This window comes from Dendropsophus ebraccatus, chromosome 2, assembly GCF_027789765.1.
Source record: "Dendropsophus ebraccatus isolate aDenEbr1 chromosome 2, aDenEbr1.pat, whole genome shotgun sequence".
Taxonomy (NCBI): Eukaryota; Metazoa; Chordata; class Amphibia; order Anura; family Hylidae; genus Dendropsophus; species Dendropsophus ebraccatus.
Window position 1 is genome coordinate 163,786,217 of NC_091455.1, and position 72,089 is coordinate 163,858,305.

At 42.6% G+C, this 72,089-nt stretch overlaps 1 long non-coding RNA gene across 2 annotated transcripts; it reads left to right on the forward strand.

Annotated features, from left to right (window-relative positions):
• Positions 1–5,620: 5,620 nt before the first annotated feature.
• Positions 5,621–30,243, forward strand: LOC138784740 (uncharacterized). 2 transcript variants are annotated; one of them, XR_011361929.1, is made up of 4 exons: positions 5,653–5,706; positions 8,764–8,843; positions 26,524–26,621; positions 29,859–30,243. It is a non-coding gene; the product is annotated as an uncharacterized lncRNA (long non-coding RNA). The 2 variants fall into 2 exon arrangements; XR_011361928.1 differs by lacking the exon at positions 8,764–8,843 and having other exon boundaries at positions 5,621–5,706.
• The last annotated feature ends 41,846 nt before the right edge of the window (positions 30,244–72,089 follow it).

Sequence of the window (72,089 nt, forward strand, 5' to 3'; positions counted from 1 at the left end):
CATGGTGTGAACATGCCAAGACTGTATTGCACACAATCCCCATTCTGATCCAATGGGGGTCATGCGCGAAACAGTCTTGGCTCATGCCTATCCATGGATACCTACATTTACTGGCAGGACAGAGAAATTCCCCGTTGACTGACTAAGCAGACGCACTGACAGGTAGAGATGAGCGAATCAGCCGGATTTCTGGTTCGTATGAATCAGAAATCTCGGCGGCTGACTCCCGCTGCCTGCTCCCTCGTAAGGAACGCCTTGAAAACTGGGATACAGCCATTGGCATTGGCTGTATTCCAGTTTTTCAGGCGTTCCTTACGATGTATCCACCCTCTGCATGGAGGGAGCAGGCAGCGGGAGTCAGCCGCTGAGATTTCTGATTAATACGAACCAGAAATCCGGCTGATTCGCTCATCTCTACTGACAGGTAATGTTTTGTTTAACAGCTATGGTTGTGACAGTGTCAAAAAATTGGAAATTTTTGCCCTGGACAGCAGTAGACCTTGGTGGATCAGCAGTGTAAAATCTATAAACTTTCTAATAAACCATTTAAAATGTTCCAATACCCCTTCAAGTATCTTTTCACCTCCCCCTGTGTGGCTAACTTTGTATCCAGTTAGTTTAAGTGGCACCAATATAAGTGTACATTAAATTTCGATTAATTTAATTTAGATTTTTATTAAGTTAACATTGATTCAAATATATTGTCCTCTGTAAGGATGTCGAATCATCTAAGGAAGTCTGGCCCTTTTCAGGGTTTGGTCAGTGGCAGCAGGAGAGATAGCAGTCAAGGGGGTGGAAGTAGTAAAACATGGGGTTGTGGTAATGGCGATCTCAACAGGCTTAGACAAAGGTTGCAGCTCCCTGCGTGGACATCATTGGGAGACCTCATTGTCTGCCTCCAACACTTTGTCCGGTTATCAGGCCGAAACACACCCTGTTCCTGTGGTATACCATGCTGCTCAGCTCAGCACTGTCCTTTCCAGAACTGAGGGATCTCCTGAAGATAACGAGGAAACTTTGTACCCACTTTAGCCACTTGTATGTGGCACCTAACACCATCTGCCAGATCTAACGCAATTGTGGGCTTCAAAAACATCGGCTGACTTGTGATATGCCGGCGCATTAGAAGTTGTCCCTCCTTATGGTTCATCGGCTGTACCAATAGAGATTGTTGGTCTCTGACTTACTTGTCACGCGTTCTGGCAAATTCACAATGCAACAATTACAGTATAAATTACATTATTCCCCTGCTTCACGTTATGGAGACTGCATTGAGGAACATCGCTGAGGGGAGCAGTGCTACAGTCTAACATGTGAACTTGAGCCCGGAGAGGGACGAAATAGTGGTAGAGGAGTTATATGAGCCAGGATTCCAAACACCAATGGGTCACACTAAATGGCCAGCAGAGGTACCAAATCATAATCCACAGAAAAGTCAGGGCACGATAGCCAAAAGTCACAGAATAGTAGCATTCATGTCCTATTTTTACGGACACGCATGGTGGCTGGCTGATATATATTACGGAGGATGATGTCTTCAAACTGTGATATAACAACTTTTTAATGCTTCTACCAGCAGTAATCTGTTACTAAAAGGCAGGTTACCTTGCCTTATTAAGTGTGAATGGTTGAAGAAACTAAATTATTTATGTGGGGGATAGTGCCACCACTGGTGCTTCAATAAAGGGGACAGGCCACAAATGGAAGCTAATGGGGGGGTCACTTTGATTAGAAGGGGTTGAATACTTTATTGTACAGGGGTTGGAAATGGTTTGATGGAGATTTGAATGTGTTTTGTAATATTTTTGTCACATGTGCTTTACAGTACAGTACAGTTAAGATTTACATGATTCGACTATCCAGTAATCTGACTAAGCAGGAACTCCACTGAGCAGAAACACTGGGTTAACTTCAAACACAGCACCCACAGATTGGTTTAAATGGACACTGACTTCACAACACCCACAGCCTGTTATGAATGGACACTGGCTTCACAGCATTCACAGACTGGTGTGAATAGACACTAGCTTCACAACACCCACAGACTGGTTTAAATGGACTCTGGCTTCACAGCACCCACAGACTGGTTTGAATGGACACTGGCTTCATAGCACCCACAGACTGGTTTGAATGGACACTGGCTTAACAGAATCAACAGCTTGGTTTGAATGGACACTGGCTTCACAGCACCCACAGACAGCCACCCACAATGTACTCCCCTATCCTCTTCTCTCTGTCTCTTGCTTTAAATGCCTGCTGAGATCCCTCTTTCCTCTGCACACACAGCCAACTGCCTGCCTCCAGAAAGTGGATCACACTATTTACAGGGTGAGTGTGTGTGTGTGTGTGGGGGGGGGGGGGGGTGTAGCTGATATCACAGTGGGACTTTCAGGAGATTTAACGACCGCAATGAATTATGAATAATCCCTTGCTCCCGCCAAGTGACAGTACTGTAACTAAACATGTTTAGAGAATTTGTTAACAAATCACACGGAAAATGAAGCGAATTACCAGCGACATTTGTTTTGCTCATCTCTAGTGATTGTACTTTAAATATAATACATATATAGAGTAAAATATGCAATGATTTCAATATATTCTATGATTTCTAATTTCCAAGGCATAATAAATGAAATAACTCTACAGTCTCTGATTTCCTTATCCTACACTCACAGGTTTAATGTAAAGGTTCTGCATCTCCATCTCCAGCTTATGTGCTGCAGGTTTAATCCTACTCCTGGGGAAAAGCCTTCAGCCAGTAAGACTTTACATCCAAGCAAGTGTGAAGATTAGTTTTATCAGCTAGTTAGCTGTTTATATATTTTATAAAGGTATGTGGATCTGTGTCAGTGTTGGTTTCACTATTTGCAAACTGGCATTGTCATTTTATTGATAGCACTTGAGTGAAGAGCTCTCTGTTAATATATGCAAACTCACAACTCTCAACAAGCTTTACAGCTTAGTTAATGAGAGGATTAACAAGAGCACTGCAATGTATTTAACCTGCGGCACTAGCTCTGTTTCAATAAGAATTCAACAGCCTATTAAAAGGAGTGGGGGCTCAATTAACCCAGACAAAGGCCACTCTACAGAACATGGCAAGGAGGACCACAGTTAGCATCTGTCTAAGCAGCTTGTTCTGAGCTTGAAATAAAGAGGGTGACATGTTCTCGCCCCGAGCTATGATATAACTGAAATGGTGATTCTAGTTCATCTGGGCTGACTGAATAGGTGACAGCATTGAAACCCACCACTATCTCGCCATATGACAGTTTGTAAAATCAGAGTGCACCCAACGGTCACCCCAGAGCCTCCTGTAAAGAATCATCCAATGTATTGTTCCTCTTGGTGGAAGCCTTCAAAGCTCAGGATTGAAGCACAGCGGTGGCAGACGGCTAGGGGGGCATTTTATTTCCCTATAAATATACTAACTTTAAGCAATTTGCTATCAAGCAGAGAGGCCGGCCACGCTGAAAATTATGTTCTGTATTTTTAACTACTGTTATTTAACACATTTGGATTTGTGAAGACATGTGGCACATCAATCATTATTATCATCAACAGGAATTCAACAGAAAATAGTTTGAAAAATGTATAAATACTTCACATTGGTGTAAGAAATATTAATACTATTCTAAATATACTATTATGACATCAGGTAGTGACTATGACTGTTTATCAGCTATACCTTTGTCAGCTACTACTAGGCTTTTTTTTTTTTTTTTTTTTTTTTTTTTCATTTTATTTGTTTACATGATTGTACCTTTTTTCCTTTGTGTTTTATTCCGTAAATTGTGCTCTCGATTTTTTTTTACTTATTGAGTAATGAATGTTTTTATTTTCATGGGACCAGATGGTCCTAAAAACTTAAGCTTTTCATTGGGACATGCTTTAGCTGATATTTGGATTAACGAGGCAATTTTTTGTTACTGAAATATCGTAATAATAATGTATTATTATTATTATTAATAATGCTATGTAAAGCTTTCAATACATTAAAGTACATGAAATATTTGTCTTTCGTAAGATGTTAAAAGGATTTAATATTTTTAATTAAAAGTTACAATGTGATGACTTTTTAGGTGTGACAACAGATTAAGGTTTGTTTTTTTTTCAAACTAGCATATAATGATCAGTAAGACTGTGATAAAACTGCGATCAGGCAAAAATCTAGTCACTGTGATCACCACCAATACCTAAAACAGAATTGTTTTAGTCCTTGGTGTCCATGGAGACAATTGTTGAAACAGATGGGCATTATAGAAATAGTATTCTATGTAATTGCATATAAGGGAAGGAGCAAGCACAAGAAAAGTCTGCTATATATGCTAATAAGCTAATGCAGATAATCTTGCACAATTCTCTAGGCAGCAGTGGATAGTGGGTATTCCAATCTCAGGTTGTGCTATAATGTGTGATAGATGCAGGACCTCCTTTCAAACCCTCACCTATCTCCAGTGTTGGACTGCACCAGATGAAATTATTCTTGGGGCCCACCCTTCAGCCAACTGACTCCTCCCCACAACCACCACATCTATATAATAAAAATCAAAGTCTGTCTGTCTGTCTGTCTGTCCCAAATAGACTTCCAAACGCCTTAACCGTTTGACCCCAAATTTGGCACACAGATACATTGGGTGCCCGGGAAGGTTTTAGCGAAGGTCCCGTCCCCGCCAGATGTACAGGAGAGAATAAGTGAATAAAATAAAAAGGAATTGAGGTACTCACGGTCAGCGCTGTCCACATAGAGAAGTGGCCGAAAGCTTAAATAAATGAATTTAATATAGTGAAAAATATATTTAATATAGCACAAATATGACGCGTTTCGAAGACATACGTCCTCTTCATCAGATAAAACAAAGTGCATAACATAGGATAGAAGGAGGGTTACTTAAATAGGCTCAGGTACAAAAAAGAAACACCCATTAGGGGGCGTTTCCAATTGATTAAGAAAAGTGCATACAATATACATAAAATCATGATGCATAAAATCAATAATAATATTACATAACATATATCATATAACTGGTACCATCAGAGCACACACATAAAAAAGTTTAAAATAATGACTGGGATATAGATCGCAACATTGCACAAGATGCTGGACTAAAAAATTTGCTGGCTAAAAAAATTTGGAAAGCGCTGACCGTGAGTACCTCAATTCCTTTTTATTTTATTCACTTATTCTCTCCACGGGCCCCATTATTTTGGGAGTAACCTGTGTTTTTGGTACAGTCAGCTTAGCAGTCCCTAGAGGTAGTAGGCCCCTATACAGTGGACTGTCACCTAACAAGACCCTGGATTTGGAGTTGCACCCTGTTGAGGGGTGATATGCACAAAGCCCAAGTGGCATCCAGGTGAGCACCTCCTCACATAATCCTTATCCTTGGTGTATTGAGGTATCACACGAGGTGCCGGTGCCCGCTTTCTTCTTTTTCTCTCCCTTGAGATGTACAGGAGGGGAGGGGGAGGGGGAAGAGCAGCGCCCCATAGAGATAAATTGGAAAATCTCCACACTGCAAACACAGGTGATATAATTTGCTGCAGCAGACACGGCAGTTGGAGCCTTAGCAACCAATAGGATTAGTGCTTTCATTTTCACAGGGAGCAATGGTTGCTAGGGCAGCTGCCTCACAACATCCACAGTAATAACTGGTAGACCCCCTACTCCAGATATACAGTACATGTATATACAGGGCACTACAGGTATAGCAAACTGTGACTGGGTAACACTGCCACACCAGACCTGACCAATACCGCCATACTGTGCTGGATAACACTTTCATACCAGACCTGACCAATACCACCATACTGTGACTGGATGACACTGCCACACCAGACCTGACCAATACCGCCATACTGTGACTGGATAACACCGCCATACCAGACCTGATCGATACTGCCATATACTGTGACTGGATAACACTGCCATACCACACCTGACGAATACCGCTATACTGTGACTGGATAACACTACCACACCAGACCTGACCAATACCACTATACTGTAACTGGATAACACTGCCACACCAGACCTGACCAATACCACCAAACTGTGACTGGGTAACACCGCCACCCCAGACCTGACCAATACCGCCATACTGTGACTGGATAACACCATCATATCAGACCTGACCAATACCGCCATACTGTGACTGGATAACACCGCTATACCAGACCAGACCAATATCACCATACTGTAACTGGATAACACTTTCATACCACACCTGACCAATACCGCCATACTGTGACTGGATAACACTGCCATACCAGACCTGACCAATACCGCCATACTGTGACTGGATAACACTGCCATACCACACCTGACCAATACCGCCATGCTGTGACTGGATAACACCACTATACCAGACCTGACCAATACCACCACACTGTGACTGGAGAACACCGCCACACCAGACCTGACCAATACCGACACACTGTGACTGAATAACACTGCCATACCAGACCTGACCAATACCGCCAAACTGTGACTGGATAACACCGCTATACAAGACCTGACCAAAGATTTTCTGGCAAGTCGCTACAAGAATCTCTGCAAGGTGCTACCCTACGCACCAGACCATGGGTGCCTAATGGTAAATACGACCCTGCAGGTATACAGGACACTACAGGTATACAGGACCCCAAAACTATACACTACAAGTGCACGGGACCTCCACCAACTATATACTACAGGTATACAGGACCCCAAACTTTACACTACAGGTATACAGGACCCCAAAACTATACACTACAGGTATACAGGACCTCCACCAACTATATACTTCAGGTATACAGGACCTCCACCAACTATATACTACAGTTATATAGGACCCCAAACTATACACTACAGGTATACAGGACCCCAAAACTATACACTACAGGTATACAGGAACTCCACCAACTATATACTATAGGTATATAGGACCCGAAACTATACACTACAGGTATACAGGACCTCAAAACTATACACTACAGGTATACAGGACCTACACCAACTCTATACTACAGGTATACAGCACCTTCACCAACTCTTTACTACAGGTATACAGGACCCCAAAGCTATATACTACAGGTATACAGGAACTCCACCAACTATATACTACAGGTATACAGGACCCCAAACTATACACTACAGGTATACAGGACCCCAAAGCTATATACTACAGGTATACAGGAACTCCACCAACTATATACTACAGGTATATAGGACCCCAAACTATACACTACAGGTATACAGGACCTCCACCAACTCTATACTACAGTTATACAGGACCCTCAAACTATGCACTACAGGTATACAGGACCCCCGAACTATATACTACAGGTATACAAGACCTCCACCAATTATACACTACAACTATCCAGGACCCTTAAACTATAAACTACAGGTATACAAGACCTCCACCAACTATACATTACAGGTATACAGCACCAACTATATACTACAGGTATACAGGACCCCCGAACTATACAGTACAGGTATACAGGACCTTCACCAACTGTACACTGCAGGTATACAGGACCTCCCTCAACTATACACTACAGGTATACAGCCCCCCCAACTACACACTACAGGTATACAGGACCCCCCAACTATACACTATAGGTATACAGCCCCCCCAACTATGCACTACAGATATGCGAGACCCCTAAAAACTATACATTGTGGGTTTACAGAACCCCTCCAACTATGCACTACAGGTATACACTAATTCCACTGATTAACTTAGATGAAACAATACCTTTAGCTTTGCCTCCTGGGCACCTTAGAACAAATCTAATTAACACCCTGACACTTTATACCCGGGCAGCGCTGGGTACATTTTCTAGTATATAGTATATGTTTTGTAATCTACCTCCTACAAAAAATTATATATATTTATATAGTTTTACACAGGATCTCTGCACATGGTATTAGTGTGCACAGTAGTTACTTTCAGTAACTCAAGGGTTGTCTTCTCTGAAGTTATTCACTCATCTCGGCAAATCTACTGGACAAACATTTTAGGTTCTACATGCTTCTAGCACCCTCCTTTCCTCTATTTAAACTTCCCTTTCATAGTGCTCCATACAGTAAGAAGGCCTTCTTTGTGCCCTTGCACTAGTTAAATTCCTCAGTGCCCCTAAGTATTGTAAGACCCCTCTATAATATCAGGCCCCCAATATACCCTGAGTACTGGGCCTCGGTATAGTTTTATGCTCCTTCTATGCCCCCTGTATACCCCTCTGTCTCGCCTATATAGTATTAGGCCTCCTTGTATAGTATTTGGCTCCCATGAGGCTCCCATATACTATTTGGCCCCCTGGTGTCTCTACAATAGTATTAAGCCCCATTTGTGCTGTAAAATAAGCTCCATTTGTTCCCCCTATATACTATCCCCCCCCCCCGTAATATAGGGTCTCCTCTGTGCCCCTTGTACACTATTGCCCTCCATCTATAATATAAGGTCCCCTGTATACTATTGTGTCCCCCCTCTGCAATATTAGGCTTCATTTGTGCCCCTTTATACTAGTGGGACCCTCTCTATAATATAAGCTTCTCCCCCTTGTACTATAAGGTCCCCTCTGTGCCTCCTGTATGGTATTACACCCCCCAATATAAAGTCCACTCTCTGCCCCCTGTACGCTATTGGGCTTTCCTTTCTTAAATGTAAGGCCTCCTCTGTGCCTCCTCTATACTGATCAGCTGGGAAAAAATCCTCACCCACCTCTCTTGGTTCTATCCTCTGGCTACCTGTTATCCTGTCCTGCACTGCCCAGAAGTATGACGTCAGTCTATACGCCGTGCTGCAAGAGGGAGCAACATTGCTGGCAGCCTGCAGGGGACAAAGAATGAATTGGTATGTATAGCATCTTCCTACTGTGCTGTCTCCCCCTAGTGGTCTGGAGACCAGTGAAGCCCGGTAAAGAAACCATTACAAAGTACAACTATTCCTGTAAAAAACAAGCACTTACATGGCTTGTAGATAGAAAACTGAGAGTGCTAGAGCTCTTAGAAGGGGAGGAGGGAAAAACGGAAACACTAAGATCAAAATTTGCGCGGTCCACTGGGTCATTTTGGGCCTGGTGCTCAAAGGGTTAATAAATTGACTATAGATCTCCCTGAATATAAACAGAAAATTGTCAGAGAGCTAATCCAGATAACTCTGTAGTCTTCTCAAGATGCCATAACACAATTCACACTACATTAAAGTGTCATACTGGCCATCCATTTGTCCTGTAGATAAAAACCAATGTGTATTCTGCGGAGGTTATATACATCCTAGTGAAAGCTGGTCATATATAAATCAGACTGTGCTGAAATCCATAGACTGTATAGCATACTCTAAATCACTAGTTAAAATAAAAAAGGTGTTATCCAACACTGACTAACTAATGTGAGAAAAGGATCTGGAATAATGAAAATGCAGATGGTGTGCAGAAACTGAGACTGATTTTATATATATATATATATATATATATATATATATATGGAAAATACACTGACGATTTTGTATGTTTCCCCACCTACAAAAAATTGAGAGGTCAGTAATTTATATTGTAGGTACATTCCAACTGTAAGAGGCAGAATCTATTTAGAAAATGAGGCTCAGGGAAGAAACAGAGTGCTGCACATCACACCTATGGCTGATACTAGTGCCGCTTGGCTAAATAAAAAACACATCAGAATTTTGTGTATGAATTGATCAAGCCATACTGCCCCATGTACCTCGTGCCGGTATCTGATACACATGGGTCCCTACACTAAGTCCACACCGTGCCAGTCAGTGGCCACCAACCCCGCAGGCGTGCACAGCCAGGGAACGGGGGCCATGGGACGGCCCTGCGACCCCCATGCCACAGGACCAGACCCAAAAACACCACACCAGAACCCGGCCAGCACCGCCGGCGGAGAAGGTCGCCCCCAAGCAGCACAAGTCTGGATAAGGTATTGCGCTCACCATAGCTGCAGCAAACAGAATGGGAAAAAAACAGGAGGGATTAAAACCATGTGCACTCAGGTGTCTCCTGCTAATTGCGGTCATGTGGGTCTCACCAGGAGGAGTGCAAAACACGGAGAAAAGAGAGAAACAAAATGTGGCTCAGGGAAGAAACAGAGTGCTGCACATCACACCTATGGCTGATACTAGTGCCGCTTGGCTAAATAAAAAACACATCAGAATTTTGTGTATGAATTGATCAAGCCATACTGCCCCATGTACCTCGTGCCGGTATCTGATACACATGGGTCCCTACACTAAGTCCACACCGTGCCAGTCAGTGGCCACCAACCCCGCAGGCGTGCACAGCCAGGGAACGGGGGCCATGGGACGGCCCTGCGACCCCCATGCCACAGGACCAGACCCAAAAACACCACACCAGAACCCGGCCAGCACCGCCGGCGGAGAAGGTCGCCCCCAAGCAGCACAAGTCTGGATAAGGTATTGCGCTCACCATAGCTGCAGCAAACAGAATGGGAAAAAAACAGGAGGGATTAAAACCATGTGCACTCAGGTGTCTCCTGCTAATTGCGGTCATGTGGGTCTCACCAGGAGGAGTGCAAAACACGGAGAAAAGAGAGAAACAAAATGTGGCTCAGGGAAGAAACAGAGTGCTGCACATCACACCTATGGCTGATACTAGTGCCGCTTGGCTAAATAAAAAACACATCAGAATTTTGTGTATGAATTGATCAAGCCATACTGCCCCATGTACCTCGTGCCGGTATCTGATACACATGGGTCCCTACACTAAGTCCACACCGTGCCAGTCAGTGGCCACCAACCCCGCAGGCGTGCACAGCCAGGGAACGGGGGCCATGGGACGGCCCTGCGACCCCCATGCCACAGGACCAGACCCAAAAACACCACACCAGAACCCGGCCAGCACCGCCGGCGGAGAAGGTCGCCCCCAAGCAGCACAAGTCTGGATAAGGTATTGCGCTCACCATAGCTGCAGCAAACAGAATGGGAAAAAAACAGGAGGGATTAAAACCATGTGCACTCAGGTGTCTCCTGCTAATTGCGGTCATGTGGGTCTCACCAGGAGGAGTGCAAAACACGGAGAAAAGAGAGAAACAAAATGTGGCTCAGGGAAGAAACAGAGTGCTGCACATCACACCTATGGCTGATACTAGTGCCGCTTGGCTAAATAAAAAACACATCAGAATTTTGTGTATGAATTGATCAAGCCATACTGCCCCATGTACCTCGTGCCGGTATCTGATACACATGGGTCCCTACACTAAGTCCACACCGTGCCAGTCAGTGGCCACCAACCCCGCAGGCGTGCACAGCCAGGGAACGGGGGCCATGGGACGGCCCTGCGACCCCCATGCCACAGGACCAGACCCAAAAACACCACACCAGAACCCGGCCAGCACCGCCGGCGGAGAAGGTCGCCCCCAAGCAGCACAAGTCTGGATAAGGTATTGCGCTCACCATAGCTGCAGCAAACAGAATGGGAAAAAAACAGGAGGGATTAAAACCATGTGCACTCAGGTGTCTCCTGCTAATTGCGGTCATGTGGGTCTCACCAGGAGGAGTGCAAAACACGGAGAAAAGAGAGAAACAAAATGTGGCTCAGGGAAGAAACAGAGTGCTGCACATCACACCTATGGCTGATACTAGTGCCGCTTGGCTAAATAAAAAACACATCAGAATTTTGTGTATGAATTGATCAAGCCATACTGCCCCATGTACCTCGTGCCGGTATCTGATACACATGGGTCCCTACACTAAGTCCACACCGTGCCAGTCAGTGGCCACCAACCCCGCAGGCGTGCACAGCCAGGGAACGGGGGCCATGGGACGGCCCTGCGACCCCCATGCCACAGGACCAGACCCAAAAACACCACACCAGAACCCGGCCAGCACCGCCGGCGGAGAAGGTCGCCCCCAAGCAGCACAAGTCTGGATAAGGTATTGCGCTCACCATAGCTGCAGCAAACAGAATGGGAAAAAAACAGGAGGGATTAAAACCATGTGCACTCAGGTGTCTCCTGCTAATTGCGGTCATGTGGGTCTCACCAGGAGGAGTGCAAAACACGGAGAAAAGAGAGAAACAAAATGTGGCTCAGGGAAGAAACAGAGTGCTGCACATCACACCTATGGCTGATACTAGTGCCGCTTGGCTAAATAAAAAACACATCAGAATTTTGTGTATGAATTGATCAAGCCATACTGCCCCATGTACCTCGTGCCGGTATCTGATACACATGGGTCCCTACACTAAGTCCACACCGTGCCAGTCAGTGGCCACCAACCCCGCAGGCGTGCACAGCCAGGGAACGGGGGCCATGGGACGGCCCTGCGACCCCCATGCCACAGGACCAGACCCAAAAACACCACACCAGAACCCGGCCAGCACCGCCGGCGGAGAAGGTCGCCCCCAAGCAGCACAAGTCTGGATAAGGTATTGCGCTCACCATAGCTGCAGCAAACAGAATGGGAAAAAAACAGGAGGGATTAAAACCATGTGCACTCAGGTGTCTCCTGCTAATTGCGGTCATGTGGGTCTCACCAGGAGGAGTGCAAAACACGGAGAAAAGAGAGAAACAAAATGTGGCTCAGGGAAGAAACAGAGTGCTGCACATCACACCTATGGCTGATACTAGTGCCGCTTGGCTAAATAAAAAACACATCAGAATTTTGTGTATGAATTGATCAAGCCATACTGCCCCATGTACCTCGTGCCGGTATCTGATACACATGGGTCCCTACACTAAGTCCACACCGTGCCAGTCAGTGGCCACCAACCCCGCAGGCGTGCACAGCCAGGGAACGGGGGCCATGGGACGGCCCTGCGACCCCCATGCCACAGGACCAGACCCAAAAACACCACACCAGAACCCGGCCAGCACCGCCGGCGGAGAAGGTCGCCCCCAAGCAGCACAAGTCTGGATAAGGTATTGCGCTCACCATAGCTGCAGCAAACAGAATGGGAAAAAAACAGGAGGGATTAAAACCATGTGCACTCAGGTGTCTCCTGCTAATTGCGGTCATGTGGGTCTCACCAGGAGGAGTGCAAAACACGGAGAAAAGAGAGAAACAAAATGTGGCTCAGGGAAGAAACAGAGTGCTGCACATCACACCTATGGCTGATACTAGTGCCGCTTGGCTAAATAAAAAACACATCAGAATTTTGTGTATGAATTGATCAAGCCATACTGCCCCATGTACCTCGTGCCGGTATCTGATACACATGGGTCCCTACACTAAGTCCACACCGTGCCAGTCAGTGGCCACCAACCCCGCAGGCGTGCACAGCCAGGGAACGGGGGCCATGGGACGGCCCTGCGACCCCCATGCCACAGGACCAGACCCAAAAACACCACACCAGAACCCGGCCAGCACCGCCGGCGGAGAAGGTCGCCCCCAAGCAGCACAAGTCTGGATAAGGTATTGCGCTCACCATAGCTGCAGCAAACAGAATGGGAAAAAAACAGGAGGGATTAAAACCATGTGCACTCAGGTGTCTCCTGCTAATTGCGGTCATGTGGGTCTCACCAGGAGGAGTGCAAAACACGGAGAAAAGAGAGAAACAAAATGTGGCTCAGGGAAGAAACAGAGTGCTGCACATCACACCTATGGCTGATACTAGTGCCGCTTGGCTAAATAAAAAACACATCAGAATTTTGTGTATGAATTGATCAAGCCATACTGCCCCATGTACCTCGTGCCGGTATCTGATACACATGGGTCCCTACACTAAGTCCACACCGTGCCAGTCAGTGGCCACCAACCCCGCAGGCGTGCACAGCCAGGGAACGGGGGCCATGGGACGGCCCTGCGACCCCCATGCCACAGGACCAGACCCAAAAACACCACACCAGAACCCGGCCAGCACCGCCGGCGGAGAAGGTCGCCCCCAAGCAGCACAAGTCTGGATAAGGTATTGCGCTCACCATAGCTGCAGCAAACAGAATGGGAAAAAAACAGGAGGGATTAAAACCATGTGCACTCAGGTGTCTCCTGCTAATTGCGGTCATGTGATATACAGACACTCTGGTGTTGATTTTTAATATAGGCCTGGCGGCATTAGTATCAGCCATAGATGGGATGTGCAGCCGTTCCATTCTCTCCAGTTCGTGTTTTGCAATTCTCCCTCTCTGAACAGCTAGCACTCCTTTATAAGACCCACATGACCAAAATTAGCAGGATATGTCTGTGCTCACATGTCTGGACCCTATGTCTTCCCCATTCTGTGAGAGCAGCAATGGTAAGTGTAATACCATATCCATACTTGTGTCGTTTGGGGGCAGCCTTCCCCGCCGGTGGTGCTGGCTGGGTTTTGGTGGGGCTTTTTGGGTCTGGTCCTGTGACATTGGGGTTGCAGGGCCGTTCCATGGCCTCCCTTCCCTGCACGTGCACGCTTTGCGGGGTTGGCGGTCGCTGACCGACACGGTGTGGAGTTAGCGTAGGGACCCGTGTGGACCAGAGGACCTGCGCGGTGGTACACGGGGCAATATGGTTTGATCAATTCATATACAGACACTCTGGTGTTGATTTTTAATATAGGCCTGGCGGCATTAGTATCAGCCATAGATGGGATGTGCAGCCGTTCCATTCTCTCCAGTTCGTGTTTTGCAATTCTCCCTCTCTGAACAGCTAGCACTCCTTTATAAGACCCACATGACCAAAATTAGCAGGATATGTCTGTGCTCACATGTCTGGACCCTATGTCTTCCCCATTCTGTGAGAGCAGCAATGGTAAGTGTTATACCATATCCATACTTGTGTCGTTTGGGGGCAGCCTTCCCCGCCGGTGGTGCTGGCTGGGTTTTGGTGGGGCTTTTTGGGTCTGGTCCTGTGACATTGGGGTTGCAGGGCCGTTCCATGGCCTCCCTTCCCTGCACGTGCACGCTTTGCGGGGTTGGCGGTCGCTGACCGACACGGTGTGGAGTTAGCGTAGGGACCCGTGTGGACCAGAGGACCTGCGCGGTGGTACACGGGGCAATATGGTTTGATCAATTCATATACAGACACTCTGGTGTTGATTTTTAATATAGGCCTGGCGGCATTAGTATCAGCCATAGATGGGATGTGCAGCCGTTCCATTCTCTCCAGTTCGTGTTTTGCAATTCTCCCTCTCTGAACAGCTAGCACTCCTTTATAAGACCCACATGACCAAAATTAGCAGGATATGTCTGTGCTCACATGTCTGGACCCTATGTCTTCCCCATTCTGTGAGAGCAGCAATGGTAAGTGTAATACCATATCCATACTTGTGTCGTTTGGGGGCAGCCTTCCCCGCCGGTGGTGCTGGCTGGGTTTTGGTGGGGCTTTTTGGGTCTGGTCCTGTGACATTGGGGTTGCAGGGCCGTTCCATGGCCTCCCTTCCCTGCACGTGCACGCTTTGCGGGGTTGGCGGTCGCTGACCGACACGGTGTGGAGTTAGCGTAGGGACCCGTGTGGACCAGAGGACCTGCGCGGTGGTACACGGGGCAATATGGTTTGATCAATTCATATACAGACACTCTGGTGTTGATTTTTAATATAGGCCTGGCGGCATTAGTATCAGCCATAGATGGGATGTGCAGCCGTTCCATTCTCTCCAGTTCGTGTTTTGCAATTCTCCCTCTCTGAACAGCTAGCACTCCTTTATAAGACCCACATGACCAAAATTAGCAGGATATGTCTGTGCTCACATGTCTGGACCCTATGTCTTCCCCATTCTGTGAGAGCAGCAAGGGTAAGTGTAATACCATATCCATACTTGTGTCGTTTGGGGGCAGCCTTCCCCGCCGGTGGTGCTGGCTGGGTTTTGGTGGGGCTTTTTGGGTCTGGTCCTGTGACATTGGGGTTGCAGGGCCGTTCCATGGCCTCCCTTCCCTGCACGTGCACGCTTTGCGGGGTTGGCGGTCGCTGACCGACACGGTGTGGAGTTAGCGTAGGGACCCGTGTGGACCAGAGGACCTGCGCGGTGGTACACGGGGCAATATGGTTTGATCAATTCATATACAGACACTCTGGTGTTGATTTTTAATATAGGCCTGGCGGCATTAGTATCAGCCATAGATGGGATGTGCAGCCGTTCCATTCTCTCCAGTTCGTGTTTTGCAATTCTCCCTCTCTGAACAGCTAGCACTCCTTTATAAGACCCACATGACCAAAATTAGCAGGATATGTCTGTGCTCACATGTCTGGACCCTATGTCTTCCCCATTCTGTGAGAGCAGCAATGGTAAGTGTAATACCATATCCATACTTGTGTCGTTTGGGGGCAGCCTTCCCCGCCGGTGGTGCTGGCTGGGTTTTGGTGGGGCTTTTTGGGTCTGGTCCTGTGACATTGGGGTTGCAGGGCCGTTCCATGGCCTCCCTTCCCTGCACGTGCACGCTTTGCGGGGTTGGCGGTCGCTGACCGACACGGTGTGGAGTTAGCGTAGGGACCCGTGTGGACCAGAGGACCTGCGCGGTGGTACACGGGGCAATATGGTTTGATCAATTCATATACAGACACTCTGGTGTTGATTTTTAATATAGGCCTGGCGGCATTAGTATCAGCCATAGATGGGATGTGCAGCCGTTCCATTCTCTCCAGTTCGTGTTTTGCAATTCTCCCTCTCTGAACAGCTAGCACTCCTTTATAAGACCCACATGACCAAAATTAGCAGGATATGTCTGTGCTCACATGTCTGGACCCTATGTCTTCCCCATTCTGTGAGAGCAGCAATGGTAAGTGTAATACCATATCCATACTTGTGTCGTTTGGGGGCAGCCTTCCCCGCCGGTGGTGCTGGCTGGGTTTTGGTGGGGCTTTTTGGGTCTGGTCCTGTGACATTGGGGTTGCAGGGCCGTTCCATGGCCTCCCTTCCCTGCACGTGCACGCTTTGCGGGGTTGGCGGTCGCTGACCGACACGGTGTGGAGTTAGCGTAGGGACCCGTGTGGACCAGAGGACCTGCGCGGTGGTACACGGGGCAATATGGTTTGATCAATTCATATACAGACACTCTGGTGTTGATTTTTAATATAGGCCTGGCGGCATTAGTATCAGCCATAGATGGGATGTGCAGCCGTTCCATTCTCTCCAGTTCGTATTTAGAAAATGACATTGTATGATTTTTACTTAATTAATTAATTAATTAGCATTTTATTGCTAAGAAGTACAGTATTTGATCACCCACCAACCAGCAAGAATTCTGGCTCTCACAGACCTGTTAATTTTTCTTTAAGAAGCCCTCCTACTCTCCACTCATTACCTGTATTAATGGAACCTGTTTGAACTTATTACCTGTATAAAAAAATACCTGTCCACACAGTTAGTCAATCACACTCCAACCTCTCCACCATAGTCAAGACCAAATAGCTGTCTTAGGACACCAGGGACAAAATTTTAGACCTGCACAGGGCTTGGTTGGGCTATGGGACAATAGGCAAGCAGCTTGGTGAGAAGGCAACAACTTTTGGTGCAATTTTAAGAAAAGGGAATCAACACAAGATGACGAAGACGCAACGTCTCACCTCATGCGGTAAGGAGGAATCAGCCAAGAACTACATGGGAGGAGACGTCTGGGACCGCAATCTCTAATATTATCATTACTTACATACTACATTACCATGGACTAAAATCTTGCAGGGCATGCAAGGTCCCCCTGCTCATGCCAACACATGTCCATGCCCATTTGAAGTTGGAAATTACAATTTGGATGATTTAGAGGAAGCATGGGAGAAGGTCATATGAGCCCAAAATAGAACTTATTGCTATCAACTCCACTCACCATGTTTGAAGGAAGAAGAAGGATGAGTACAACCCCAAGAACACAGTCCCAACCATCAACCATGAGAGTGGAAACATCATGCTTTGGGGGTGTTTTTCTGCAAAGAATCAGAAGACTGCACCATATTGAAGGGAGGGTTGATGGGGCAATGTATCACAAATTTTTGGCTAACAATCTCCTACCTTCAGTAGAAGCATTAAAAATGGGTCATGGCTGTGTCTTCTAGCATGACATTGACAAAAAACACACAGCTGGGGCAACTAAGTAGTGGCTCTGTAAAAAGCATTTCAAGGTCTTGCAGAGGAATAACCAGTCTCTCTGTGTTTCTTGTATGTTCATGTAATCTTGAACTTGGTGTAAGTACATTTTTTACCTTTGCTTGGAAAATCTGGTGAATTGCAGAATATTTCCTTTACTTAAGAGGGTATTCTGGGCAAAATTTACTGGTGAGCTATCCACAGGATAGCTCATCAGTACCTAATTGGTATGGTGGGGGGTTTACCAACTTTTCTCGGGCTTTAGTGTCCTTATCTTTTTTCCTTGAGATAATTTGTGTTTCTGCTGCTGCTCTGTCCTACTATTGGCTCTTGGCTTGCACCGTCCTGCAAACCACTACTAGTGTTCTAATGGCAAGTTACTATTTCATATTATTGCTTCTGACATTGATACATGCTTATATGATCTCCTTATACAGCTGCGGACTGCTCACTTTGCTCTGCTCTACTTTTAGTTCTGGGGCTATCTGAGTACTAAGAGCCATTTTTGAGACCCAGGAAAAGCAACTGCTGATGTACAAAATCAAGCCCACCAGTCTAGCAACCCATCAATGTCCTTGCATTGTCTAGTTTAGTGAAAAGTTTATTTTGTCTTAGCTTAAGCAGCACTGTCCTAACACAGGTGTGGTTCTCTTCGAAAGACGGTGAAAAAATCTAAATGTCCTCTAAGCAAAGTTTGACGTATTTTCCCCAAACTCTCTGAAAACATCATTCATAGAGTGCTGGAAGACAGCAAGGATGTTACAAAGCCGAAAAGTAATCCTTAGGTAGTCATTATGCCCAGTATGGGTATTAAAGGCTTTCTGCCATTCAGCTCCTCCTTGAACTTGTTAGCAGAAAAGCCCACAGCCAGATAGAGCTAGTCTTCAACAGCTCTCTGGCAGACTCCAGTCTTCATTTTCCCCCTTTTTCCTGCATCGGCATGTCCCAGCTGAAAGTACCTGGCCTTTCTGAGCTTGGACATGATGTCACCTGACCTGGAGCTGCAATAAGGCCGACGGGGGTCTGTCAGTGATCTGTGACACTGTACTGCAGGGGCATAAGGATGGGTAAGTATGGCTTCTTTGTTATGTTTCCCTACCCCCTGCCCGCCCGGGATTTTAAAATTTTCTCTTTTGAGTTTGAGTTCTCTTTTAAAATGTAAACTACAACCCTCATGAAAAAATTTTAACTGGGCACATTCTACATCAAAGTATTTAGGAAAGTTAATTTGAGATTCAGGGGATTCTGCAGGAGCAAACATAATATTAACCTGTTGGCCTTGTGTTTTTTGTTCCCACACTGTTAATCAGGCCAAGGCATCATGGATCAGGGAATTCAAACTATTAAACTAGGTAATCATACCTTACAAAGGACTGGTGTGTGCTGAGGCAGATTGTAATATTACAGAATTTTATTTCACCTGAGGCAATCGACTTTCCCGGGTCCTAACAATGGCTCCTAGTACTCAGTAACCCCCAAGACACTTCCTAATACCAAATTCAAGATTACATCAGCAGACAACAAAGAACAGGCAGGAAGACAAGACCAGGCATACAGACATTAGATACTCTAAAATCTGCATTTGACTGGAAAAAAAACTACCTACTTATAAAAAATAGAAAAACTCTACCCAAGCACCCATACATAAGCAATCACAGGCTTCCATATAAACAGAACATTGGCCTGCAACATTCCCAGTGCACCGAAGAGAGTAAATTACATATTTGCTTTGAATTAAATTACTGTTGTTATGTCCATAGGAGAACAGTGAGCCCTATCTGAACCCAGCCCACTGTCCCTGCTTACTTAGACATACTGCCCTAGGTGACAGACCCCAACTGGGCGACAGTCCCTAAGCTACTAAGGCCAGTCAACGAGAATAGTTGGCAGTCCAACTCAAACCAGCCGGGCACATATAAGCCACAAATCAATCAGAAAATCACAGTCAGAAAACAAGCCAGAGGTCAAAACCAAGAAAGCAATTTAGCACAAAATCAAAATACAAAAAGAATGCTGTTTAAACAGGCCAAGGTCAGAAACACTGTCAGAGACCAGGTACAAAATCAGATAACAAGCCCACAGTTAGGAAATACATGCAGAGGTCAGGAACACAGTGAGTCAGAACAGAGTGTAAATGCTGGTGATGCAAAGCCAGACTATCACTGGCAGCTATGGAGCATCAGCTGCTTGTATAAATCCACCGCCCCTGATTTACATGGAGTGCCTGGCAGCTTGTGATTGGCCCTGTGCTCCTGTCCCTGGCCGCTGATAGGCTGCTTATCTGCAGCATCAGCCGGCTGGGTGTGTATGGGACTGTCAGCCTGCCTTCATCACAGCTGCAAAGCGACCAGGTAAATACATGACAACTGTATTCAGAATTTTTACTTTGTCTGGGACACAGTTGTAATAAGGTACACATTAGATGCAGAAGAACCTATTTTTTTAACAGTGGTCAGCCTGATTAAGACAACTATACCAGGAATAGATAAGAAGAGCCTACATAGTGCCCATCTCTGTATAAGGGCCTGTTCACACAGAGTAAAAGTTGCGAAATTTCAAGTAGAGCCTGAACCACGGACAATGCTTAAAATTCTATCTGTCCCATTGAGTGTTATTTCTTGCACACCTCTGCTCTTCACCCAAAGAATTGACATGTCAATTCCTTGGGTGGAGAGTGGAGGTGCACGAGAAATCCTATTAAAACAATGAGACAGTCAGGTTGCTCAGTGTGAACAGGCCCTTACAGTCAGGTTCTGACATTAGAATGTTATGTTAATACAAATAATGTGTACAAACACGTCAAGGAAAAGTTACCATTGAAGTGTATAATGGAACTTGAAAATCTATTCTAAAATATATGTTATTTAATATTAAATTTTAAGTAATGTGCTAAATGTGAAACTATCACTATTCCTTAAAGGGAACCAATCACTGGAAAAAAGCATATAGAGCTTTTGAAATGTGCTGTTAGAGCACACAGCACACTTGCCACACGTGTTTCCATAGCCTCCGTGCCTTCCCCGTGTAAGCCGCAAAGTAACTTTATAAAACTGGCGCCCTGTATGCTAATTACCTGAGGTAGTCACCTGGGCGGTGTTCGGCTAGCAGGTAGTCACGGTCCCCTGGGCGTTCTTCCGCTGAAATCACGCCCCTCTGGGCGTGATTCAAATGTCAGAGTGGCTGTGGCGTCACTCGGGAGCGCGCCGTGCCCAACGTCGGCGTGCTTACGTACTGATGCCGGACGCCGCCGCACATGCGCAGTGCAACCGCTTCCATTCCGGTTGGACTGCGCCTGTGCAGAATAGCCTCGAACTCCGGCTAACAGGCTATTCGAGGCTATTCTGCACAGGCGCAGTACCGCCGGAATGGAAGCGGCTGCACTGCGCATGTGCGGCGGCGTCCGGCATCAGAATGTCACAGCTACTCGGCCATTTGAATCACGCCCAGAGGGGCGTGATTACAACGGTAGAACGCCCAGGGGACCGTGACTACCTGCTAGCCGAACACCGCCCGGGTGACTACCTCAGGTAATTAGCATACAGGGCGCCAGTTTTATAAAGTTACTTTGCGGCTTACACGGGGAAGGCACGGAGGCTATGGAAACACGTGTGGCAAGTGTGCTGTGTGCTCTAGCAGCACATTTCAAAAGCTCTATATGCGTTTTTCCGGTGATTGGTTCCCTTTAAGGAAGAGCGAATTTCAAGGTCCGGGTTTGTCTGAACCTGAACTCTTGGCATTTATTTACCAATGATTGAAGAACTTGGATACAACCCTAGTGAGTCCTGCCTATGGCTCTATCCATGTTTTCCAGGCAGTGGATCTTATGATCTTATGCTTTCCATACCCAAGAAACAGCCATATTCTAAATGATTTGTCAATTGGTCTGTGAAGGCTGCTGTTCTGACTGACGATACTGTTCAGTATAAGACAATACATAGCCAACAATTGGTAGACCAATCTCTGCCTTGATTTATGCTGTAGACAGGGCTTACTCTGTCTTTTAGCACCAACAAAGCTTCAACAAAAGAAGCAAAAATATCAAACATGACACACTGACTTTTTGAACTATCTCTACCTTCCTATGGCATTTGTCTTGCTCTATGGTGTCATAAAAATGTGCTGACAGTAGGCACAGTATAATCAGGCTGCCAAAAATCCTTAATGTAGCTTTAGACCTTAATTTGTTCACCATGCATGGTTCATAATATGGTGTACCATGTGGGTATGCAAAGTGCTGTGGAAGGTTTTAAGTCATGAATTGAGTTTACTGTTTAAAGCACAGTTTTTAGAACTTGATCCAATGTATGGCATTTGATGGAGCATGTTGTGATGTATTTTTAAATTATATTATATTTTAATAGGGTGGTGAGCGTGGTCCTATAAAAATGCACTAAAAAGTAGTCCTTTTGTGTGTTACCTTCCTCCTCTTCACAGTCCCGTGATGTTAGTCGGAGTAATCTTCGCTCTGGTGCACTTTTAGGAGCAATGCCACGTCATCCATTGTCCAATGCCTGCCCCCTCTTTTGTTTATCATTAGAAAGAGCGCGCGGATGACATGGCATTGCTCCTAACAAAGCACCCGAGCAAAGATTACTCCGACTAACAGTGCGGGACTGGTGCCGAGGAGGAAGGTAAGTCATATGTCTTTCTCCTCAGCATCCCGGGCACTATAAGGGGCTATCAGCAGGTTAGATTCGTCTAACCTGCTGATAGTCACCCTTTAATGCTGCATTGTAGAACCATGCAATGTGTAACCCCAATATTATTCACACAAGGCCCTTATTTTTTTTATAGTATTTGTGATATGTAAATGGCCATACATTCTTATTACTTTTAATTCCACTAGTTAACTCCATGGTATGTGTTTTTAAATAAAACATTTAGGATTTTATTGGAATAAAAAAAACTAACTGATGCAAGCTTACAATAGCCAGCTACATTTTCTTTTTCCTTACTGTTTTATTACTTTTCGGCTAGTCTCATCAACTCAAAATTGTCACTTTGTAATACCTATCCTACATAAGCTATTTGAGTTTCAACTTAAGCCACTGAAATGGATAAAGACGACTTAACTCAATTAAAAATCATTTCGGAGCTACTGGTCCAAACAAGATACATTATTGCTGACATTGGGCTGCGCAATTAACTCAATTAAATGAAAACCTTCATAGCGCACTCATGGCTTTATCACTTAGGAAATACTAGGCGTTATCATGCCCTAAGGGCTATGTCCAGGAAGAATCTGCTCCTACCCCTTGACTTCATTTCAGCCATTGAAATTAAACATTTTCTAGTTTATATAAACTATGGCAGCTTCATTACATTAATACAGTGCATTTATATTGTGTCAGTGACTTACGCTGTCTCAATAATTACTATGAATAGCTGTGCTTTGGCCTAAGGTATCACCTATATATCATAGTCCCAAAGTGAACATCAAGCGTCTAGTTTGTATAGTCAGCTGCAGCACTAATTGCATCTTTTAATGAAGACGATGTATATCAAAAATGATGTCAACTCTTAGGTTCATTTACAAGTACCCAGTATTCCCATTGTAATAAAATGGAGTCATAAGCAATGGCAACAAAAAAGTGAATTCATAGCTGAATAATGTACATACGTATATTCACAGCATATATGTACTTAAATATGAACAACATACACAACATACACACAATACACTATACAGCCAAATGTGAGTGGAGTCCCTAATAATCAAGTTCAGGTGTTTAACCCAAACTACAAACATTGCTAGTAGGGGTAATGAAAAGATGATTGACTGCCATGGGATACTACTAAAGCCTGAAGTCGGTCCATGAAGTTTCAGGTCTACTAGGCCTTTCCTGGTCAATGGGAAATTGTAGCATTATGTGAAGTCTGAACAGCTTAGTAACAAATTCACAGAGCAGCGTACTACAATGCACACAATGACAAAAAATTACACTGCCTCTGGAAAAGACATAAGAACAGGACTTCATCAAGGCTTCATGAAATGAGTTTTCATGGTGAAATACCTGCCCGGCAACCTAGGACCACAATGTCAAGTGTCAGCTAGAATGATGCAAAGCATCCATTTGACCCAAACTTTTTCTCCTTAAGGCTAGATTCACATACACCCCATCCGCAGCGGATTTCACGCTGAGAATTTACAGTAAAGTCCACTGACGAACCCTTGCCTGTGATTTTCAATGAGAATACATACTTGCAGCAGTATTGACATCCCGCTGCAATTATGTAATTGACAGCCCCCTTAATTCCCTGCTGGCTGGAGTATATATTACCTGCTCCACGCTCCGGCTTGCTTTGGGGGCCCCTGGCATCTGGACGTTCTGCTCAGCCAATCAGTGGCTGCGGTGGGGACTGGAATCTAAAGGTGCAGCATGAGCTATTATATGAAACTATTATCGTCCGGAACGACCAAGTACAACGATAATCATTTCAAGTAATAGGACCCTTAGACTGGGCTTATTTCTAACACCTCCTTAATCCCCTTTCTATACTTGAACCTGCTTGGTGTCAAATTCTCTCTCCATTCTGCCAAGATGTCCATTCCCAGGAGCTGAAAATTTCAGAATCCCGCAGCAATCTTCAAGGGGCTTGCAGAAATTAGTTTTATCCAATGGATGGAGGATCTGATCTGCTCTGAATTTTATTTTCAGAGCATACCTTTCTAAAAAAAAAAGGGACCTGATTAGGATAAAGGTGAGTATCTACCCCAGGGTTGCTTGTGTGTTAGGCTGATTTTAGCCTATCCTGATGATAGAGTGAATAAGAGCAGCGATCTTGTAAGCATTTTCGTCTTTTGGATGGTTACCTGTGTTTTTGATTTTACTAAGCCATTGTGTGGTAAGGCACAGGGAGTATTAGTTTGGTGTGAATTCCGGACGGGTCAGCCGGGTGGTATGGTACCTGAGTGAGTCTAGGGTCACTTGGGCACTTGTCACGATAAGTGGAGTGGTATAGGATCCACCCAGTCTTGGCACCTCAACAGCACTCAAAAGAGAATTAACCCAAGTGTAGTGATGTGCAGAAGAGACAAGCCAGAGTCTTGTGTCTGAAAAAAAGAACAGTTTACTAGTAGTAACTATAGTGCAATACAAGGAATACTGATAGTACAATAACGTCCAGTGCAATACAGACATTACAGTCTCAGGTGCATACAGTTGAGTTAGAGGTTAGGTGCTTGAAGAAGGAAGGTGCTTTGCAGTAGAGAAAAGAGAGGAGAGGAGTTTTTCTTCCTAATGTAGCAATATACTCTGCTGGAACAGTAGAGGTGTGTAGTAAAAGAGAATAAAGAATATTCATATTCACAGATGACTTTTCTAGTATTGACCACCTTATGCCCCCTAGTTACAAGCTACCCATCCTAGGTGGGTAATATGAGCCCCAGGCATTGTGATCTGGGTTGAGCAGACTCCTGAGACTTCCCAGTTGTTCTGCGCTGCACAGTGGCCTTTGTCCCACTGGGGTCAGTTCCTATCCCTTTTTGAGGTGACTGCCCTGTACGGTGACTGCCCTGTTCACGGCGTGGACAAGGTGATCCCTTTTAGGCTTCTCTCCCCTTGTACAAGCTTAGCACTGCATAGCAGTTCTAGTGTTCATAAGAAATAAACTGGCTTGCTTTCTTGTGTGTCTCTGTTAGAAGGCACTAACTCGGCTAATCTAAACTCCACCCACCAGGAACTAGGTCCTAACCTCAGAGAACTAACCCCGCCTGGGATTGGTGGGCTGCTTGTGTAGAAATAAGAGAGAGAATAGGATAAGAAAAGTGGGAAAAGTACCAGCACCTGTGAGTGGACAAAAAGCAACATGTGACATACAGATAACCGACGGAATACTTCAGCTTTACAAAAGACACATAAAACACAGTAGTGCCACCAAGTGTGAAAATACGCTAAATGCAGCCGACACCTCATCCCACCCGTGTGAGCCCTAAAGAGAGTAACCTTACTCAGGTGCAACTAATCTTAGGGCCCTGTACCGGGTCACTACAATTGTAATATAAAGGCTATATTTACATTACATTACATTTTTCTTTTTGTACAGTAACAGCCATTACCCATTTCCACACCTGTTTCCACAAAATTCCAAAATCATTGTAAAAATAACAAAATAATAAAATTGCACCATTTTGTCACAATTTCAGAAAATAGTACAAAAAAAGTCATCCCTAAATGGGTTATTATACAAAATGGGGGGGGGGGGGAGCCCATTTCTTCATCTCTCTGCATACTGTGTTCCCCTCTATTGATGGATCCCAGTGTGACCAAGAAACAGATGTATTTCACTCAGTAACTGCTTAGTTAACACAGCTGTGTTCTACTGTCTCCCTCCTTTAACCAGTATAGAAAGTAGTCCCTCACACACAGGTCCAGAGATCTCATTAATATACAGAGCTATGGGATCTAATTTCCCTGAATATTCTTCTCCGCTTTCCTCTGCCAGTTTATTCTTCTATTTCTTGTTTAATTTTTCTTCTTCATATTTGTTCATTGTGCACTTCTATAAGCTTACATTTAAGGAGAGAGAAGAAACTACTACATATAAATCCATTTTCTCTCTTAGAAATTAAAGGCATCAATGACAATACCAGCAACAGAACTTTTGGGACCCAAAAACCGTTAGAACAAGACACAGCAGGGGACGCTACCACTGACACCAATGTAAGTTAAACAGATGTATTAATGGATCCCTATGGATGAAATATTTATTCTCATGCTGTTGAAATACGCACAATATTTTGGGGGTAATCCCTTTAGGCTTACTTATATTATTATACTAGAAAATGTACCCGGCGCTGCCCGGGTATAAAGTGTCAGTGTGTTAATTAGATTTGTTCTAAGGTTCCCAGGAGGCCAAGCTAAAGGTATTGTTTCATCTGAGTTAATCAGTGGAATTAGTGTATACCTGTAGTGCATAGTTGGAGGGGTTCTGTATACCCACAATGTATAGTTTTTAGGGGTCTCGCATATCTGTAGTGCATAGTTGGGGGGGCTGTATACCTATAGTGTATAGTTAAGGGAGGTCCTGTATACCTGCAGTGTACAGTTGGTGAAGGTCCTGTATACCTGTACTGTATAGTTTGGGGGTCCTGTATACCTGTAGTATATAGTTGGTGCTGTATACCTGTAATGTATAGTTGGTGGAGGTCTTGTATACCTGTAGTTTATAGTTTGAGGGTCCTGGATACCTGTAGTGTATAATTGGTGGAGGTCTTGTATACCTGTAGTATATAGTTCGGGGGTGCTGTATACCTGTAGTAAATAGTTTGAGGGTCCTGTATAACTATAGTATAGAGTTGGTGGAGGTCCTGTATACCTGTAGTGTATAGTTTGGGGTCCTATATACCTGTAGTATATAATTGGTGGAGTTCCTGTATACCTGTAGTATATTTGGGGTCCTGTATACTTGTAGTATAGAGTTGGTGAAGGTGCTGTATACCTGTATTATAGAGTTGGTGTAGGTCCTGTATACCTGTAGTGTATGGTTTTGAGGTCCTGTATACCTGTAGTGTATAGTTTGGGGTCCTATATACCTGTAGTATATAGTTGGTGGAGTTTCTGTATACCTGTAGTGTATAGTTTTGGGGTCCTGTATACCTGTAGTGTATAGTTTGGGGTCCTGTATACCTGTAGTATATAGTTGGTGGAGGTCCTGTATACCTGAATTATATAGTTGGTGGAGGTCCTGTATACCTGTAGTATATAGTTTTGGGGTCCTGTATACCTGTAGTGTAAAGTTTGGGGCCCTGTATATCTGTAGTATATAGTTTTGTGGAGGTTCCATGCACTTGTAGTGTATAGTTTTGGGGTCCTGTATACCTGTAGTGTCCTGTATACCTGCAGGGTTGTATTTACCCATATGGCAGTGTTATTCAGTCACAGTGTGTCGGTATTGGTCATGTCTGGTATGGGGGTGTTATCCAGTCACAGTATGGCGGTATTGGTCAGGTCTGGTGTGGCGGTGTTATCCAGTCACGGTATGGTGGTATTGGTCAGGTCTGGTATAGCGGTGTTATCCAGTCACAGTATGGCAGTATTGGTCAGGTCTGATATGATGGTGTTATCCAGTCACAGTATGGTGGTATTGGTCAGGACTGGTGTGGCGGTGTTACCCAGTCACAGTTTGCCGGTATTGGTCAGGTTTGGTATGGCAGTGTTATCCAGTCACAGTATGGCGGCATTGGTCAGGTCTGGTATAGCGGTGTTATCCAGTCACAGTATGGTGGTATTGGTCAGGACTGGTGTGGCGGTGTTACCCAGTCACAGTTTGCCGGTATTGGTCAGGTCTGGAATGGCAGTGTTATCCAGTCACAGTATGGCGGTATTGGTCAGGTCTAGTATGACAGTGTTATCCAGCACAGTATGGCGGTATTGGTCAGGTCTGGTGTGGCAGTGTTATCCAGCACAGTATAGCGGTATTGGTCAGGTCTGGTGTGGCAGTGTTATCCCTTCACAGTATGGCGGTATTGGTCAGGTCTTATATGACAGTGTTATCCAGTCACAGTATGGCGGTATTGGTCAGGTCTGGTATGACAGTGTTATCCAGTCACAGTATGGCGGTATTGGTCAGGTCTGGTGTGGCAGTGTTATCCAGTCACAGTATGGCGGTATTGGTCAGGTCTGGTGTGGCAGTGTTATCCAGTCACATTATGGCGGTATTGGTCAGGTCTGGTGTGGCGGTGTTACCCAGTCACAGTATGGCGGTATTGGTCAGGTCTGGTATGGAGGTGTTATCCAGTCACAGTATGGCGGTATTGGTCAGGTCTGGCAGTGTTATCCAGTCACAGTATGGCGGTATTGGTCAGGTCTGGTATGGCAGTGTTATCCAGTCACAGTATGGCGGTATTGGTCAGGTCTGGTGTAGCAGTGTTACCCAGTCACAGTTTGGTATACCTGTTGTGCCGTGTATATACATGTACTGTATAGATGGAGTAGGGGGCCCTGTATATACATGTACTGTATAGATGGAGTAGGGGGTCCTGTATATACATGTACTGTATAGATGGAGTAGGGGGTCCTGTATATACATGTACTGTATAGATGTAGTAGGGGGTCCTGTATATACATGTACTGTATAGATGGAGTAGGGGGTCCTGTATACCTGTACTGTATAGATGGAGTAGGGGGTCTACCAGTTATTACTGTGGATGTTGTGAGGCAGCTTCCCTAGCAACCATTGCTCCCTGTGAAAATGAAAGCAGTAATCCTATTGGTTGCCAAGGCTCCAACTGCCGTGTCTGCTGCAGCTAATTATATCACCTGTGTTTGCAGTGTGGAGATTTTCCCATTCATCTCTATGGGGCGCTCTTTCCCCTCCCCCTCCCCTCCTGTACATCTGGCGGGGACGGGACCTTCGCAATAACCTTCCCGGGCACTCAATGTATCTGTGTGCCAAATTTGGGGTCAAACGTTTCAGGCGTTTGGAAGTCTATAGAGGACAGACAGACAGAAGGACAGACAGACAGACAGACTTTGATTTTTATGATATAGATTAATGACTTAATTATCATTGCAGCAAACTGAAATTTGTGTTTTCATACAAGCTCTTGATATGGAGCCATCAATAAACTTCAAGAGAGGAAAATACAGGCAGCACATTCTGTGCACTCAGATTCACCTAGTAAATGGAGTGGAAGAGATAAAAGTCCCTTGTGAAACTATGTCTCTCCCCCCAGAGCTCTAAACACAATAAAACCTAAAGAGACCTCCCAAGACAATGAGATTGTCCATTGTTTGTGGTCTGAGTACACCTGTCAATGCTTAAGATCTGGATAGAGTGTAAGTAGTACTGCTGTTCTTTATGTCAGATCTAATAGGTTAGTGTAATATAAAAAAATTGTCTTCTTTAAGAACTTGTACAAGTTATGTGACATTTTCAGTCTTCAATTTCTTCATCAGCCACTTTTTAGAAGAGACATTTTTCGGCACCTGTGTTCCTTTGTCTGCCTCCAGCCAAGCCCCACACATGAACCATTGGAAATCCACGCTGACCTTAACGATGAAGGATCCGACATACTTCACTCAGAGCACTCAGCAAGCAATCAGCCTACATCCCAGTGACATTCATCACAGCTGCTGGCAACAGCCTTTAATTCATCTGGTATTTAACCAGGGTGAAATACCCTGTGGCTATATCATGTTTGTTGGTGTTAGATGAACCCAGCTCATCTCCTGTTCTAAAGTTCAGGATTTCACACCACACCAAAAACTGCTGTATTACTGAGCAAGAGCTTTGCCTTTCCTTTTTCTTATGCAATGTTTCTCCACTTGCTTTTAATTGATGTCATGCTTTTTATTGTGGTCCAAAAGTCAAACAAATAAAGTTTTGGTGAGCAGTGAAGAGAGTATTGCTTTGAAATGAAAGAAATAAAAAGCGTAAGTACATCACTGTACTCAGCACTATATGAGGAGAAATGCAATCAGATGTCAAATAAAAAACTAAAATAAATACTACAGTAACACGGAAATTCCTTGTCGCAGCCACAGCAGTGGGTCATTTTGCAACCCAATTTACTTGTTGAATCCCTTAAAGGGGAAGGGTTTAATTAATGCTACAAAAACATGGCATCTAACCTGCTGACAGAGCTAACCGGAGCAGAGTTTACCTCAACTAACAGCGCAGAACTGAAGCCAAGGAGGAAGGTAGGACACATACCTTCCTCCTCAGCATCCTTGGCGCTATAGGGGGCTATCAGCACGTTAGATTCCTCTAATCTACTGATTAGGGATGGTCCGAACCGAGTTTGGTTCGGCAATGATTCCCGCTGTCTGCCCTGTCCGTGGAGAGGGTGGATACAGCGGGAGGACCGCCTGGAAAACTGGGATACAGCCATAGCCATAGGCCGGCATTGTTACATCAGAGCAGCGTCTTATCCACGCGGGTCGGACCACAGACCTTGTGCCAGCCGTAGGGGACATAGTAAGGGGCTCAGCTGAGCCACCGTTTTGAATATTAATTTTTATGTCCTCTTTATCTACAATGCTGTATCTGACACTGTCGGGAGAGAGTGTGGCATTATATAAATATGGCGCCGCTGCACTCGTCTCATACTGCATGTTTTTTTAACACCTAGGGAACAGGTCTATATAGGTGTTGATATTTACACACAAAGTGTACCGTCAAGGATAGACGGGGAAACGCGTTGGGTTTATTTGGATTTATTTTATGAATTGTATCCATCTATGAACTGTACTTTGGATTTATTTGGGTATTATACCCATTGATGAATTGTACTTTGATGTTCTGGGTTTATCGGTCCCTATGTGTAGAGATTGCTTCATAGTGGAGATTGTTCTGGCATTTTAGGCTTACACCCGACCAGATTGAGTGTGTGCCGATATATGTTTGTGGCGTTTTTACAGTTTTACGCTAGTATACAATAAAAGTTATATTTTAATATGTGATACGCCTCTGTGATAACATGTATCCCAGTTTTCCAGGCGGTCCTCCCGCTGTATCCACCCGCAGCACGGAGCGGGCAGACAGAGGGAATCTGATGCCGAGCCTTCGGGTTCATACGAACCCAAACCTCGGCAGTTTCAGACCATCCCTACTACTGATAGTTCCTCTTTAAAATATGTTTAAATACCTAAGAAAAATTATTTGGTTGGTGATATTGGGGGAAAATTTTTTTTTTAACTGTGTGTGTGGGGGGGGGGGGGGGGGGGAGGGGAGGGGATTGTCTTTATGCAGTTTGCCATGTGGTAAAACCGACATGTTATCTGTATTCCTCAAGTCATTTTCAATAACAAGGATACTTAAATTATATGACCTAAAATATATAAATGTGTTTAAAATTGCTCTATTCTGACCCTTACTAGTTTTTTTTTTGGTCTATGGAGCTGTGTGAGGGATCATTATTTGTGACATAATCTGTTTTTATTGGTTCCACACTTGCATACTGTATATGTGGCTTTTTGGTCACTTTTTAGAAATTTTTTTCTAGAATGTTAAGTGACCAGAACTCTTTTTCACATTGGCAGGTTTTTGCACTTACCATGTCGTAGACCCACAATATACCTTGCCAGGTTTTGCCAGTTGGTCAGGACCATAGAAATATATTAAGTAGGTACTCCGCACAAAAGGTTGCATGTAAGGTTGTTTATTGGTACAAAAGATCAACTTATTGACAAAAATTGAATGTTTTGTTCTATCTGACCTTCATTAGACTCATCATGTCATAAGCACAGTCTCTTGGGTAAAACATCCCAAGATGTAGTGTAGTTGTGCATGGCCTTCTATGCTATAGAGAGACATTCTTGGGAATTGGGCACCTTTTAGGGCTCTGTCGCCATGATAAGATGAGAGAGTCCAAGCCTTCAGAGCTGGGAGATGAGAAGTGCTTCCTCTCCTGGCACAGCTTCTGTTTTTTTTTTATGTTTTGAAAAAACTTTGCTAGTTGGCACAAATTGGGAGAAAACTGATCAATAGGGTCCATCAGCTGGGTCTCCGCACAATCTGAGGAATGGGGACCCAACTTTCTTGATAGAATGGAGCAGCGGGTAACGCATGCATGGCGCCACTCAATCATGGAAGACAGCAGAATACTGTACCCAGCTATTTCTGGCAGCTCCCAGAGAATGAATGCAAGGTCCACATGCTAAATTATTAAAATAACATAGAAAAGATGATCATGCGGCACTCACCATATCTTTGTGTATTTTCTTTTATTATTTCATAGTAACAAAACAATCTTAAGTGCTGTACAGGTTACGTGACAGGTGCAGGTGTGCTCCACTAGAGTGACGGCCGTTTCGCGGTCATGTGCATCAACAGGCCTAGTGGTACACCACTTACCACTACAGCATGAACGTCCAACGGCCGTTGCTCTAGTGGAGCACACCTGCAACCTGTACAGCACTTGAGGTTGTTTTGTTACTATGAAATAATAAAAGAATATGCACGAAGATATGGTGAGTGCCGCATGATCATATTTTCTACGTTTTTTGTTATACATGGACTTTACGTTATTAAATGCAGGGCACCATGAGTGCCATCGTGCTTAAAAGACCCGAGGGGAGAAATCGCATTGTGTTACACGCGGACTGTGGATGTTTGGAGTAGTGCCCAGTACCCTTCTATTTTTGTATTAATTATTGAAATACTGTCCTTGTCAAAAAGCATGACTGTATTTGTGTCACGGCCGCGGCGGCTTCCCGTGTCCCGGGTTGCCGCCGCGACCGCCTCCTGTCCCGTGCAGCCGCCGGGGTCCTTGTGTGGGGACCCGGCGCTGCTGCTGCTTCGGCCCCTGGGGCGCCTCACCTCTCCTCCGTGCATGTCGCGGTCTGTGCCGGCTGGCGCGCGCGTCCCCGCCTCCTAGGGCGCGCGCGCGCCGGCTGTCTCAGATTTAAAGGGGCAGTGCGCTCCTAATTGGTTAGTGGCACCAATCACTCCCCTATAAATCCCAGCATGCCCTGTCCTTAGGGTTGGAGCCTCTACATGCTTCCCATAGCGTTGGCCCAGCCCCCTGTTGTTCCTGTGTCCTGTCCGTTACCTGGTCCCAAGTCCCTGTTCCTGAGTCCTGTCCGTTACCTGGTCCCAAGTCCCCGTTCCTGGTTCCTGTCCCCCTGTCACTCCACCTGTTCCCGTGTCCAGCCTGTCACGTGCTCTCTCATCTGCAGACTATTGCCTGTGCCATCTCCTGCCACGCCTCGCCTGCCGACACCAGCAACCAAGCCAGGGGTAGCGACCTGGGGGTCGCCTGCCGCAGCAAGTCCATCCCGCCTTGCGGCGGGCTCTGGTGAAAACCAGCGGCCCCTTAGACTCCGCTCCCTGGTGAGGTTTGTGCCATCGCTGGTGCCGGTCCAGTGGATCCACTACTCCGGGCGTTACAATTTGTAACAATGTTAGATATATTTGTCTTTTTATACTTTCGAATAGTTGACATAAGAGGGAGACAGTCATCTGAAGTACAAAAAGGAAATTTTTTTCATATCCTTTAACTTCTTAAGGACACAGCCAATTTTCATTTTAGCACTTTTGTTTTTCTTCATGTTTAAAAGGCCATAGCTCTTGCATTTTTTTCACCTACAGACCCACATGAGCCCATATTTTTTAAGACCATAATTGTACTTAACAATAGCAGACTTCATTTTTCCATAAAGTATGCTACAAAACAAACAAAAAAATATTTGCACATTTTTTTTTTCATTTCGGTGGTTTTCGTGTTTACAGGATTTGCCCTTAAACTAACATGTTCTTCAAGTCAGTACGATTACAACAATAGGCAACTTATATAACTTTTATATTATTTGACTGCCTTTAGAATATTTAGATGTGTTAAAAATGACTCTATTACCATCCTTATAACAGTTTTATTTTTTGGTCTATAGAACTTGTTTTTTTGCGCCATGATCTGTACCTTCCATTGGTAGCTGTCACGGCCGCGGCAGCGTCCCGTGCTCCGGGCCGCCGCCGCGACCTCTCCATGCAGCTGCCGGGGTCCATGTGCAGGGACCCGGCGCTGCTACGAGTTCGGCCCCGGGGGGGCGCCTTACCTCGCCCCGCTCCTGTCACCCACTGTGCCGGCCGGCGCGCGCGTCCCCGCCTCCTAGGGCGCGCGCTCGCCGGCTGTCTCAGATTTAAAGGGCCAGTCCGCCCCTAATTGGAAGTTGCACTAATCACTTCCTATAAATTCCAGCCCTGCCCCACTACAGGTGTAGGAGCCTCTACATGCTTCCCATAGCGTTTGGCCCAGCTCCCTGTTGTTCCTGATTCCTGTCCGCTACCTGGTCCCTAGTCCTTGTTCCTGGTTCCTGCTCCTTTGTTACACTATTGCTCCTGTGTTCAGCCTGTCACCTGTGGTTACGCCTACAGACCTCTGCCAGAACCATCTCCTGCCTACTGCTCCTGCCACGCCTCGCCTGCCGTCACTAGCAACCAAGCCAGGGGTAGCGACCTGGGGGTCGCCTGCCGCAGCAAGTCCACCCCGCCTTGCGGTGGGCTCTGGTGTAAACCAGCGGCCCCTTAGACTCCGCTCCCTGGTGAGGTTAGTGCCATCGCTAGTGACGGTCCAGTGGATCCACTACTCCAGGCGTTACAGTAGCTTGCTTGCTTAAATGTGACCTTTTTGATCACTTTTTATTCAAATTTCTCTGGATGTGATGTGACCACAAATCTGCTAGTTAGCACTTTAGCGTTTTTTGTCGCTTATACCTTTTACCATGCGAGATCAGGGATCTAGTCATGTAATCGTTTGGGCGATTCCACGTGTGACCATAGCAAATACGTTTATTTTTTATTTTTTTATTTTATGGGGAAAGTGGGTGATTTAAACTCTTAACATGGGAACGTTTTTTTCTACCGCTCGATTACCTAAGGCTGCTGAAGCCAATAGCAAATGATTGTTGAGCCGGGATCAGCATCATAGCATTATTGAGGCCTGGCTTGGTGAGTATGATGGATTGCCCCTCCCCCACACACACATGCAATGCAATCCCAACACTGGGCCATCACTAATGGAGGGACATTTACTAAGGAGTCTAATGTGTGCAACTATTCTAATGCGGATTGGCGTGTATTTTGCTCCAATATCTTGTGACTGATTTATTAGCATTTAGCACTGCCATAGTAAATGTATCTAAGTAAAAAAGTTGCAAAAATTGGGCAAATTAGGCGCTAATCCCGGATTATGAAAACTTTTGGGTGAATACTCAAAACAGGCAGATTAAAAAAAAAGTCGCATTTAAAAAATATTTGCCTGTCGAATACTGGTTCATAAATAGAACTTAGACCAAGACTGGGCGAAAAATCCAATTATTCACCTCAAAACAGGCGCAAAGCTCTTGATAAATTTCCCCCATGGTGTTTAAACTGCTGCTGGCATTTAAATTGTTCATTCTCCGGCAATCAGGTGGGGGTGGCATGGTTCAGAGTGGTGTTACGGCATGGCCCCTTCCTGTACCCCCTTAGAGACGTAGGGGTACACAGTGGGTCCTTGAGGAGTTAATAGACAACTCAGGCATTCATAATAAAAAAAAAATACTGAAAAACATACATTTCAGGGGGGTGAATGGGGCCAGATAGCTAATTTGTTATTTAACTTTGTAATATGTGTTAATTAAGGAAGAAAGTAAAATGCTGGAGTTGTCCTTCAAGCAAACTCATCTGTCACTTTTTATAGCTATCAAGGTACAGTAGGCATAAAAATTGTCAAAACACATAATGAATATGGTACACGCCATGCATTTTTTCTTTACCCAATCTCCTTGTCCTTTTTTTATTGGGAGAATTGAAATCATATATCATTTTTATCATTTCTTACTTTCTATTCTTGAGTTGGTGATTGGATCCTACTTTGACTATAATTGTGTTGTGATGCAGTAAGTAAATGACTTTAATTTAGAACAAACTTTACGTGAAGCGCAATGTGCCTGGCAGCTTTCCTAGGACTGATGCAATTTACCAGTCAGATTAATTCAGCCAACAGGTATTTTCTTATTGTTATGTCTCCTTAAACCAATCTTGGCTGAACACACTCGCTCATCACTAGTGGCATATTTACTCTTTTGGGGTCAGTAAAACAGGATGGAACAGATTCACTCCTAATAATTTATAAGATGTCAGATTTCTAGCATTAGTTCTTCACTATGTGACAACCTCAGGGCTTTAATCACATTCCCTATGCCATTAGAGAGAAAGTACATGCTTAAAACCTATGCAGAATTTGTTTAGTCCCCCTGTTTAATTTGATTGCCTCTAGCCAAACTATGTATTTTTTCCTTGTGTTGCACTTATTTTTTGCTATGCTACATTCTTTTGCATGGATTTTAATGTGAGTGCCACTGTGTTTCTAGACTTACATGAACACTGGCATGCTTCAATTTGATTAAAATATTGCTCAAGTTAAGGCAAACATGCCTATATAAGTTCTTTACCATATATTGTTAAACACAGTACAGCATACAGTGTTGTAAAATAGGATAGACAGTGCAAGTTATCTAAGACTCAAGAGAAATACGATAAAAAAAAGGCTTCATTCACAACTTCCTAGTTGTATGGACCTCTATGGGATTCTGTTGGGATTTACTATACCTGTCATAAATCCTTTCTTTTTTTCTTTCTTTCTTTCTTTCTTTCTTTCTTTCTTTCTTTCTTTCTTTCTTTCTTTCTTTCTCAAATTGATCCCAGGCAAATCGAGCAGAGAGCTAGATAGATAGCTAGATAGCTAGATACCAGCTAGCTAGAAAGCTACATAGCTAGATGCCATGTTCACTCTTCCCTAGAAGCACTTCTGTTAGGGAAGGGTATCTCTGACATGCTGGACTACTTGGTCCTTCTAGTCTGCCCTTTTAGTGAACACTTTCTATTTATCTTAGGATAGATATATGTTTTTCCCTTGCAATAGGGGCAGGAAAGTAAAAACTTTTTAAATTTATTTAGCCCAACCTGGCCAATTTTGGAAGTCAATATGACTGGACAAACCTAGATTTACCCCTTCAGGACCAGGCTAATTTTCATTTTTCCACTTTCTTTTTTTCCTCCTTATACGTAAAAAGCTATAGCACTTCATTTTTCACCTACAAACCCACATGAGCCCTTTTTTTTGCGCTACTAATTGAACTTTGTAATGGCTTAATTTTTCAATAAAATATGCTGTGAAACTGGGAAAAATTATTTGTGCGAGGAAATTGAAAATAAAACACAATTTTTTTTATTGGGGGAGGGGGTTGTGTTTACACCATTCGTCCTATGGTAAAACTGACATGTTATTTATGTTTCTCAAGTGGGTACAATTACAACGATAGGCAACTTGTATAACTTTTATTTTATCTGGATTTTAAAAAATTTAAACCTTTTAAAAAAACTATGGGGGAGATTTATCAAAGGGTGTAAAATTTAGACTGGTGAAAACTGCCCACAGCAACCAATCACAGCTCAGCTTTCCTTTCAGCACTGCCTAAAGCTGAGCTGTGATTGGTTGCTGTGGGTAGTTTGCACCAGTCTAATTTTACACCCTTTGATAAATCTCCCCCTAAATGTTCCTTAAAATTTTAAAATTACTCTATTACCATACTTACATACTATACATACCATAACGCTTTTATTTGTTGGTCTATGGGGGTGTGTGAGGTGTCATTTTTGTGCCATGATGTGTACTTTCTATCGGTACCTAAATTGCATAAATGTAACTTTTTAAACACTTTTTATTACAATTCTGGATTTGATGCGACGAAAAATCTGCAATTTTGCACTTTGGCGTTTTTTTGGGCTTACGCAGTTTACCGTGCGAGATCAGGAATCTGATGATTTACGATTTCATATCAAATATGTTTATTTACTTATTTATTTTTTATTTATAAAATGGGAAAAGGGGAGTGATTTAAACTTTTATTAGGGGAGTGGATTTTTTATTAATGAAAAAATTTCTAATACAAATACAATGATCTAATATTATTATTATTAATATTATTATTATATCAGTGCTGTATTACTCTGGTCTGCTTCAGACCAGATGCAGATCCAGATGTAGACCAGATTGCCGAACTGGGATCAGCATCATTCCGACACTGAGGTTGAACAGATCGCTCATCCTTAGTTACAATCCACCTACCAGACCACCATGGATGCAGGGAAATAGCTATTTAAATGCAGCTGTCAGCTTTGACAGCTGCATCTAAATATCTTATTAGCGGGCATGGCAATTAGACTGCGCCCACTAACTGCTGCAGTCCTGGGCTACTAATAACAGCCGGGATTGCGTCGGTTATAAGTGGCGTCCCGTGTGGCCCCCGTCTGAACCCCCCTATCTGACCCAGGACGTACAGTTACGTTCTGGTTTGTGATGGGGTAAAAGAGGTTTAATAAAATTAAAAAAAACACAGCTACTTTTTTTTGCAAAAAGAGCACCACACCTGTCCCCAGTGGTGGTTCTGCCATTTCAGGAAAAAATCTGTCTTTTCCATTTTTCAAAGCGTGCAAAACTATTTTCACATCTTTATTTCTCTTGTCCATATGCATGAAACATTAACTTTATTGTCATGTGAAATACGTTAATGTTTTATTTCCATTTATTTCTTAGATTTGTAAAACAGAGTTCATTAACTCTTAGATGACCCAGGATGTAAATATAAGTCCTGGCACCACAAGGTGAATTCAGAGGGGGTCACGCTGTGACCCTGCTCTGAACTGCTGTGTTCCCGGCTGCTATGTGGAGCCTGGGACAACAGCAGTTAACAGGCATGGTCCAATCGCTGTGCCGGCTAATTAGGCATTTAAATGCAACTGTCAAAGTTGACAGCTACATTTAAATGGCTTTTCCCCCCCATACCTGGTGGTCTAGTGGTGGGACCCCCCCCCCCCCATGCGCAACTCGATCGTGGAGGAGCGGTGCCTGCTTCCTTTCCAGCTGGGGGTCTGGCCCGTAATGGTGCTGATCCCGCCTCAGCAATCTATTATTCTCGGCTGCAGCAGAGAGCAATAGATGGCCAATCTCATTGATGTATGCAGTATAAATGTCCTTACTATTTTGTTTAAATACTGTACATTAATTTACAACAAGAGGATCCACCTTGCTGAATATAAAGAGATATTAGATTTATTCGATCGACTGATCAACTGGTCAGTGACAAACAGACACAATCTATTAAATCCAATAAATTCAATTTAAGATTTACTAAAGTTGTATTAGAGGTATGTCTACAACCGAAACAAGTACCAACACAAAATATCTATAATCCAAAGAAAACATGCCACAAAAAAATCCCAGCAGATAAAAAGACACAATTGTGGGTCAATTTAAAGGGGAACTCCAGGTAGAGGTTAAAAAAATGAAACTTCTGCAGAAGCATAACGCATTACTTACCTGTCTATCCCAATTTTGAAACTACCAAAAATCCATTTGTTGAGGGGGTTTGCTCTGTTTTGTGTTTCTGTTCTTCCTGGTTTGGCATTTCCCAGAATGCAATGCTTTTCCTCATGTGATCATCACAGCCCCCACCCATTACAATCAGTAAAATATATATATGTTCTTTGGAGTTACATGGTGTTATTACAGTGCAACTTAACTCAATACAGAAATGTTGTTAGTAGACATTTATGTTGTATGATTCTACAGCAAAGAATAGTGTGGCGCAATGACACTTCATATCCACATCAAATAGCAATCCATAATATTTTACAATTTCCAGGGCCAGAAAATGATACAGTCCCTCTGCTTATTCAGTCTGATCACCTCCCTCTGTGAAGAGATCCCCAGTCCTGACTTATGGTGCCAAATCATTTAATGTGGTTTTGTGATGGGACTTCGTATCCGTCAAGGGACACTAAACTGAGACATGAACTTGATTCATAGAGGGCTTGACCTGTATTCCCTGAAGTGAAGTGTGGACTTTTACAAAGCAAGCATGCCTCTTTTGTATTTAATCAACTACTAAACCCTCTGAAGTGAAAAAAATGCACATTTTGCTCTCAGTCACTCGCTGCAGCTGAACGATTTGCACAAATAGTATTTCTTATCTGACAAGGATTAATTTGGGTTGAGTGCTTCTCACACTTAAACTGTCTCTTAGGTGTTACAGTATAGATACCACAGTGTTAAGCTATTTATCTGTCTTAAATTGTATAGCTATGTATTTGGAAATGCCATAGAAATATGGGTTTTCGCATATGAATATAAGTATATTTTGTTCACTGACATTTGATTATTAAAAATAATGACTAATGTGGGAAAAGGTAAAAGATGCATAATACCTAAATACATCAAAAATAAAAATCACATAAAAATCAAACATAGGATGAGAATCACCTTTATATCAAGTTCATTTGAATAAAACAATGAATAACTACAGGGCTGTAGCTTGCTAATTTAGCACCTTGAAAGGTTTCAGATCATCCAACAAATTTTAATACAAGAGCATAAACACATAATACAGCTTTTGGCTATAATCACAAAACGTCAAAAATAGAGAAAAGGCGACCGATTTTGATATTTAAACAAACATCCATTTTGCCGCGAATTAACTGACTGCAATGGCAATGCATTGAAGTCAATGGGAAGACAGACGTCCAATACACACAATGCATTGAATAACGGAGGTTTTTACTGCGTACGTCAAAATAATGAACATTTTTTTCGGACATCTTTTGCAAACAACGGACGTTTTTTATTAGTTGTTCACACACAGTTTTTATTTTGTCCCTGTTCTTTCTCTGTTTTTAGTATTTAATTCAATGGACTTTTCAATTAAGCCACACCCAAAGGCCAATTAGTCCACCTAAGGGCCCTATTCCACTGGACGATTGTCGTTTGCATAATCGTTAACGATTAACAATCTCAAACGACCGCTATTGCGAAAGAGCTGAAAACGTTCACTCATTTCCATGGAACGATAATCGTTACCTATGATCGTAATTGCGATTGTTTTTATTCGCTATTTATTCGCTATTGCGTTTGTATCTATTGCGAACGACCGAACAATGTCTTATTCAATGCAAACGATTTGCGAACGTTTTGCGAACGAGTAACGACAAAAATAGGTCCAGGTCTTATAAAACGATCAACGATTTCTCGTTCGGTCGTTAATCGTTAACTGCATTTCAACTGAACGATTATCATTTAGATTCAAACGATTTAACGATAATCTGAACGATAATCGTCTGGTGGAATAGGGCCCTAAGCTAGAATAAGGTACAAACACCAGTCATTGCACTTAGGGAAGGCCAGGCTTCTAAATGACACCCGTTATTTTAGACTCAAAATGACGGACATTATTTTAAACAGAGCTGAAAAAAACATTTTGTGGACATAGCCTATAAATGACAATTCCATTTGCTGAAGCTAAAGACTTATAACTTTTAAACTGTAAATCAGCAGGGGATGTGAAATAAAGCATGTTTGCAATATAGGGCTATGATCACACTAGCTGTACTTTTGGCGTGGTGGAACAATGCCTGTTTCTTTATGGGATCCCGGCCGGAGCGTGTACGATGTGTATACGCTCCGGCCGGGATCCCATGCAGGGCCGCAAATAACTGACATGTCAGTTTTCTGCGGCCGGAATTCAGTGAATTCCGGCCGCAGAAAGCCCTGTCAGTTCACACAGTGAAGCGAGCGGCTCCGGATGAAATCCGCTGCTGCAAGATGTTGCTGGGGGCTGGCTACAGCTGGACAAGCGCAATCAGCAAGTGCACATGTGCAGGACATAAATGGGACCCCTCGCGCATCACACGCACGTCCAGAGAAGCCGGCACGGGCTGAGAGGGGAGGGCCAAACAAGATGGAGGCCGCTGCTGCAGAGCGGCCTGAACAGATGACGTCATTAAGGGGGCGGAGCCATCGGGGGTGTAGTGGGCGTAGCAATGTGGCATATTAGAAACTAAGCCATGCCCATGTGGCGCAGTAACCAGCAGATAAAAGTACACTTTCCTCAAGAATAACCAACATGATTAATAATCTGAAATCAGGTATGGAGACAGCTACATTAGTCATTTAAAATTTTTTAATGATTTAACCCCTTAAGGACAGAGCCTGAAATGGCCTTAATGACAGAGACAAATTTTATGAATATGACCAGTGTCACTTTAGTCATTAATACCTTCGGGATGCTTTTACCTATCCGGCTGATTCTGAGATTGTTTTCTCGTGACATATTGTACTTTACATTTCTGGTAAATTGGAGTCGATACTCATAACAAATCTTTATGAAAAAAAACCCAAATAATGTGAAAAAATGTGAAAAAATGCATTTTTCCAACTTTGAAACTTTTTTGCGTATACAGAAAGTGGTTATACCACATAAATTATATATTAAATAGCATTAGCAACATGTCTACTTTATGTTGGCGGCATTTATTAAAATATTTTTCATTTTTTTTACACAATAGGGAGCTTAAAACATTAGCAGCAAATTTCCAAATTTTCAGTAAAATTTCAAAATCAGATATTTTTAGGGACCTGTTCAGGTAAAGTGTATTTGAGGGGCCTGTATGTTAGAAAGCCCCACAAAGCACCCCATTTCAGAAACTGCACCCCCCAAACTCTGCAAAAGCACATCCAGAAAGTGTTTTAACCCTTTAGGGGAGTCACAGAAATAAAAGCTAAGTGTGTAAGGAATTTGAAAATTTTAATTTTCTGTGCAGAGATTTTATTGTAATCCAATATTTTTCATAATTATAAACCTATTACCAGAGAAATGCACCCCAATAATTATTGCCCCGTTTCTGCAGTTTATAGAAATACCCCATATGTGACCCTATTGCGCTATTTGACGCAACCACAAGCCTCAGATATAAGGGAGCGCCCAGTGAATTTCAACGCCTCCGTTATATTTGGTCATTTCTGACTGTACCACTTCAGGTTGGCAGAGGCTCTGGGGTGTCAAAACCTAAAAAACACCCCTAAAGGGACACCATTTAGAAAACTACATCCCTCAAGGAATGTAACAAGGGGTGCGGTGAGCATCTGGACCCCACAGGTGCTTCACAGATTTTCCAAACAATATGGCGTGAAAAAAGAAAAATTTATTTTTTACACTAAAACGTTGTTCTAGCCTTCAATTTTTCATTTTCTTAAAGGGATAAGAGGCAAAAAAAGACAAAAAATGTGTAGCGCAGTTTCTCCCGAGTACAGAAATACCCCACATGTGGCGATAAAGTGCCAAGGGGGCGCAGGACGAGCCTCCAAAGGGAAGGAGCGCCAATTGGCTTTTGGAAGCTGAATTTCACTGAAAAGGATTTCAAGGGCCATGTCGCATTTACAGAGCCCTCGTGCTGCCAAGACACTGGAAACCCCCCACAAGTGATTCCATTCTGGAAACTACACCCCTCAAGGAATCTAACAAGGGGGGCAGTGAGCATATGGACCCCACTGGTGACGGGCACAAATGTTGAACAATGTGACGTGAAAGGGAAAAATTTCATTTTTTCACTTTCATGGCACAAATGTGCCCGTCATCAAGGGGTCCATATCCTCTTTTCCCCCCCTGTTAGATTCCTTGAGGGGTGCAGTTTCCAGAATGGGGTCACTTGTGGGGGGTTTCCAGTGTTTTGGCAGCACGAGGGCTCTGTAAATGCGACATGGCGTTCATCATCCATTCTAGCCAAATCCAACCTCCAAAATCCAAATGGCGCTCCTTCCCTTCGGAGGCTTGCCCTGCGCCCACATGGCGCTTTATGTCCACATGTGGGGTATTTACGGACTCGGGGGAAATTGCGCTACACATTTTGTTTTTTTTTCTCCTCTTTTAACCCCTTGTGAAAATGATATATTCAAGGCTAAACCAACATTATAGTGTAAAAAATGTAATATTTCATTTTCACGCCACATTGTTCCACATTTGTGTCCGTCACCAGTGGGGTCCATATGCTCACTACACCCCTTGTTACATTCCTTGAGGGGTGCAGTTTCCATAATGGGGTCACTTGTGGGGGGTTTCAACTGTCTTGGCAACACAGGGGCCTTTTGAATGCAACATGGCCCCTCGAAATCCATTCCATCCAAATCCAGCCTTCAAAAACCAAATGGCGCTTCTTCCCTTCGGAGGCTTACCCTGCACCCGCATGGCGCTTTATGTCCACATGTGGGGTATTTCCGTACTCAGGGGAAATTGCTCTACACATTAAATGTTTTTTTTTTATCTTTTAACCCCTTGTGAAAATGAAAAAACATGACAAGATTAATAATTTAGAGTAAAAAATTTTCAAAAATTACACTAAATGTTGGTCTAGCCTTGATTTTTTTCCATTTCCACAAGGGGTTAAAAAAGAAAATGAACACAAAACGTGTAGGGTAGTGTCCCCTGAGTACGAAAATACCCCACATGTGGGCATAATGTGCCATATGGGCACAGGGCAAGTCACCAAAGGGACAGAGCGCCATTTAGAGGCTGGAATGGAGGATGGAGGCCATGTTGCAATTACAAAGCTCCTGTGCTGCCAGGACAGTAGAAACCCCCGACAAGTGACCCCATTCTGGAAACTACACCCCATAAGGAATCTAACAAGGGGTGCAGTGAGCATATGGACCCCACTGGTGACGGGCACTTACGTAGAACATGTGCCGAGAAAATAAAAAATACAATTTTTTTCATTTTCACGTCCCAAATGTGGCCGTCACCAGGGGGCCATATCCCAGCTGCCCCCCTTCTTAGATTCCTTATGGGGTGTAGTTTCCAGAATGGGGTCACTTGTGGGGGGTTTCTACTGTCCTGGCCGCACAGAGGCTTTGTAATTGCATCATGGCATCCTCTAATGGGAATGGCGGCCATACCTACTTAGCTGGGGAAAAGGGACAATTCTAATTTATTTGGGGGTATTAGGGCAATTATTAGTTTATAAGGTTGGAAATGACAGGTGTCCATCAAATTCAACCTGTGTTGATCCAGAGGAAGGCAAAAACCCCTCGTGAGGCAGACGACAGTAGCCTCATCACAGGGGAAAAATTCCTTCCCGACTCCATAATGGCGATCAGAATAATTCCCGGACCAACGTGACCCCTGAAATAGGAATAAGGGACAGAATTTAGATAATGTAGAACCCCAGTGACGTGTGGTGCGCCTTGGAGCGATCCAGTATGCAGAGGCCAGGGTGATCAGGACAGGTGTCACACTGGTAAATGGTGTCCTTCCTGATCCCCCTGTTACCCCACACTCTGCACTTCTTCTGGGGTCTCCCGTTCTCCTGTGTGGGGGACGTCACCTGGAAAATGTTGCCCTGGTGCGATACGGGGTCCTTCATATCCAGAAGCGCTGGGTCCGCTCCATGGCTGCTAAATATTAGGACTCTATTACTACTTCTGATATTTACGGATCGTGCCACAAGCTACAGTAGCTCGGGCAGCGAGGGACCGGAAGAGGGGGCGCTGGTATAAAAGTTATCCCCGTACAGGTGGTGACCTTTATCCAGCAGTGGGAGGATCAGTTCCCGGACGACCTTCCCACTAACTCCAAGGATGGGGGGGGGGGGGAGGGGGCATCTGGGGGCTGGATTCGGGTGTCCCTTCCTACATACACTCTAAGGGTACATGCACACTGCGGAATCGCGACAGATAACCCTTCGTGCATTCCACAGCTGGCACCCGCCGGCGGACTGATGCAGACGCACGTCTCCACACGTGTCATAGACTCCATTCTATGCACGGGCGGATTCCGCTCTCCGTCCAACGTGTTCATTCTTTGGATGGACGACGGATTCCGCCCGTGCATAGAATGGAGTCTATGACACGGGTAGAGAAATGCGCCCACATCAGTCCTCCGGTGGGTGCCAGCTGCGGAATGCACAAAGGGTTATCCTTCGCCATTCCGCAGTGTGCACGTACCCTAAATCTGTAAGAGTACCCTGAGGTACTCTCACAGTGTTTGTAGAATTTCACTCCATACCGTCATCTCTTATTGGGACGGTACTGGCGGAAAAGACGTGTCTGGGGGGCAGCGTACGCTACGCTACCCCCAGACACGTCACTGGATGATGAGGATGAATGGAGGAAAGAAGGATCCCCCCATTCATCCTCACTGGCTGTTTCGGTGTCGGAGGCAATAATAACGTATCCCTCTGACGCCGAAAACACCCTGGGGGCCATCTTTATATGGGGATTGGTATATGGGGTATGTAGTGGTGTAGTGTCAAACTTTATTCAGTGTAGTGTGGTGTAATGTAGTGTTTTTTACGTGTTTTTTTACAGTAAGTATAAAAAAAAAACCTACGCCAACAAAGGAGTTGCTGATAAATGCCGCACTTATGTGCGGCACTTATAAGCAGACCGTGGCAGTAGGATATAGAAAAAAAACACCCTACGCCAAAAAGGAGGAGTTGCTGATTAGCAGCGCACTTTCGTGCGATGCTGATCAACACTCAGCGGCGATAGGGTGCGGAAAATAGAAAAAAAAAAAATTTGGAAAAAAAAAAAAACCTTTTTCTACATTCTGAATATCCCTGTAGCTGCTGATAAGTGTATTACACATATCAGCCGCTAGGGGGCAGCAGAGCGCAAAATCCGGAAAATGACGAGGCTGGAGCCGAAAATAGCCGAAAGAAGACGACGGGGACCGCCGGAAAGACCCGAAGACCGAACGGAATGACGGAGGACGCCGCGAACCCGGAAGACGCCGATCAGGAGCCCGGGACAGGTGAGTAATGTACAAATACCCGCTCTGGACCCCTCGGCTACCTAGCTGAGGGGTCCAGGGCAGGTATTTATTATATTGTGGGACTCTGATCGCCGTGCCACCGGCCCGATCGCCGTGAACGGCCGGCCGGCCGTTCACGGCGATCGGGCCGGTGGCACGGCGATCACCATTACTTTTTACAGTAATGGCGGTCGGTGCCGTCCTCGGACAGCACCGACCGCCATTTTTTTCCGGGTCATCGGGTCACCGATGACCCGGAAAGGTTCCGATCGCCACTATTGGCTGATCTGAATTGATCAGCCTATAGCGGCGATCGTAAGCACGGGGGGTGTTAACCACCCCCCGTGCCGTGAAGCTAAGATGGCCTGCTATGATTTATAGCAGGCCATCTTCCCCAATCGCTGTGTGTGAACACGCAGCGATCGGGGAAACATCGGGCGTACCCATACGCCCGTTTGCGTTAAAGCCCAGGCAACGGGGGCGTATGGGTACGCCCGATGTCGTTAAGGGGTTAAAAATGACAAAATGGGGTGACAGTGTCACTTTAACACATAAAGACTGACCTGTACAGAGAGGTATGGCTCAATGTGTCCATCAATCACATGACTGCCTTCTCTGTGAGCGCTCAGATGACCAGGGAAACATGGGACTTTTTGTTTTTAGACTCTTTGGAAAAAAAATGTTAAACACAGGAAGTGCTGTGTTTTTCATGATAACAACAAAAAAAGTAATGAATGTATATTGCAAACTTGATTTATATCCCATCTACTGTTGATTTAGATTTTGAAAGTTATAATGACAGTGACACTTAAAAAAAATGAATTGACCACAAAAATCTGCGCCAACATTGGCAGTAACAGAAGTAGTCAAACTGGAGAATCTTTAAGCATGAACTACCAGTTTAAAGCAGTTATCTGGCATTAGAAAATCTTTGATTTATACCTGCCGTGATAGATAGATAGATAGATAGATAGATAGATAGATAGATAGATAGATAGATAGGCAGGTAGATAGATAGATAGATAGATAGATAGATAGATAGATAGATAGATAGATAGATAATAAAGCGCCTTATTAAAAAATTACTGTCAGGGACTTACTTGCCCATACTCCCACGCTGTCAGCTTTTTTTTGCTGAGCGGTATGTCAGGATGCTGGGATCCCCCGAAACTGGTATACAGTATACACCGGACTGCCACAGGTTAAGGAGGAAGGCGTTTACATACTCTCATCAGGATGAAATGTCTGCTGTGAGTATGTAATCTTATTCAGAATGACAGTAAGGGATTCGCCACCCGGCTATGCTATGCAACGGGGGTGTTATACATAGTGTGAACATAGCCTAATGGTGTCACCTATAGCTGTAAAATTCCCTATACACTTTCAATAACTGACGGCAAAATGATCATTCAGCCGTCAGTTACCCCTCCTGCCTGCCGCCCATCCTCCGCATACACAGGAACACTCAGCGCAGATGACCGTTTCTGTGGTCTCTATAGCAAGGGAAGGGGTAAGTCGCAGCGTTTTTATTACGTCTTTTCTCTCCCAGAAGAAAGGGTTTCAGACATTATTTTCTATCCTTATTATCACCGACATCATCGGTTGGTGGTTGTTTAACCCCTTAAGGTCAAAGCCAATTTTCATTTTTGCACTTTTGCTTTTTCCACTTTATGTTTAAAGGGCCATAGCACTTGCTTTTTTTCACCTAGAGACCATGATGCCCTTATTTTTTGCAATACCAATTGTACTTTGCATTGACAGGCTTTATTTTCCCATAAAATATGCAGCAAAACCAGAAGAAAATCATTTGTGCTGTCAAATTGAAAAAAAGGAATTTGTTTTCATTTCAGCGAGTTTCGTGTTTACGCTGTTCACCCTATGGTAAAACTGACATGTTATCTATCTTAAAAAAATTCTTATTCTTAAAAAAACTAAAAGTCTTTAAAATTGCTCTATTCCCATCCTTATAGCGCTTTTTTTTGAGAGGTCTATGGGGCTCTGTGAGATGTCATTTTTTGTGCCATGATCTGTACTTTCTAACATTACCTTCTTTGCGTATATGCGACTTTTTGATCACTTTTTATTAAATTTTTTCTGGATTTGATGCAACAAAAAATGCGCAATTTTGCACTTTTGAATTTTTTTTGCGCTTACGCCGTTTACCGTGCAGGATCAGGAAAATGATAAGTTAATAGTTTGGTCAATTACGCTCGCAGCGATACCAAATATGTTTGTTTATTTGATTATTAATTTATATTTATAAAATGGGAAAAGGGGGGTGAGTGAAAAACATTTTTACTTTATCTTTTACTCTAACTAGAGGTCCCCCTGGGGGACTTCTATATACACAGCATTGATCTCTCATAGAGATCAATGCTGTGCATTTACACAGCAATGATCAGTGAGATCAGTGATAAATTGCTCTGGCCTTCTGCAGACCAGAGCAATGTATTGCCGAGCCGCAATTGCGATGCTGAGGCCCGGCCCGGCCATAGGAACAGATCTCAGGGGGGAGATCATGATCGCGGGGGGAGATCCGTCCCACTAGACACCAGGGACGTGCAGAGCACAGCATTTAAATGCAGCTGTCAGGTGTGACGCTGCATTTAGATGCTTTATTAGCCTGCGCGGCAATGGGACCCGGGTCGGCTAATGGAGGCGCTCCCCAGCTGCAGATACCATCTGGGAGCGGAGCTGTTCAGAGCGGGGTCCTGGCAGGACCCCTCTCTGAACTTCCCTTGCACCGCCATGACATACCAGGTACATCATGGGACACAAAGTGGTTATCACAGCAAAGGGCGGGTACGACGGACAATAGTCTAAGGTGTTTGGGGACCTTTATGCTGTACACATCACTTTACAGCAGCCTCCACTTACCACCACAGACAGGTAGTCACTACTTAGTTTTAAACCTAGTGGTAAGAATGAAAACTGCAAGTATTATTTTATAATATAGATAGTTAAAGCGCAACTATAATTTCAGAAGCCAAAAAATGAAATTCCTCAAATAAAAAGCCCTTGTGTTACCTTTTAAAAAGAGCCCTAAACTGTGTTGACAGCGTGTACGCTCGCTGAGATATCCCCAGTTTTTTGGCTCAGAAGAATAAATGAATTTTTCTTCTGGCTGAGACAAAGTGGGTGTGGCCTATCCCTCATCTCCCTGGCTGCGTCCCTCCATTTACTGAGCAGCACCTTAGCAGATGTATCACACATAGCAGGATCAGAGCCCCAGCATACAGTATCACAAGGTAAGATTAGATACAGAGCCCCAGCAGATGGTATCACACACAGTGGGATTAGATACAGATATCCGCTCTCATTACACTGTAGGATAATGTCAGCCATGGAGGTGGCGGCACCTGCTGCAGACATCTTATAGTGAATGTTATATGTACTATGGAAGGACTACAGCTGTGTTGTGCTGGGACTTGTAGTCCTCCCCTCAGTGACTCACCCACTCTCCCTCATGCAGTACATTGGAGTCATGGTGGCACTGGAAACACTTGTCTCTCCATCCAGCTCTTCCCCTGCGCTGCTCCTCACACACAACACCCTCAGCTCTGCTTAGTCACCTCTGTGAGGGGAGGGGGGAGAACGTGCTGCTAGGAGGGGGAGGAGGGTTTGTTTATGTCTGTGTCAGGGCTGTTATCTGATCCTCCTGTCAGAGTCCGTACACTCAGGACGGATCTCCAGGGAGGGGGCGTGTCCAGCAGGAATGCAGAAAGAAGTCAGAGCCAGAGAGGGCTATAAGGGCATAGTCAGCCTCATGTATTTAAAAAAAACTGTTCATTTTAGGTTATTAATGTATATTGCAAAAAGTCTTATCATGACCTAAGCTAACTAAAACTGAATGGTCAAAATATTTTATAGTTGCGCTTTAAATGCAAAATTGGCAAAATCAGAGAAATTCCTAAAATATATTTAACATTAAAATGTAATATAAACAATAAATCAGTTTCTAATGACACATCCCCATTAAGGGTACCATATTGCTGCTCTGTATAACTAAAAGCCTGGAGATAATCTGGCCATCATTCTCTTGGTTGCCTATTAATCTTGCATTAGGGTTGTATGGCTAATTCCAAACTGCAACCCCAGTTAGTAAAAGTTAGTACTAGGTTGATAGAACCTTTGTTATTGCTAATTATTGCCTTGTACTTAATTCTAAAATAAGAATTAAACACGAGCTAAAGGCAATTAATTCATTCATTTTTAATTAGGGTTTTAATGTATGCTATTGCCTAAAGCAAATGTAATGTTCTTAGCTTTCATCAGTATTCATTTTAAATGGCTTAATGCTGTCTCCAATTGTTAAGTGTTAAATATGAATTTTCACACCTCTGAATCATCAGTTTACCCAACTTGTGGCTGTAAGATAAAAGAACTGAAATCAATAGTGTAGAGGTTCCTTATACCAACTGTTCAAAAACTTCCAGAAGTCTTAATTTGAACGTAGCCCCGTAAGTTGCCTTTCTTCTTGGTATCACCTTATCTTCTCAGAAGCAACCATTGGTTTGCATTTTAACAGTCTTAAATAAAAATTCCAACTTTTTATTGTGGTCGATCCATGTGTTTACCACAGACTATATACTTGCACATAAGTGCAGAAACAAGGTAGAACCCCCTCTTCTGCTTGACCTTGGACACATTAATAAATTCTTTTATTAACTTTTACCATTGGTAAAAATGTAGAGTGCCTAAACAATTTTGGCCTCAAAGTTTTTAGCTACACAGCATTCTAATTATATACCCCCAATAATGCCACCTCATTTATATTGTATTTTTATAAAGTGCAATGCTAGCTGCTTCTAGCAAAAAAAAAAAAATCAATTATACATAAAACACAATACAAATACATTTGAATGGCATGAAACATAAGATAAGAGGTACTAAACCATACACTTTCTTTTCACCAATAAACTCAATGCATGGTACCTTTCCAGCACAAGTTTTTCACAGGTGATAGGTGTGTCAGGTTTTCGTAATCCCACGTTGCTGGGATGTATATAAGCACAAAGCAATCAAGCTCTACAAAAAAGCAAGGAAAGTGTTCAAAACACCAAACTCTTATGGTGCCTTTAGGCCACATTCACACAATGTATTCTTTTACTAAACAAAAACCTTCAAGTTTGAAACAATAGCCATTGTTTAATTACATTGGCCAATCGCATTAACACCTATGAAATCCCAGCCGGAGTGTATAAACCATGCATGTAAACCATGCAGCCACACAGAAAACTCACGTCTATTTTGTGCAGCCGCTATTTGCTGAACAGCAGCCACATGAAACAGACTGTGCAGACAATGTAAAGTACAGCTCCAGCCTTACTTTACATTCTCTGCTATGGCTTATTAGAGTGCGGGCACACCTGAATGTGCCCATATTCCAATTAAAAAACATATTGCAGTACCTGTTGCAGCAGCTGTTCTGTGACACAGCCACGTCACAGAATGGATTCTGTTTTACCTCGTCTAAACATGGTCATAAGAACTGTCAGTCAAAATATATCCCTCCTGTTCTCCCCATCCCCATTAACGCTTTACACTGCTGAAAGCTGGTGTATTTGCTTTGTGAGGGGAGGAGTAAGCCACTGCTAGACTGCTCTAACACCATGTTATCTCTTTGAAAACGAAGGGATTGGGCAGTGAAATTCTACCACAATCGACTCCTATGTTCATCATCTACCAGTGGAGATTAAAGGGGTTATCCAGCGCTACAAAAACATGGCCACTTTCCCCCCTACTGTTGTCTCCAGTTCAGGTGCGGTTTGCTATTAAGCTCCATTTACTTCAATGGAACTGAGTTTCAAAACCCCACCCAATCTGGAGACAACAGTAGGGGGAAAGTGGCCATGTTTTTGTAGCGCTGGATAACCCCTTTAAGGAGGATCCCATACCCTTTACGCTGTTCAGCAACTTTTAGTATAAAGTGTATCAAGATCCTTTAGTCTCACCACTCCTTCAGCAGTAAAAAGTTTACATGACATCTTAGCAAGCAATATATTACTAATATAGGTGGTTGGTTATAGATACAATTACAAAAAAATTAGAACTTAGCTTACATTTCAACAAAGCGGAAATCTGAGCTGTGATTGGTTGCTTTGGGCAGTTTACAGCCATTTATATTTTGCACAATTTGATAAATCTGAAACCAAATCTAAAAGTAAAAATAATCAAATAAAATAAATGAGTGAAAAATATTAAACTTGGTCAATTATTTATTGAGTGAAATGACCTAATATTACATATATTTTCAATCAATGAGATGACAATCAAATGTGACTGGGTGACTTGACAGGTGCTGTACTTTTGAGGGATCCAATCAGTAACCCTACAATGCAAGGGCAGGGTGCTGATTGGTTACTAATTCTGAAGTTTTCCATAGTTGCTATGGTAAATTTGCTTGTACTGTTTGTCTCAGGAAGGTTGTAATAGACTACACTAATCAATGCAATGCAATAGCATTGCATTGATTAGTATAAGGAATATAAATGTCCACTAGGGGAGCTTTAAAAGTGTTAAAAATATTTTTTTAAAATATCTATATATTTGCACCCCTATGGAAACATTCAAATCAGTCCATTTTTCAAATGAAAAAAAAAAATAGATAAATAAACATTTCGTATCACAGTGTGCAGAATTGTCCAAGCTAATAAAATATAATGTCATTGACCCCGTCAAGTGAATAGCATAACTATAAAAATACGAAAAATACTACCAATTGCTAGACTACACATCATATCTATATCATAAAAATAAAAGTCTGTCTGTCTGTCTGTCTGTCCCATATAGACTTCCGTTTGACCCCAGATTTGGCACACAGATACATTGGATGCCCGGGAACGTTAGAGCGAAGGTCCCGTCCCAGCCAGATGTACAGGAGGGGAGGGGGGAAGGGGAAGACCGCCCCATAGAAATGAATAGGAAAATCTCCACACTGCAAACACAGGTGATATAATTAGCTGCAGCTCTGCCCAGGAGAAACGGCAGTTGGGAGCCTTAGCAACCAATAGGATTACTACTTTCATTTTCACAGGGAGCTGTGGTTGCTAGGGCAGCTGCCTCACAACATCCACAGAAATAACTGGTAGACCCCCTACTCCATCTATACAGTACATGTATACAGGGCAGTATTACCAGCTGCTGCTGCCCTAAGCACTAAATCTGAGGACACCCCATCTTCACTCAATAATTAGCATCATGATAGATTGGTAGATAATAGCTCCAGAGGTCACATTTAAGACCGACATATCAGACCTGACCAATACCGCCACACTGTGACTAGACAACACTGCCATTCCAGACCTGACCAATACCGCCACACTGTGACTGGATAACACTGCCATACTAGACCTGAGCAATACTGCCACACTGTGACTGGATAACACTGTCATACCAGACCTGACTAATACCGCCACACTGTGACTGGATAACACCACCATACTAGACCTGACCAATACCGCCATACTGTGACTGGATAACACTGCCACACCGGACCTGACCAATACTACCATACCCCCCTTCGAAAAGACACTAGATTTTCTGGCAAGTCTGAACAGGAGGTGGAAGACTAGAAAAATAAAAAAAAATAAAAAGTTGTTTCCTTCCCCCTGCTCCCTGGTGCTGCCCCCATGCAAGGTGCTGCCCTAGGCAGACCACGAGTGCCTAATGGTAAATATGAACCTGCAGGTATACAGGACACTACAGGTATACAGGACCAGTATACAGGACCCCAAAACTATACACTACAGGTGAACGGGACATCCACCAGCTATATACTGCAGGTATACAGGACCCCAAACTATACACTACAGGTATATAGGACCTCCACCAACTCTATACTACAGGTATACGGGACCTCCACCAACTATATACTACAGGTATACAGGACCCCAAACTATACACTACAGGCATACAGGACCTCCACCAACTATATGCTACAGGTATACAGCACCCCCACCAACTCTATTCTACAGGTATACAGGACCCCAAAACTTTACACTACAGGTATACAGGACCTCCACCAACTCTATACTACAGGTATACAGCACCTCCACCAACTCTATACTACAGGTATACAGGACCCTCAAACTATACAGTACAGGTATACAGGACACCTGAACTATATACTACATAACACTACAGGTATACAGGACCCCAAAACTATACACTACAGATATACAGGACCCAAAAATTATACACTACAGGTATACAGGAGGTCCATCAGCTATATACTACAGGTATACAGGACCCCAAACTATACAGTACAGGTATACAGGACCCCAAAACTATACACTACAGGTATACAGGAACTCCACCAACTATATACTACAGGTATACAGGAACCTCCAACTATACACTAAAGGTATACAGGACCCCCAAACTATATACTTCAGGTATACAAGATCTCCACCAACTCCATACTACAGGTATACAGGACCCCAAACTATACACTACAGGTATACAGGACCATAAAACTATACACTACAGGTATACAGGACCTCCACCAACTATATGCTACAGGTATACAGGACCCCAAACTCTTCTCTACAGGTATACGGGACGCCAAAACTATACACTATAAGTATGCAGGACATCCACCAACTCTACACTACAGGTATACAGGACCCCAAAACTATACACTACAGGTATACAGAACCTCCATCAACTATATACTACAGGTATACGGGACCCCAAAACTATACACTACAGGTGTACAGGACCTCCACCAAACATATACTGCAGGTATACAGCACCTCCACCAACTTTATACTACAGGTATACAGGACCCCAAAACTTTACCCTACAGGTAAACAAGACCTCTACCAACTATAAACTACAGGTACACAGGACCCACAAACTATACACTACAGGTATACAGGACCCCCGAACTATATACTACAGGTATACAAGACCTCCACCAACTATACACTACAGGTATCCAGGACCCTTAAACTATAAACTACAGGTATAGAAGACCTCCATCAACTATACATACAGCACCTTCACCAATTATATATTACAGGAATACAGCACCTTCACCAACTATATATTACAGGTAATACAGGACCCCCAACTATACAGTACAGTTATACATAACCTCTACCAGCTATACACTGCAGGTATACAGTACTTTCCAAACTAAACAGTACAGATATACAGCCCCCCCCCCCCAAATTATACACTACTGGTATACAGGACGGATGTTTGACGTTTTTAGTTTATTTCTAATATGCATAAGCTACAATTTACATAAACAGTGCAGAACTGTCGGGTATATAGGGACATATAGGGCGATTTCCCCTTAAACAAAAAAAAAACAAGGACATAGATTGGCCTCCTGGGCACCTTAGAATAAATCTAATTAACACACTGACACTTTATACCCGGGCAGCGCGGGTACATTTTCTAGTATGGGATAAAATAGAACAAAAAGTCCTATTTACTCAAAACTGATAGTGATAAATCACAGTGCAGAAAATCATCATTCTTTTCTGTAGACAAAAAAATTATAGAGGTTAAAATATGGAATTTCAAAGCCTTTTTTTTTTGCTTTATTACATTTTTTAATTTTCTTTTCTTTTCAGTTTCATAGTAGAGTTTATGGTCAAATTATGGTAAGTTGTAGGTACTCTTCCAAAAAGAGTAACAGGAGGAATGACACAACACAGAGCTATGAGAAAAGATGTTCCAAAATTAATATTAATTTCAGAGCTGGAGTAGGTTTCCTGACTATTTTTTAGCGAACAAAAAGATGAATTGAGTGGACCCTGAGTCTGCGTCCCCCCCCCCCCCCCGTTCCGCCCCCTCAACACCCCCTCCCCGCCCCCCTGGCAAATATTTGTTTGCGAAACAGTCATTTACGCACAAATTTATCTGACATTTTCCGACAAAAAAATACGCCTCTTTACCATGATAAATGTGCCCCCTAGTTTACACTCCGGCTGCGAATGATAGACATGCCAGTTTTGTGCGGCCGCTATTCATTGAATAGCAGCCGCAAAAGCCTGACAGGTCACACAATGGAAAGTGTAACTCCGGCCACACTCTCCATTGTTGTTCAATGGTAAATTGGGATGCAGACGCGCATTAGGATGTGGGCGCCTGGTTTGCATTCACATTAGGGTCACAAGATCCAATGGACCAAAATACAGTTGGTCTGTTGATTGGAACCCACAGCATCACAGAGACCTATGAAAGTAATTTTGGGACACTACAATTAGACCTTTGGTCAGGAGAAAAATATTTTTTTTTATTTCATCTGATTTACGGTTAGTGCATATAATAATACTATAAAATTTGTAACTCCATAGCTGCAAATATATACACGCTTCATGTAGGCGCAAATGTAGGCTCATTTTTTGTGTTCAATGGTGTGGAGCTCAGATATGTGACAACAGATTGTATATTCAGAATATATTGTCATACATATATAAATCTAAAAGGCACATACAATATCAATGTATATTCAATGAAGGTAATTATGACTGATCAGATGCAGAAATATTTTAGCAGCAATGATGTATCTTAGATCATCTCCATATATCTTAACTAGTATGCATCTTAAAGAGCTTGCATCCCTTATCACACCTTCTGCTGTTTTCTGCTCATTTAATATGCAAATTTATACCTTTGTTTATTGAATCCATTACTAGACCAGATGTCTCTGCTGAACTTTTGTTAGCATTTATAATACTGTTTTTATTTATGCTCATGATTCTGACACCATAATCCCCATTGTTGATATAATTATTTAAAAAAAACATGGTAAAGTTCAAAAAATGAATTAGAATGTCTAAACATGACTATAACGTTATTTAGGTTTTAAACCCCCAACTAATATACATTGAAATAGGAATACAAACAATTACCATCCATGTATAAATAAAGTTATTGGGCTATTTTTGCACCTTTTTTCTTTTTTTTTTTTACATGTTTTACATTTTAAGACCATGTTCACACTACCTATATTTTCAATAAATAATGGCTGTTGTTGCAGATGACAGTGTGGCTTAACATTAGATTCTATAGAACAACATCCATAGTGTATATACACTGTATACACTATGGCCGCTGTCTATGCAGCCGCACAAAAAACTGACATGTCTATTTTGTGTGGCCGCTATTCAGTGAACATCGGCCGCACAAAATGGGCTGTGCACACAATGTGCTCTTGGCCGTACTTTACATTGTGTTCTATGGCTAATTGGAGTGCTGGCACTCCCCAATGTGTCCGCACTCCATTTAAGTAATGAATTGATGGTCATCCAACCAATATTACAGTATCATCTGGGTCAACATCTCAGACAGAGGCAGTTCTGTGACACGGCCGCTGTTTGTGCCATGTGTTATGGCTGGTGTTTGTGCCTAATAGTCCAAAAACTCTGAATTATTTAAGAACACTTCCTAGTTTTTTTCTCATTTTGCACAATGACCTCAGCACCCCCCACCCACACACACACACACACACACACACACTTTTAATATTTTTTTTATTATGTTTTGTTTTGCTGCATTTAATCCCTAGACGACCCAGGACGTAGGGTTACGTCATGGAAGTCTGTCACCAGACGACCCTGGACATAACTGTACGTCCTGGGTGGTTCTCCCGCTATGAAGCGCGCTCCGGAACGGAGAGCGCTTCATAGGAGGTGGGGGCCGGCTGCAGTGAGCAGCCGGGACCTCACCGGTAATGACACGCTGCAGCGATCGCGCTGCCGCGTGCCATTAACCCCTTAAATGCCGACCGCGGCGTTTAAGTGTAAGTGACAGGGGGAGTCCCCTGTCACTTACCGATCAGGACCCCCGGGGATCCCGAACGTTGACTGCGGGGATCCCAATCGTTGAAACGGACCGCCGGAGGTCTCTCACCTGCCTCCGTGCGGTCCGATCTGCGATCTGCTACACTGAGCCTGCACAGGCAGGCTCAATGAGCGGAGCCCCGATAGCACTGATCAATGCTATGCCTATGGCATAGCACTCAACAGTGTACAAATCAAACTAGTGAATGTAAAGGGACTTCAAATGTGTAAAAAAAAAAAGTTCAAAACACTATTACACTACCCCAAAACCCCTCCCCCAATTAAAGTTGAAATAACCCCCCCTATCCCATTATATAAATAAAACATATAAAAATAAATAAATAGATAAACATATAATATACCGTAGCGTGCGTAATTGTAGCGTCATTGTGATCGGTGAACGGCGTACACGAAAAGAGGGAAAAAAGTGCACAGATTACCGATTTTATGTTACATTATATATTCAAAAAAATCAATAAAAAGTGATCTAAACGTCTGATCTTCACAAATATGGTATTAATAAAAACTAGAGATCATGGTGGAAAAAATGACACCCCATACAGCCCCGTAGGTGAAAAAATAAAACTGTAATAAGTGTCACAATAGGCCCATTTTATTAATATTTAATTGCCAAAAAAAAGGATTACATAAAAAAATATATATATAACATTAGAGAATCTGTGTAACCTGCATATGGTTGTGTTCGGACTGACCTATAGAGTAATAATATCATGTCGCTTTTACCATATAGTGCATTACGTAGACACAGGAACCCCCCAAACGTTACCATATTGCATTCTTTTTTACGATTTCACCAATTTATATCTTCATAAATAATATATTTGGAATTCCATAATACATGTTATGGTAAAATGAATGACGCCATTACAAAGTACAACTATTCCTTTAAAAAACAAGCACTTACATGGCTTGTAGATGACTGAGAAAACTGAGAGTGCTAGAGCTCTTAGAAGGGGAGGAGGGAAAAACGAAAACACTAAGATCAAAATTTGCGCGGTCCACTGGGTCATTTTGGGCCTGGTCCTCAAAGGGTTAAAGGCCCCTAACATTTATACATTTTAGTAAGTGGAACTGTATGATGGCATGTGATGAACAAAAAATCACAGGTACATGTTTTTTGTTTAGTTTTTTACTCCTTTACCATTCAGAATAAACTATGGTTTAAAAGACCAAACACAGTCTAAAAGATTTCCTCATTAGTTAAACAGGTAACTCCAATTGATAGGTAGGTCTCCCCATTATGTAGTTTCCCTATTACTTTTTACCCCAGTAATTAGGGTCCATTTACAGAGAAAGATTATCTGAAAGATTATCTGCCAAAGATTTGAAGCCAAAGCCAGAAACAGACTATAAACAGAGATCAGGTCATAAAGGAAAGCCTAAGATTTATTTTCTTTTCAAATCTATTCCTGGCTTTGGCTTCAAATCTTTGGCAGATAATCTGTCAGATAATCTTTCTGTGTAAATGGACCCTTAGTCGAACATCTCGATCTTCTCGAACTCGAACCGAACATTTTATTGTTCATTCGAGTTAGCGTTTGAGTTTGAGTAAGCGTTTGAGCTCCTTTTTGCCAGCCAATCCATGCAGAGCACATAGAGGTGTTAGAAATGTCATTGCTGAGGTGTAGGGGTCTCATTGGCTTATATAAAAATCACTGTGCTGCGTTCTGGATGCCATTTTCTTCTCTTTCACTGTGCTATAAAGACTGCTATCTCAGTGTTATATTGTCTCCCTGCTTGCTGCCATTTCGATTAGTCACTGTGCTGTAGATATCTGTTATACAGTAATTAAATATACATCTCATTTGTGTATGTGCATTTTTTTAGTTATTATATCTCTATTCCCATAAGCTAAAAAATGTCCTCTGTCTGTCACCAAAAATACGAAATACTTGACATCTCTTATACCATAATTAAACATACATTTTATTTGGGTACTTTGTCTGAAAAATGTTCTCCATCCATTGTCAAGTATTCCATATTTTATGTTATTTGTTATACCCAGTAATTAATCGTACATATGATACGTGGTGTGACAATCTGGGGGTCACACACTCATTGGGATCGCCATCTCCTGGGTGTGAGACGGTTGGCACATCACAAATTGCAGTCCAGTCAGTGCTGTATGCTTTATACTGACCACAGTCAGCTTTATTTGTCCGTTCAAAACATAAGACATAAGCAACACTTGGGAAATAAAACAAAATCTAGGCTGTCTTGCCACTGACTAACACAACACAGCTTCCCTAGCTGACTTTCTGAGCCTACTGCTCAATACTTCCAGTTCAACTGGTCTCACCCAGACTTCTTGTCTGCAGCTCCCACAGGCCTAGCACTGCCTGTGTTCTCCCACCCTGGGTGTCTTCGTCTGGGAGCCATCACTTGGGAAGCTCTGGAGTCTCTAATAGAGCTCCACCAAGTGGTTTTAGAGCCTCATCAGCTCTTATGTTGGAGTGGAGTATCTGGACCAGCTCCCCCTGAACTCCAATTCCCACTCCAGAGGCACATTACTGCCTCTAACAGCCCCACCATGACACAGTGGATTAATCGAGAGTGTGTAGATCTGTTGATTTTTTTTGTTGTTGTATCTTATATCTACATTTTCATATATATCTTGGGAACATGGTGAGAACCTGAGGTGGTAGGCGAGCAATATCAGGTGTAGGAAGGGGAGATAGAGGTAGTGCACAAGGTAGTCCTTCCGCCACGTTCTGGCCCTGGCATGTCCCCAGTATCAGATGCCTAGCGTGCATTTCTTTGCAAGAAAAGCTGTCTCTGTCCTGGCCCAGCACAATGTAAATATCTCAAGCGCTTTGGCTGCATCTTTGTCCACCAAGGTCCATCTGACTACAGACACATGGACCAGTAAGCACGGTCAAGGTCGTTACATATCCCTGACTGTTTACTGGGTGACTTTGGTGGCTGACACTGCCTCTGGTGCCTCTGGCGTCTCCGTTGAAATTAATTTGTCTTGGAGACCGTCAACACACAGGTCAAGAGCTGTGGAGGGCTCTGCGCACTCAGACCGACCACTGGCTGGGTGCTAAGAACCTGGCGATCCTAGAAGACACCTGGAAGTGTTATCTTGCCCAGCAGCCAGTGTTATCTCAGAACGCGCATTCAGCACAGCTGGTGGGGTGATAACTAACAATCATATGCATCTATTCACTGACAATGTGGATCGATTGACATTTATAAAAATGAATCAAGCATGGATCTCTGACCATTTTGTTGCCCCGGTTGCAGATGTCACTGACTAGTAAACTGTAGCATGTTTTCTTGAAAATGTGAAATAAACATTTCCACTGCACTACATCTCATGTCTGTAGTTCCTATGCCTGCTGCTTCTAAAAATTGGATTCTACTGCTGCCCATAGCTAGCATTCCAAGTGTTTTAACTGAATATATTTTTGAAAAATGCACCTATATGAACTTAATGCGCACTACATACATCCTCTTTCTCCTCATCCTCTTTGTAGGCCTCAAAATGTTAATTTTTTAAATGCCTCTTTCTCTCCTGCTACCTTATTTAGTTGAACCGCATCCTCTGTGTTCCCCGCTGGGCTCTTCTGGCTGCCACCAATGGTACCAATTTTTCCTCAGTAAGTAAAAAGCCAATTTTTGACATTCTGCATAGCAGAATAATTTTTTTGTAAAATAATCTCTTCATCTGTTAGATGAATCGATGTTTCGAACAGAGGAGTTTGGGGTTAAATTTATCCTGAGTGGGTACAGAGCCTATTTTTGACAGTCTGCTTTGCAGAATAATTTTTTTGAAATAATCTCATAATCTGTTAGATGTATCGATGTTTCGTACAGAGGAGTTGGTGGTTAAATGTATCCTGAGCCCTTTTTTTTTTTTAAATAATCTCTTCATCTGTTAGATGTATGTTCTTAAAGCCAAATTTTAGGCTATTTTTAGGCTATCAAAGGCAGAAGCCAGCAGCTCGCTAAAGGCCACTTTATCGGCTGTTTTTTTAATCTTCGATTTCAAATCAAATCAAAAGAACAGACAGTGAAAATGCAGCATGGTCGTAGTGATGTTTTAGAACATCTTCACATTCTCGTAGTTCTCTTCCGAATTTCAGGTACACATAGTAACAGCTATCCATTTCATTAATTTCCTGTAGAAACTCAGAGAGTTGAGTATAATGATTCTCTAGTGTGGTTAATGACCCATCAAATTCAATTCAATCTTTCATTTATTTTTTTACTTTATTTATTCAATAATCGAATCAAATTGAATACTTGAGGCACCCCGTGGCAACAGGCTAGGGATATCTGGCTATTCCTGTGTTTTGAAACTCGCAACTGAGGCTCCACGGAATCCCTTTTTGCATATTTAAATTTGGGGGGCATCAGTGGAGACTCTTGAGTACTTCATTGGAATTTTTTCACTGATCTCCTTGTGCTCAGTGATTGCTGTGTTTTGCAAATTGATTACTCACAAGGGTCACAAAATCAATTTTTGTTTTTAGGTGGAAAAAGTCACTTCAGCAAGCAGGATCAATCAGGTCGGTAGAGGCGGTAGTAGTGGGTGTTTTTCCATCAAATTCAATTAAAATTTGCCTTCTCTTTGATACTCTTTAAAGGATTTAAAGTGTGAACATTCAAATTATAGGGTCCCTTACATGGTTTCTATGACAACCACACCACTGTAAAATGTTTCTGACCAAATAACACACACACAACGACAGTTAGCAGTGGGTGCTGTTTGCAGGGGAAGCATGCCTGGATGCATCTAACACTAGTGATGAACGTAAAGTAGAAGCATACATTTCGATCGAGCGCAAATAGCGTACTATTCGATCAAATACAATTTGATCTCATCACTAAATGAAATCTTTTATCCTCTTAATTTTTTTTTTGTCATTCTTTTTTTCTGTCATTCATATCTGTTTTTCTGCCACCTCAACTCTACTACTTCAATACCTTACTAACTCAACTCTGCTATGTTACTATCTCAACTCTGCTACCTCATGGAAAGGAATGAAGTATTCCATGTTATTCATGGAAAGGAATGAAGTATTTTCCCTTTTAATTTTTTTCTGCCATTCTTAGAGCAAAATTTTCTTCACTAAGTTGTTCCATGTATCCAGTTTCCACTCCCGAATGGGGTTCCAGTTCGAGTCGAACTTTGAACCGAACTTCACTACTGTTTGAGGTTCAACTCGAACTCAACTGTTCAATCATCACTAGCCCTTAGTAGGTAATTTCCCTCTGTAGGTCAGTCTCTTTGTAGGTAGATGCCTCCTGTAAGTAGCTCCCCCTGTTTCTTCTTAGTTGTTTCTGCTATTTAGTTTCCCTTCTGTAGGCAAGCACCCCTATAGGTATATCCCTCTGTCGTTAGTTTACCACTTATAGATAGGTCCCCCGGTAGACATTTGCCCCCCTAAAAGTAGCCCCCATCATCTCAGCAGTTGCCCCGCTTCAATCATACTAACTTTCCTGGCTCCCAGTTCCCATGCAGTCCTCTGGACATTTCTCTTCATCATACAGGAACATAGAAAAAGAGATGTGGGGCCTAATGCTTCCTATGGCCCCAATAGTGATTTCCAGAATGAGGAGCTAATGGTTTTTCGTTTTGTTAAAGCTGAGCGCTGCATTTAACTGTATTTAATGTATGAACTTAATTTAAATAAATCCATTGTTCTAACAACTCAAGATAACACACAACAACTACAGCTTAGATTCAAAAATATTTAAAAATTTTATTAACATGATTATTAAAAATCTCCAATTTTAACTCACAATGTAAAAGGATCCGCCAATAAAGACAACCACAGACCACCATGTATTTATATCATATACATGTTTAAATAGTCACCGTAAATATATAAATCACATTCACTACAGACATGTGATACATCTACATGGCCTCCTAAATCCCGTAAACACAAGTGTGCGGCAAATATCTCACAGTCCTAAGAGCCCGTCAATCACTCAATATGCTAATAGCAGTGTGGTGCCCGTACCCCAATGTGCATTTGCTTTGTCAAAGGGTATCAATAACTCGGTAGGTGAGTGGGCCCTCCAGAAGACCTTACCTGGGTTTGCTGGGGGTTGACACCTGCCCAGAGCCCAATGTGGAATATAGATGTCAATGTACGTTATCATGAATTTCACTTTATAATTTTAATACATGTACAGTAAGAAACATTTGAACAAACATTTTTCTATACTTACCAGAGCCATCATGAACATATAACTGTTTAGATGATTTACACATTTCTGTTAATTCTTGTTTATCATCAGATATGTTCAAATAAATGTCTTTTCTATTAACAAGTGCCCAAAATAATGTGCTGGGATATGTTCAGGCTGTACAAATATCTACAGATAATTAAAGTGGGGGATTGTAAAGCAATGCTTACATGGACCTGAGAGTGTTTGCTAATTACTACCCAGGCACTGGGGAATATGCTATAAAAATATTTTGCTGTTGAGCACTGCAACTGGACTTTAAGGCTTTGTACTGAAACTAAAGAAGAACTTACATGGTGCTTATAAGATTTAAAAAAAAAAACCTCTGTAAATCCTGTAATATAATCCACATGACAAAACCTGAATCAATCAGATGTGCATTGGGGTTCATGTGAACGAATGTTTAGCAAGGATTCCCCAGGGACAAGTTTTGTTTTTGCTGTCGGAGGTGAAAATTAATGTGACACCCCTACATACCCATTAAAAATCATAGGTAAAAAGGTTTTGTGTGCAGAAAATCTAAGGCACATTGCAAAAAACATTCTCCTCTGTGCCCCATGGTATAATAGTGTCCCCTTCTATGCATTAACACTATAATGCCAACAGAAGTGGGCATTATTATAATGTGAGGGCAGTGTGTTCTAGAAAAATTTTAAAAACTTAATTTGACAAAGTCTTTTATGACTTGTAAATCAAATAAATGTCACATGTACAATAAAGGCCCTATTACACGGAACAATTATCATTTAAAAATTTACTGTAACGATCGAAAATGAGCAATTATCTGTCCAATGATCAAACGACGAATGAAAAAACGGTCATTTTTGTCATTCAACATGTTGAAAAATTATCGTTGGTGTTTCGACGATGGTTTGCATATCTATTTGTGTAATAATTCATTTGCCTATAAAACATGTTGTGTGGGTTGTCCTTAGCGACCATATAACGACGTAAAAACAATCGGTTATAACTGTAATCGGTGAATGTGATAACCTCAGAATCGTATGCTACAAAATTGCTAGTTTTCACTAGCAGTCGCAATCGATCATTATATCAAATCTTTAAACAATAATCACTAGTTACTAGTGTAAAACTAGGGTAATAGGGGCTTTAGTCAGATCTGACAAGGGCATGCACATTGGACCACTAGATAGAAGAGAGATTATTGGAGAACATAAATGGCAAACATGATTTCTGACAACCCGATTGCTTCACTATATGTGGATATTAGATGTTAAGCTGAAAATCTTAAAATGTAGGTACAACTCTCCAGTATAAATGGAGGGATGGGAAGAAGTGCCTAGGTATTGGTGAGTATTGAAGATCTGGGAATTAAAATAACAAATGCTTCCCAATTTCCAGAAACTTAAGAAAATTTAAGAAAAGACAGTAGATGAAACCCCATTTAGGAGAAAGGTGACAAATGGGAGGTCTACCAAAGGAAAAAAAAGTGAGTTAGTAATCTATTATTATTATTATTATTATTATTATTATTATTATTATTATTATTATTATTATAACAATCACCACCACCAGAGGCCGGCTCATGTGTCTTATTAAGTGCCCACTTATTCTTGTTTATTGTTGCCACAAGCCGCTCAACCCCTGAGAAGTATTTTTGTTACTTGTGTAATTAACATTCCAAGAAAGTCTATTGTTAAAAAAAAAGTTAAATGCATAAATGTGTATAATGCAAAAATAACTGCAAAATTATCCAAATGTTAACAGATTTGTTACACATTTACACAGGCTATTCCAGCTACTGTTTTTTTTTTTTATTGATTATCATTTCATTCATACATTTTTAAACACTATTTACCATTTATGCATCGATTTAGGTAGTGAATACTTTTTCAGGGCACTTTACATATAGATAAATGTAGCCATTTATAAACAAATATTGTATAACTATATATGCATATTACTGAACATCAAATACTGAAGACTAAAATGGAAATGTATTTTCTCTTGTCCAAGTTTTTAGTGTCTATCCAGAATCTTTTCATAATAGGATTTGATTTTAACACTCTTGGGCAAAGTCACACAGAAAAGAGCAACTGGCATTTTTATCTTCAGCATGACTTATTCTTTTTCCCCAAATATGACTGCTTTTAATTTCCTTCAGCAATTTAGCACCTCTCCAGGAGTCACACATAAAGACACCCAGAAATTCCTTTTAACACCCCTGAAGCCATTGGGAGAAATATTAATACATCTTGCTCTCAGTACCTGCAGCCAACCCTTCTTAAAGATCACCCTAAAACATAAGTGTAAGGTTAACGTCTTGTGTCCTGTCTCCCTGTGCATGTCTAATGCTATCCTGACCTGGCTGAATCAAAGACCAATATGTATATGTTATAGAAAGGTTAAACGCTCCATGTATCCTTAGCTCTTTAACACTTAGCTACATCTACCCAAATCTGACTGTTACATCTTGGGGAACAAAAGATCTAAAATGCAAATAACAAAATAACAACAAAGTAAATAGTTTACATTAACAGTAATCATAAGTTCACTTATATAGAATTACATTTAAGAGACTGAAAAACACAACATTACAGTAGATACAACTATTATAGCTCCATAAGTAATTTTATAAAAAAGAAAAAATAGGATATTCATAAAAAAGAAAGGGTCCAAAGACGGGCTACAAAAATGGTGGAGGGTGTGAGGCATAAACCATATCAGGAAAGACTAAAGATTTAAATCTGTATAGTCTGGAGAAAAGAAAGGAAATGGGAGCATGCCTTTAAGTATGTTTAAAGGACTAAATAAGGTTCTAAAACTAAATAAGTTTTTAGTAAAAAACTGAACTCAAGAACAAGAGAGATTAGTTGGGGGAAATATCAGAAGCAATGTAAGAAAATATTACTTTACTGAAAGAGTAGTAGATGCTTGGAACAAACTTCCAGCAGATGTGGTTGTTAAATCTACAATAACATAATTTAAACATGCCTGGGATAAACATATATGTATCCTAAGATAATAAGAAGGGAAATACTAAGGGCAGACTAGATGGACCCAGTGGTCTTTTTCTGTCGACAATCTTCTATGTTTCTAAAAACAGTGTTTTACAATATCTAAATAATACAAATAATATGAATATTTCAGGTGATTAAGAACTTATATGTACACCCCTAAGACCAGCCCTGCAACAGTGCCCCTATAACAATACCAGCATTACGCAAATAGCTTGAAACAGTGCCCCCATATCATGGGAAACCTACAACAAAAAGTTCTGCAGAAGAAACAAGATTGTAATATATAGTAATTAAAATGACAAACAAAAACAAGGTCCAATATATAGGAACAGATTTACTAATCCTAATATCTAGACAGTATACACGTAAACTAGACATTCTAGGCATGCACAAAATTCCTCACACCGGTCTTTATCTTTAGGCAATTCATATGAACTATTGGATTGGACTCGTTTGCGCCTTCTATGCCAACATTTTGGCACAATTTTGGACCGGACAATATGAGGCCATGGCTATTTCCATATAAACCATGTATATGTGTGCCATGAGCAACAAATCATGCCTAAAACAGATCCAATGAGCCAAACGTCAAAAAGCTGGCAAATGCTGGCACTCTTTATGACAAGGTCTAGATGCAGACACCTTAGTGAATCTGCCCTGTATAATACGCAGACTCACCATTACCACTTTTAGTATCAGTGTTATTATGATTGTTATTGATCTTAATATATGAATACAATTATGCCTAAAAAGCGGATTCAGGGGTTTCCTTTTATAACATCTATTGTATATCTAATATCTAAAAGCAAAAATTTAGCAATATAGTTTTTTAAAACTTTTCAGTAAAGTTTTTGTCTAATATTTTGCTTTTAAAATTATATTAAATTCTTCATTCTGAAATTATTATGCAGCTATCATAGGCTGAGAAAAACTAGGTGTTATCTGTAAACTCACACTATATTCACCAAATGCACCATACTATAATGCATTATGTATAAGGAATTATTATCATTTTCATCACTTATTTATATAGCTGTAGCATATAAAGGGATACATCACGCTCATGGTATGTGGGATTTTCACTAGTAAGAAATTGTGTGCTTAATGAGGTAGTAATTTCTATATAAGATTAATAACATTGTTCTTGTTACTTACATCTTCTCTCCTTAAGGGACACAGCACTATTCACTGTATGCGATCAATAATGTTATATCTTAATAGTTGAGGTAATTACGCACACAGTGATATCACATATGTTTATTTAAAAAATTTTTACACTTATTTATATGGAAAAAGGGGGAAGGGGAGGATTTTAACTTTTATTATAAAATAAAATAAACTTTATTGTTTATTTTCTTACAGACATTTTTAGTCCCTATAGGATACTATTATAAGGAATCCTTTGATTCCTTAAACTGATTATAGATTTATCATAAGTGGGTTATGATCAGTTTTATCTGTAATCGACTATAAGGAGAACCCTTTTATCAGTCTTTGCGCCTCAAAGCCCACACAAAGAATTGTGAGGCTTGCAGCTTTAAAGTGACACTGTCACCACATTTTTAATTTTTTCATCATTTATAAGGTTTAATTTACTAATATTGCTGTCTCCATAGCTTATTTCAGACAAATAATCAAGTTGCTTGTTCAAGAGAAAAATGAACTTTTATCACCTTGTTATTGCGCCACCTGGGCAGGGCTAGTCCCAGAAGCGCCACATCGCTCCGCCAACTTCACCACCATTGACTCCATCCCCTTTGCCACGTCATCTGTTCAGGCCGCTCTGCTGCAGCAGCCTCCGTCTTTTTTGGCCCTTCCAGCCTGTGCAGGGACGTCGGGACGTGCGCGTTCACATCAACTAGAGCGTCTTGCGAGTGCGTACCCTTCATTTACCGCTCAGGCGCACTGGACTGGGTGAGTGATATTCTCTTGCACCAACCAGCCAAGCTGTGCTTGCGTTCGCATAGCCAGTGGCTGTCAGGCGCAGGCATGGTCACACATGGTCCGGCTGTGTGCAGTCCATCTGTGCCCTGTTGTCCTCCGGACGTCTCGCTGCTGGCTGTGCCGGCGTCCGCACAGCCAGCAGCGATCTGATGCAGTAGTGTGCAGGCGCAGTGCGGCCGTCCTGCTTGCACTGCGCCTGCACCGGCGGCGGCCAGTGTGTCACAGAGAAGGAAGCTGCGGGAGGCCACAATTCTACTAGATGTCCGCACTGCGCCTGCTACCTCACATCTCGAAGCCCGGATGTAGCCACACACCTAAGACAGGAGCGGAAGCACAGGTAAGTGTATGTTATTTTTTCACTAACCCCCTCTCCGGGCATTCTGTAAAAAAGAGGTCCCGGCCAGAGCTGCTCGCTTCATAGTGTGAACTGATTGAGTTTTCTGTGGCCGCTATTCAACTGACATGTCAGTTGTTTGCGGTGCCGCTAGGGGTCCTTGCCGGAGCGTATACTATGTGTATACTCTGTGGCAGGGACCCCATAGACAGCAAGCCAACGTATTTTTTCGTATTAACTACGTCCATTGTTGCAATCGGCAATTGCCATAGGAATACGAAAAAAATATGTTGTGTGAACATAGCTTTACACCTATAAGCTGCGTTCACACTACGTATATTTCCGTCAGTATATGTATATTTCAGTCAGTATATTTCAGTCAGTATTGCAACCAAAACCAGGAGTGGATTAAAAACACAGAAAGGCTCTGTTCACACAATGTTGAAATTGAGTGGATGGCCGCCATTTAATGGCAAATATTTGCTGTTATTTTAGAACAACGGCTGTTATATTGAAATAATGTCCGTTATTTACTGTTATATGGCGGCCAATTTCAACATTGTGTGGACAGAGCCTTTCTGTGTTTTTAATCCACTCCTGGTTTTGGTTGCAATACTGACTGAAATATACTGACTGAAATATACGTAGTGTGAACGCAGCCACATATTTTAATTCATAGAAAATTATCAGATTTTTAACAAATGAGTTAATGGAATAAAAAAAAACTAGACAAACATAATCAATCTATAAATACATAGTTAAAGGGTTGAAAAAAAGACAGGAGTCCATCAAGTTCAACCTTTAACTCTACTGTGTTGATCCAGAGGAAGGAAAAAACCCTCATGAGGCAGATGCCAATTGCCCCACTACGGGGTACATTTTAATAGATAGTTGTACATTTGCCTAGCTCCTAAATAACTCCACTGATTATGTAATTTACTTCTCCAACTACTCAGAATAATAGTACAATGTGAAATTCAGTTAAAGTGAAAGTGTTAAGTATTCATTATATGTCTAAAAGATACAACATTCACATGAGATGGAGGTAATATTATTACAATTACTGAGATAAATATAAAAGTCAGTTTTACTATTTTCAAGAAAGGCTCTAGTCACTAAATATGCAGAGAAAGTAAAGCAAGTATCTCACAAATGTGTTCTGGTGATGCAACCAACAACACTTAATTATCAGGTCTACACGCAAATTAGGTGAGAAAATTACTTGTCTTTTTATATTTATTTTATTTGGAAAAGGAAAGCAGAAGATGACGAAAATTCTCTAACCATATGTTAGATGCGTACTGCCGTTGTGCAACTGTGGGTGGATGGTAGTACAGCTTGTAGCTGCAGCTCTAAAACTTTTTATTTTGTTCTTGTCATGCAAATATTTTACATAATCTTTTGTTGCCATTTTTTCCTATACTTTATTTTAATGCCCATTATTAATTGCCCATTTAACTTCTATGCTTTGTGTCAATGAATTTAAATATTCATTGAAACTGTCTATGTTGCAAATAGCAATCGATCACAGCTCAGTTTTCATTTCTTAAAGGGGCATTCCAACCAAGAGATCAAAAATGAAATGCTTCCAAACCTAGCTGGTCTTATCACCAAGTCCCTCTGAGTACTGTATTTTAAGCAATCTCCCACCTTTCTAGCTGCCGCTGTTTCTGAGTTCCAGTTTTTTCTAAAAGCCAGTCTATATTCAAGATGGCCCCAGCTGGGAAACTACATCTCCCAGCATGCATTGCAACACATAGCCAACTGCCAAGTACTGTATCTG